This window comes from Salminus brasiliensis, chromosome 1, assembly GCF_030463535.1.
Source record: "Salminus brasiliensis chromosome 1, fSalBra1.hap2, whole genome shotgun sequence".
Classification (NCBI taxonomy): domain Eukaryota; kingdom Metazoa; phylum Chordata; class Actinopteri; order Characiformes; family Bryconidae; genus Salminus; species Salminus brasiliensis.
The window spans coordinates 17,071,880-17,143,968 of record NC_132878.1 but is presented as its reverse complement, the minus strand read 5'-3'; the positions used below and the strand labels follow the sequence as shown (position 1 = coordinate 17,143,968).

At 40.2% G+C, this 72,089-nt stretch overlaps 1 protein-coding gene across 1 annotated transcript; it reads right to left on the bottom strand.

Moving 5' to 3' along the window:
• Positions 1-44,100: 44,100 nt before the first annotated feature.
• rps6ka4 (ribosomal protein S6 kinase, polypeptide 4) lies at positions 44,101-71,488 on the bottom strand. The gene is made up of 18 exons (XM_072673569.1): positions 70,384-71,488; positions 68,811-68,882; positions 67,238-67,305; positions 65,324-65,474; positions 63,693-63,808; positions 60,880-60,987; positions 58,894-58,974; positions 58,395-58,498; positions 57,652-57,802; positions 57,139-57,300; positions 56,394-56,519; positions 54,846-54,979; positions 54,543-54,636; positions 54,251-54,421; positions 50,726-50,923; positions 49,628-49,787; positions 49,003-49,163; positions 44,101-47,497 (listed from the first exon to the last, which is right to left on the bottom strand). The coding sequence occupies exons 1-18, from the start codon at positions 70,490-70,492 to the stop codon at positions 47,282-47,284; spliced, it is 2,382 nt and encodes a 793-aa protein (XP_072529670.1). The 5' UTR covers positions 70,493-71,488; the 3' UTR covers positions 44,101-47,281.
• Positions 71,489-72,089: the final 601 nt, after the last annotated feature.

The following is a 72,089-nucleotide window of genomic DNA, read 5'->3' as shown; positions in this document are numbered from 1 at the left end:
TGAGCAAGCCAACAGTGACTGTGGCAAGGAAAACTCCCTCAGAGCTGGGGGAAGAAACCTTGGGAGGAACCAAGACTCACAAGGGGGACCCATACTCCTCTGGTCAGAACTATTTAAACATTATTGATAAAAGTTACCAAACCATCTATACTGTTGAACTGCTCTGATCATAATCATAATATAATAATCATGGTGTATTAGAGCTTAATATAGTCATGGCAGTGATGATCAGAGTAATGATACAGGCGGGGCCTGCTGGTTGTACTGGTAGGTGGCAGCTGGTCTGACGCAGGTAGAGGGGACCTCAGCGGGCAATCTTTCAGCAGGTTGGGCTGGGTGGCCATTTCCTCGGAGAAGGTAAGAGGCTAAAGTGCAAACCATTTCAAACACATACTTCTCAACTTCATGCAAATTTCAAATTACAAATGCCTTAATAACGCAACAGACTACACAACTGTCTCCAAAAGATTCCTCAGACCAATCACAGGCACAGAGGTCCGAAGTCCTCAGCCTCAACTCTGTAACAGGTGCTCTAGAATATAGCTCTAGAAGTATTGGGACACCTGCTTTTTGATTTTTTCCTTCCAAAAACAAGGTCATAAAACAAGGTTATTAACAAGATTATAAAACAGAGAGGATTCTATTTGACCAGCCCTCATGCAAAAAAAGCATAACCAGCATGTTTCATTCCGAGGCAAAACAACAGGGTGGTAAATGGGTGTGTTCCCACATCTGGGAATTAGTCACTCCAAACAATGCCGCACACTTACTTTATACACATCAAGGAAGAGGTTAAGATATCTGCAAATGCATTATATGGTACCTTTAACTTTTAGTTTGTATTGGCATCAAAAAAAGGCTCTAAATGTATGCACCTACACGCAACAACACGCATACACAACCACAAGAGACAAAACTGGAGTGACATTAGCCACTTGTCACCTCCTGTTGTGAATGTACAGTAATGGTACATTCACTTTATAAGCCTCATTGCCCAACTCAGATTGCTTGCTTCAATCAGATCTTTCTCACATGGGAAAGGGATCCCCATCTGTCTTTAATGTGAACGTATCTGCGCTCTGAAATGGCCCACATGTGCACCTTTAGATCAGTAACGTCATGGAAATAAACCACATGTGCGATAACCATCAAATGGTTATTCTCCAGTAGGTAGGTGGGTATCTGTGCACATGAACAGAATTCTAAATGGCTCTCTGCTAGACATTCTGTATAATGCACTGTACAAAGGCAGCAGAAGCTGTCATGAAAGTAATTTGCTCTAAACAGCTCTCAGCTGTTCATAATTAGAGCATGATGAACACTGAAGTATGGCACATGTGCAGTGGGAAAAAAACCCCACATGAATTCATTAAGGTCACAGGGTCTGGAATGAGATATATATCTGATCTACAATCACAAATGAAAGTAGCTTAGATCTGATTAAAACATCAGTCACATTAAGGCTAAAAATCATACCACCACCGGACTTGATACCACCACCTTCTGACTTGATTAGGTACATACATTGCATAGATGAGAGAATATTTTAAATGGAATAGATGTAATATAAATGTAAACATGCAAGACTTAAAAACACCCAATATATACACATACAGTATATGTCGAATTGTTTGTGGACACCCCTTGTAATGATGGTGCTTCATCACTAACTTTCTTGTTCTTTCTGAATGCAACCGAATCCTCACAGCAATGCTCCAAAATCTAGTAGAAAACCTTCCCTGGACATTAGAGACACTTACTCCAACAAAAGCAAGAGAAACTCCTTTTAGTACCTTGAATTTCAGAAGAAACAGTGAAGGAGCCGGTGTCCCAATACTTTTGTCCACACAGTTTATGTGAACACAGGGTACACACAATACTGCTGCCGTTGCATTAAACCACTGTTTAGTCTAATGAATTTGAATAGAGCTGATCTGAATCCTTGATTACTTTGGGGATTAAACATGACATCTTGAGTTCTGTGAACAAACACTGTTCTGTTGTGAAGTTTGAGCTCTATGTCTCGCCCTCATGGATCAAGGGAGAAGACTGGGAACAAATGGAGACTGCTAAATCTGCCTGTCCAGACTAGTCTGCAAAATTAGCTTTATAAATTTATCATATAAGCTGTTTGTTTCATTTTACAACCATGTTAACCATTCTGCGTCATTTTAGGATTATAAAGAAACAAGTAGCTGGTCATGTAACCAGCAGATATGGTTAATATTTCTAGCTAAGCAAGGTATCTACTGCACCACTACCCCTTCGAGCTTCAAGTACGGCTCAGCTTGACCTGCCATCCATTAAGATCCACAGAAGACAAGCCCAAAGTCCAGGCTTTTGTCTGTCCTGGCACAGAAGTGATGGAACAAACTTCTTCAAACGCAGACTGAAGACCCACCTTTTCCAAGAGTACTTGGGCGAAGTGTATTAGCTGACTCATGTTTAGTAGTGCCTAAGCTTAGAGGTATCTTTGAATTTTTAGTCTGTTCAAACTAACTGAGGTTTTTCTTGAGTAAACAGTGAAGCACTTTTGTAAGTCGCTCTGGATAAGAGCGTTTGCTAAATGTTGTAATTGTAAATGTAAGTTATTAACTATGGAGTTGATGCTAGCAAGCTAAATCCAGCTTGTGGTAGACATAGAGAAACTAATCACACTTTATGCTGGTAAGTGACATGACTTTTTGAATACATGGCTGATATAGATTTTTAGTTCATGGCTAACAAAGTCTAAACTACCAAATAGCAGCCTGGTTTAGCTAGCTACCAAACAATGTTGCTTAACAAATACAAGCATTTCACATTTCGTAATAGTACTCTATAGCCAGGCAGTCTGATACCAGATGCAGATGCAGATGTTTTTCTTAAGTAGCTTGGCAGCATACTTGACGTCTAGACTTTTGAGTCATATGCATTGCTGGTTAGCTAGCTAGTGTTCTATTATTTGGTGTCAAAGTAAAACACACTAGTAATTTACCTACAATGTGCCCATGTTCATCATTTTCATGCATTTGCAGTAACTGTGCTTGCTCATTGGCCTCAATCAGGCATGAATTACTATGTACTATAACAGAGAATATACCAGTATGTACCCAGTAGTACGTGTGGATATGAAAAAGTGCTCCTCGCAATCAGATATTTCAGTTTTTATGTTTTTCATTGAGAAGAAAAGTCATTTTCACAGTAACTAACTGTCCAGCAGCCTGGCTGTGCAGATGACCACAGGTAAGATGAAAAAAAAAAAAACACCCTTTAAAACAAGTGTACTGTTTTTCCATCAATGATACACCTTGGGCTCCTTGAGGCTCCAATGGAACACTTTGACCCTGTTTTAGGATCTGCTGCCATTACTGGGCCATAAATCTGCATCACAGTGAAGAGAAACAGCAAGCCTGGCCCCAGGTCCATGCAGATGGGCAACATGTTCACAGCAGTGCCACTTTATGGGTTCCTGTGACAGGTAAATGAGTTATTAGGGTGGGAAATGGAAGGATGAACTCCTCTCTGCTCTCGTCTCCTTCTCCGCCCCTCTCCTGTGTGTCCTGCTCTCCTGCCACCAGCGTTTTATTTACTGCCTCATTCCACTGCTGTTTACAGCATCGATTGGCTCTCTGTTTGTTTTACCTGTCGCAGAGCCCATATATCAACACAACCAGAGAGAGAGAGGGAGAGAGAGGGGAAGGAGAGAGGGACAGAGACGAAAGAGAGCATGTGGGAGACCCGAAGGAGGAAAGGGCAGAGAGAGAGAGACAGAGAGAGAGAGAGTTTAAAAGAAATTAGGAGAAAAGGTGAGGAGAGTTAAGATATTTACACACATTCAAACACAACATGCAGATTTTTGTGGGTGTCTTATATTTTAATGTTCTACATATTCACAGAAGCTTACTGAACAAAGAGAGGGGGGCAAGGGGCAATGGATGTGATTAAGTGGATAAAAGAAAGCAATAAACACTTGCGGACAAAAAGAGGCATTAGAGGGAAGAAAGTGATTTTGGGAGACAGACAAAATAGAGAAAGAAAAAAGAGAGAGAAAGACAGTAAAAAGGAAAGAGACATTAGGAGAGAGAAAGAGAGAGTGAAAGAGAGACATGCAGAGAGAGAGAGGGAGACAGCTATGAGGAGAAATACAGAGAGGCATGAGGAGAGAGGAAAAGAGAGGGACATTATAAGAGAGCAGTATGACAAGAGAGAGAAAGAGAGGGAAAGGCATGGAGAGAGAGAGAGAGAGAGAGAGAGAGAGATAATTAATTTAAGGTCTCTCATTCATGTAATAAAGCAGGTATCACAGCTTAGTTCTGGCTGGCCATTGCTCCCACCACAGGTACCAAGGCCCTGAAGCAGAGACTGCTAAAGCTGCTGTGTGTTCACCGCCATCTCCACAGAGAAGTGAGTGAAATGCCTAATCTCACAATCCGTCTTTAAAACTTCCAATCGCACAGCTCATTTTTCCCCTGACTGGCTCACACTCCTCTTCCTCCTCTTCCTCCTCCTCATTCTCCTCCTTTTCCTCCTGCTCTTCCAGCTCCAGAGTGGAGGAAGAGAGGAAACTGTGGAAAAGGAGCATGCAGCAGCAGCCGGCCGGGGCGGAGAAGGCTCCTGGAGTTGCCATAGATACGTATGGCTGGAGGTGCAGGGCATCGGCTGGGTGGAATACATTAGACCGACAAAGAGAGCGAGAGAGAGAGAGAGAGAGGCAGCCCTTGCAGGATGACTCACTGAACCCTTGTGGCTTTCGCCATAATAAACAGCTCCCTGGTAATGAAACTGCCACACAATTACACATAAGCCAGTCTCCGTCCACAGGCTCGCCTTTTCTCTTGGAAGCCGGTTAAACATGACTGTATTCGCAGCAGCAATCCGCCCCCCACCCCCACCCCCTGCCTCCTGAAAATAAACATCTGTCTCTAGCACCATGGCCATGTGATGCTGGGCTACAACCATGCTCATGCTAACACCCCATACGGAATCAGATATATGGCAACAGTATCTGAAATATTTTTTAATTTGTTTTCTTACCTATAACAATTTCGCCAACTTATTTCACATTGTTCTTTTTAAAATGTGGGATGTACACAGTGCTGACAAAAGGACACCTGCTCATTCAATGTTTCCTATGAAATCAACAGTATCGAAAAAGAGTTTTGTTATAGTAACTGTCTCTTCCGTCGACAAGAGCGAAGAGAGAAGTCAGGATGTTGAATGATCACCACTCCACCTCATCGCCAACTCTCCCAACTCTTATATATATATATATATATATATATATATATATATATATATATATATATACACAACACTATTAGTGTCTATTGATAGCTTTTACACGACGACACAGAGTCTATGATGCTTAATGGAGGCTTGATGGCAGTGATCAAAAGCCGATCTGCACCAAGAGCCCTTCGAGCTTCAAGTACGACTCGACTTGACCCGCCATCCCTTAAAGTCCAGGGAAGACAAGCATCCAGGCTTTTTTCTGTCCTAGCACCGAAGTGGTGGAATGAACTTCCTCTGGGTGTCGCTCGCTGTCTTCAAACACAGACTGAAGAATCACCTCTTCAGAGAGTACTTGGGCGAATAGTAGAGTACTATGGTCTCCGTATTCACTTGTGTTTAGTAGTCTCTAAGATTAGAGGAATCTTTGAATTTTTAGTCTATTCAAACTAGCTGAGGTTATTCTTGAGTAAACAGTGAAGCACTTTTGTAAGTCGCTCTGGATAAGAGCGTCTGCTAAATGCCTTAAATGTAAATGTATGATTATTACGAAATGACAGCACAAGGTCCACTGAGCAAAAATGAGCCTTGATGTTCACAAAGCAACACCACAGTCAAACAAGCAACACTTCCATGATAGATACTTGCTGAATGCAGATGGTGTGGCCCGAAGTACTGAACCATCTGGACATGCATAAGCTCTTAGTGCAGTGTTCCTCAGTTCCAGTCCTGGGGGCCACATTGCACAACACAGGTTAGCATACCTAAACACAGCTCATAAAGGGCTTGATAATTAGCCGTCAAGTTCACTCTGGCTGTTTAGCATTAGCGAGGAACTGTGTGGTAGTAGCCTCTAGGACTGGATGGAAAACAGTGTTGTTAATGCTGTGGACACAGATGGACAGTCGAACAAGCAAGACTTTCATGAAAGGTAGTAGCTGAATGCAGATGGTGTAGCCTGAAGGATGGAATTTGACTGGATTTCAACACGCATAAGCTTTCTGTGCTGTGTTTCTCAGTCTCAGTCCTGGAACTGCACAGGTTATGGAAATCCACCAGATTTAACCAGGTCTGGATTAAGACCACACAGGGCCTGGGGCTATGGCAACTCCAAGGGCTCTCTCCATAGTATCACCAAATATATTTCAGGCGTGGGATTATTATGCTGTGAGCTACCATAGACGTGCAAATAAATAAATAAATAAAGTTAAATAAAGCTAAAAGCTAAATAGCCTGGCTAAAAAATAAATAAATAAATAAAACAGTCAGTGTAACACACACTAAATTTGTTACCTAATGTACTCCCCATGTAACACACGTCCTGCTGAAAAAAAACAAAAAAAAACAGCTGAAGACCAGCTTTTGCTGGTAGCTGGTCTTTGATGGTCAAGGTGGTTGTAAAGCTGCTCTTCCAGATGAAAACATTCCCTATGCTGGTAATCCAGCAGATTAACCAGCTCTTGGCCAGCATAATGTTTGTTGCTTTTGATTTTGGTCATACTGGGGTCAACCAGTGTGGTCAACCAGCTTGAACTAGCTTAGTCATGCTAGTCAACAAGTTTTATCTTGCTGGTCATGCTGGTCAACCAGTCTGGTCAACCAGCTTGGACCAGCTTAGTCATGCTGGTCAACCAGCTTGGTCCTGCTGGTCAACCAGTGTGTCCAACCAGCGTAGAGTGCCGGGATATCGATAACAGGGTTGTGGGTTCGATTCCCAGGCTCGGCAAGCTGCCACTGTTGGGCCCTTGAGCAAGGCCCTTTACCCTCTCTGCTCCCCGGGCGCTGGAGTTGGCTGCCCACCGTTCTGGGTGTGTGTGTGTACTCACTGCCCCTAACACATGTGTGTGTGTGAGTGTGTGTTCACTACCAGATGGGTTAAATGCGGAGGACACATTTCGCTGTACAGTGTACACTGTACAGTGACAAATACGTGCACCTTTACCTTTAATCACAACCAGTGTGGTCAACCAGCTTGACCAGCTTGAGGTGGCCAGATTGTTTTTTCTTTTCAGCAGGGGACTCAAATGTATCTAGACACTTACTGAATGTGTAATGAAGAGCTCAAGTGTAAGGCAGTGGCTATGACCAAATAAAATATTTTGTCTGATATGGTAGCCATTAGAATCTACGTGCTAGTCAGCACTGCCAGTATATTTTATTAGGTAACAGACAAAATAAAGAGAAACAGACAGGAAAGGAAGATTCGTTCAGCTAGTTGGATGGAGTCTGTGTTAACAGTCGAGGTCAAAGTGAAATCAGTTTTCTTTTCTTTGCTTTTTCATGTCCTCGGCCATATTAAAGAAATTGTTCATTAAAAAATCATGTTAACATGATTTACCACTGTCTACATATTAGCTCAGGCACAATGGGAGATGGGAGATAAGCTGCTAACAAACACTGGACTTGTTAGCTGTCACTGTTCTCCTATCTGTAAAAAAATATAATTGTAATTATTTTGCTTGAAAAATCATTTAAAAAGCTACATAAACAAGTTGAATGACTAAATTGATCAAATGTAGTGAAACAGTGTTGTAGAAATTATTTAAACATTTAAGCTAAAACTGGAAACTTTGAGTTTCTCAAAGACTGGCCCGTTATTTAGTTCTACAGAGAAGCTCATTTTAGTTTTTTATATGAAAGTAAGTCGTACCATGTTCTACATTTGTCTGTAGTAATAAATGAAGATCAGTATGTGTGCTGAGTGAGTTGAGAGACAGTTTTGGGTGTAAGTATACAGAGATGAGATTAATGACAGTCGTCGTCTACCATATTACACTCAGAAACATGCCAAGATATGGAATTTAAATGTATCATGTTATCTGACTAATGTTGACCATATTATCTGAAACTTAATGTCTGTCCTAATTAACTTAATGAACCTAATTAAAGCAAAAATATTGTAAAACAATGACAAGTCAACATGTGAAATTCAGTTGCACTTCCAACATGTAGTTCCTATAGCGCACTGTAGTCTAATTGACTGGATGTTTACTATATTTAACTTGTGGGCAGCAGAAATAAACAGGAGCAAATTACTTGTACTTACATTAGAACACAGCTGTTTCTCAGCCTCAAAATGTCAGATAGTTATCTAGCCCTGGCTTTATTAACAAATAAAAATAGACTTTGACATCATGCATTTATATATTCTTGATCTGGTCCAGTCTGGTCTCTTTAACCAGGAATGGCTCATTGAAAAATCCAATTTCCGCAATTTTCTTTATACCCCAGATGTGGTCAATACGCCAAGAAATTTACCTTCTTTAGTTGTGCTCCGGAGATACAAGGCCCTTATGACCTGATGACCTTTAAATATCAATCTAGTTGCCCCTAAATGACCAAATCTGCTAGTGTACTTTACATTTTAACCAGTTTGATCAGGGGTGTCTCAGGTCACTTGTAACTTATCATGTGGACAATGATGGAAATAACTTAATAGAAATTTAATATTAAAGCAATAAATGTATTCTAATTGAGCGTATTATGTTTGTATTTTTATTGGAAAAATATTCGATTAAATAGGACAAAACCTTTTTGTTTTTTGTTTGTTTTTTTGTTGTTTGTTTTGTTGTTGATTATGTTCCTGGTCATGCATTAAAGGAACAGTAAATCAAAAAATCACATTAACATGCCTTACCACTCTTCCAGGTGCAGTCGATCACCCAAGACATGTTTGGTATCTGACATCTGCTTCTTTTGTTTATACTGGGAGATACTGGGCTAACAAACATTGTAAACAAACACTGGACTTGGACTGTCTAATCTCTGTAAATACTAGACAAAATCAATACAATTTATTTACTGCAAAAAACACATGAGCTGCACCACAATTGTAATGTAAATTGTGAGGAATTATTAAGATTATGATTAACTATTTCAATCATCTGACAGTCCTTGTTAAAATGTTATGCTCAATGTACATGCAATCTCACCATAACTCAGACTGTGGAGATACAGTAAAAATTAAATGATAACATTAATAGATAGATAGATAAGTCTATCTATCTCTCTCTCTCTCTCTCTCTCTCTCTCTATATATATATATATATATATATATATATATATATATATAGATGTATAGAAATATATGATATAGCTATTGCTGGAATTTGCATTAGCTCCCTTTTTATTAGTTGCAACTGTCACACCTTAGTTCTAAGCTCAAATGAAGGAAACCTCAGTGTACCTCAATGCCCACTTCAGTGTACACTAACTACATATGAACATATGAAGGAACACAAAAACACTGCAGTCTGCAAACACTGCGAAACACATCGCTCGAGAAGTGTAGAGGAGCTTGAGCTTAGCTGAATTTGCCAGGTTGAGTGTAGATGTAGATCTTTCCAGTCTGACCCACCAGCTAAGCATTAGGCGTTCATAAATGTGGCCTACAGAATGACATACATGCATGCGGGCCCAGCTGCTCACTGATTGACAGTTTTTCAATGAATGCAATGTTGCAGTTAAGCGCCTCTGTTTGTACCCAACTGCTGATAAGCGGCTGACGCCAGCTCTCTAGCCATAACCCACAATGCTGTGTGGTGATAGTGGCCGCAGCTGCCCGCAACCAGGCCCCTTTCTCTTTATTTATAAATCAGTGCCTGCAGATAGCAATCCAAATGCTAATGAGATAGAAAGGGATGATTACGGTGGAGTGGATTGGTCTGGTGACCGCTGCCGAGAGATGAGATAATATTCAGTGGTTTACGAAAGCCACATGCGTACACACTCACAGTCTCTCGCTGCATACACACACACACACACACACACAACCAATTGAGACAAACAGCAATTTTATTCTGTAATGGAGCAGAAAAAAAATCATATCTAGCTGATAACAATATCCCAGCAAGTGTTTTAGCAGCATGCACCTGATTGTTTTCTTTTTCCTGGAGTTCTTGTTTCCACTCCTCCTTTATATATATATATATATATATATATATATATATATATATATATATATATATATATATATATATATATATGCACATGCACTTAACAGCACGTCTTCGAGAAACGCTCTCAAAACACCAGCATGAGTGCCCCCCATATAGCTCCCTTACCTCTTCACACACATTTACAGACATCACATGGGCTCAATGACAGTCTCTCAAGCGCGGAGGCCATTTTCTGTCAATGAAAGCATGAAAGAATGAAAGCGATCATGACACTGGCCCATCGAATGTAGTGCTTTTCCGGGGCAGATGCGTTGTGGGGGACCTTTTCAGACTGCACCTGACATCATTCCCCTTCTAACCTCCCTATCAGCTTTATAGAGATGTGACAAGCTAACAGAGGAGCAGCCGTCTCCACAATGAGAGCCCATTGTCCTCTTTGTTCAGGGCCCGCTAGCTGTACAAAGGTAGAGCACCGATAAATGTGAGCATGGTGGAGCTTTAATAGGCTCTGAAATTGTGATCCAACAAAATTCTGTCTAGATCCAGAAACATGCAAAAATGTCATGGATTTGAGTTTGACCAGAGTTCATAAAAAAAAATCCAGTTCCAATACAGAAAATTAGATGATTTCTATATAATATTAAATAATAGTTTGTATTCATTTGGTCTTATATTTAAACACTTTATTACATTTATTGGGTACCACTAGTGAAGTACACTTTACTTACTTACAGCATCTGCTACACTCCATATCTTGACTATCTTGATATATGATCCTGAATATACACTATATGGACAAAAGTACTGGGACACCTGCTCATTCATTGTTTCTTCTGAAATCAAGGGTCTTAAAAAGAGTTTGTCCTGCTTTTGTTGGAGTCCAGGGAACGTTTTCTACTAGATTCTGCAGAAAATTCTCTGAGGATTTGATTGCAGTCAATGACAAAAGCTCATGCTTTTTAAGCTTTCAAGAGCTTTTTTTGAAGATTCCAGAGAACACAGTTCCACTGCTCCACAGCTCAATGTTGGTGGGCTTTAACCCCTGTAACCCACACCTGGCATTAGGCATGTTGCTAATATGTGTATTGTTTATCTGCTCCATAGAGTCCTATTCTTTTGGCAATACTTCTCTACAGGGACAAGACAAGTAGTGTGTGTGTCTGTATGCATTTGCACATCTGTGTCAGCAATGTCTGTGTCCCTCCTGACTGGTCTTCCTATTCATGCCATCAGGCCCTTGTAACTGATCCGGAACACAGTGTCACGACTTTCTAAGTTCAGCCATGTCACTCCTCTGCTACGTTCTCTTCACTGGCTTCCTGCAGCTGCTCGCACTAGATTCAAAACCCTGATGCTGGCCTACAAAGCCAAGAATGGACCAGTCAATTGATGAATGGATGAAACCCAATCCATACCAAGAATGGCTCAGCTTGACCCACCAGCCTTCAAGATGTATGGAAGATAAACGTGTAGACTTCTAAAGTTCTTGGTCCTGGTACTAGAGGAAAGAAATTCCCCTGGGTGTTAAAACAGCTGAGTTGGTTGGTGTCTTCAAACGCAGACGAAGAACCATCTATTTCAAGAGCGCTTATTAAAGGCTTGTGACTGCACTGAAGCGTCTTACTTTTATGTCTCTGACATTCAGGTACAGCATAGCGTGTTGAGTATTGTGTGTCTTTTGTATCTGGGTATCCATACTGCCTTTCATATTTGGTAGTATGTAGGCTTAGTGGAATACAAATTCAAAAATCTGATTCTACCTTGTACACGTAGCTCAGTCTGTAAGCTAACAGTCTAAAATAGCTTTAGCCGGTTTTAATGCGAGAATCAAAATAATTGGTTATGAATGAAAGATCAAACATAAATCAATGAAAATGGCTAAAAGAAACCCAGTGACCCAAGCCTGGCTTTCTCTCTGAGTCATGCAAATCTGTTCATGCGGCAGCTGTTAACCCTGTCCACGAGCCCAGGCTTTCAGCACAGTCAAAACACAGGAGACCAACCTTCTACCCGAACTCACTGCCCTCTGTCCTCAAAGGCATTTATACTAATACAACAGCCCATGGTATTAACCAGTACGCTAATAGTTCGACCATGTTTGGCCATGGCTATCTTTTACCTGAAGTGGTCATCTTGACATGTCTTGGGGCTCTCTTTTGTCACATATACAGGAAACGCACAACTCAGTATACATTTATTTATGATTTCTCCCTAAAAAGATGTACACATATGTCCCCATACTGTCTTAACCCACTGGAGACTTTTATCAAAAATGACAAACAATCAAATGTATATATGTCATGTATTCTAACACTACAAATCAGCAACTACCAACTAACATAAGTTTTGGCTAATAATTCCCACTCCAAATCACACTATGTACTCTCCATGAACTTCGGTCTACAGCTTCTCAGCCCTCGCTCAGCGGCTGGTTATCTTTGTTTTCCTTTAGCAGTCTGGCTGTCAGAGAAGAAGATTCACAGAGAGCTCATGACTTTTAAGGCCTACTGATCCCATACTTTATGTTCAATATCACACCAAAAGATTCATAACTGATTAATAACTAATATTAATATCTAATGTTGACTATCTTGAAGGCAAGATAATACCAATCAATGAAAATATGACAAGACCTTTACACTCTGTGTAAGGCACTCTGTCTGAGCCTACACAACACACTCTTAGATTTACACTAGATGAGTTATTTTCAGAGTGGACAGTGAAGCACTTCTGTAAGTCACTCTGGATAAGAGAGTCCGTAAATGCCATAAACAAAAGGCTTATTCCAATGGCTATTAAATGTCCTAACATTTTCTGAGGAAACAATATAAGTATAACAAAGACAACATTGACAAATTAAGCCTTTCTGACAACTGACATTTGTTGCTATTAGCCTTTACAAATGTTGGTTTATGTCAGTTGTCATAAAAGGCTTATGTAGAGGTCATGTAGTCTTATAAACACTGCCCTTCAAAACGATGCCATATATAAATCAATGCCTTCAAACAACGTCATGAAAAACTGTATGACTAAAGAAGATGACTAAAGCTGTGAAATGGGCTATGAGACACCCAAAAGTAAAATGAAATCTGACCTGGTCAGGACAAATATTTGAAAAACGCTAGCCGAGCCAGCCAAAGCCAATGTAGTTAGGTCAAGTCAGATTTGTACAAATATTTTAGGCTACAGCACACACACACACACACACACACACACATACACACACAAGAATCCCTAACTGGATCATCCATGAATCAGCATTCTGTTGCAAACTTTTTTGTATTATACACGGATCAGTCATAACATTTATGTGAGCAAAATTAATTTGAATTGTAACTTAGACTACTTTCTTCTGTCAGAATTTCATTCATGTAACTGTACATTTAATTAAGTATTGACTAAGGAACTCTACCCATCACAGTTATAGGTGGAGGTGATGAAGACATTTTTATTTCCTACCACAAACATGTAGAGATACTGATGGTGGCAAAATTGTAGTTCTCAAGTATTGAAGTATTGAATGATAAATATTGTTTGGAAAGAGGAAAGCCTTGTCTGGAAGCTTTGGGGTTTGCTAACTATCTTTAATTGGGATCTTGTTTTATGATCAGACAAGAGGAAAACTATTTGACCTATCTGACCTCAAACCAGAAATCATGGATATATGGACATGGTCAGAAAGCAGGGATCATATTTAGGGGAATATGAGCAGTGTATATTTATTACTGTTTAAACCAGTGTTAGACTTTTATTGAGGTTGAATGCAGAGTATATACTGTTGCGTCTGGTTTGCATGTAGCAAGTTAATATGAGATATCCATATGCCAGCTGGATATACTGTAGATGTTTTGCTGTCACCTTGATGTTTTGTTGTCATAAAACATCAAAGTGACAGTTTAAATGTTTTTATATATTCATATATTAATGCGTGTTTATTTTTTGACATTGTGCAGTGTTTTGTCTGTAAAATGTAATCTTTCAGGTCTTTCAGGTTTTCCTCATATTCAATATTTAGTGCAATAACTGTTATAATACATACAAAATCCAGAATGAAAAATACTGTGTTCTGGTCTAACTGAGATCATGGGTTTTATTTATGTCTTGTTCTATCTGTCTTGTGCTATTTTCGAGCAATAAGGCACAAGAGGCCATGCGTTACCATGGTTTTCCCACGATGGCAAGTGTGGTGAAATCACTGGCAACACATGCCCTGAAGTAGATTACTGCTTTTATTAAATGGCATTTTTAAAACAAGTATTTTATAATGGCACTTAATGTGCTTCAGTGTTTGTGTTTGAAGTCATTTCTGTTCTATTTATTCAGAACGTATGAAGAGATGGTCAAAGCCACATGTCAAAACGTTCTAGACATTTACATCTTGCTGAATCGCACTCACAGTGCTTTAAAAGTCCACAAATGAAATATTTGGAGCATAACTTAGAGATTCTGCAGGGTTTCATGAATAAAATTAAAGCTTTTGCTTGAATATTTCATGTAAATCCATGACGTGACCGGACACGCCCTGGGTGACACATTTGTAAATGGAGTGAGTTTCTCATACAGAGACGAAAAGTGGCAGTAAAAATTGTGGATATTGATCTTTTCATTTAGTTTCCCTGTTCAGTTGAATGTACTGGACAAGGCAACTGAGGGGCAAGTTATATTTCTGTCCTAATTGATCAAAGGTCATGAGCAAGCTGTCTTTGAAGGGTTGGAAATATCTCATTCCAAAATCATAGTCATTAATATAGAGTTGGGCCCCTTTTTGCCACAGTAACAGCCTACACTATTCTCATAGACTTTCCACTAGATTTTAGAGCACGGCTGTGAGGATTTACTTCTGGTCAGTCACAGGAGCTTTTTAATAATGTGTTGTTACTGCTTTAAGTTGTAAATTTTGACATAAAAACACATACATTTTGGAAAGTAAACTCACTTCAGTACTATTTACCATAATCAGTATTTTTTTTCATTGCCATAGCAGTGATAATGTAAGCAGTTTCCAGCTTCTCACTCCTTATCTGGGCCTCCTGATACCCACCAAAACACAAATGCATTTATCAGACTGTCAGACAGTGATGCGTCATTCAGTGGCAAACTAACTGCTTTTTGAATTAGGCACAATTAAACAGGGCAGCCGATGAGTACAGAGGCACTTTATATATATCAGTCTCATAAAGGCAAAGTAAGTGAAACAGAGAAAGAGGTCGGCCAATTGTCATGTACAAATGAATTGCGGCTGTTTTTGATATATAACCTCATACATTACAGGTGAACCTCAGAAGGGGGAAACTCAATAAATGTAAATGTTAAATATGGGCTCTTTAAAATTAGGACTTATTAAACACAGTTCCCCTGCTCCACAACTCAGTGCTGGGGGGGCTTTCTAACCCTCTAGCCAACGCCTGGCAATGGGCATGGTGCCAATAGGTTTATGTTTATCTGCTCCAGCTGTGTGTGTGTATTTGCACATCTGTGTCTGCAATGAGTGCAACTTAAAGCAGCTGAATGCATTAATTAAAAGGGGTGTCCACATACATTTGGACATATATAGAGTATGTGTATACTCAAATCTGACTATTATGACCTCCCCTGGTTTGGAATATACTCTGCCCGGGACATCACAGATGCCACGTGACAGGATTTGCTGCATGTATAAATAAGCGAGCACACCAGTCAGTTGTAACAGAGTGCCAAACGATCGTAATGGGCAAAGGATGTGATTTGACTGATGTTCAAAAAGGGCAGGATAATATGGTACCGGGTAAAAGGTGATAGCATCTTGGAAACCACTCCAACTTACACTGAGTGCCTCAGTGGTGCCCCATGGGCCATTAATGCCAGAGGAGAACGACGACTCCAGCAAGTAGTGCCAATCAATTGACGCACCACAGTGGACCAGTTAACCTCTATAATAAACATCTTTTTTTACCTAGTACAGTCCATGCCATAATGTCTCGCTAGTGACGCTAGTTCTCTGTAATGCTAATATGTAGTCTCAATGTAGGCCCACTCCCTAAGGCTGCCAATGACTATGGGAGACGCTGTAACTTCCCTTCAAGCCTGTTTGGGTTACATTTAACAAATAAGAATCCACTGTGAGGATTTACTCTGCTTGGCCACTCTGTGGTTGATATTAAAGCTCTGACACACAGTTGTGTCTAATTCTTTACAGGCAGAGAGAGAGCCTAGATTATTTGTCTCTCTCCCCTCCTCCTCTCTTTAACCTTGTCTTGAAGTTGCTCTCCTCCATCACTCTCCCTGGCTCCTGTGGGGTTGGAGCCATTGAATGAGGAAGAGAGAGAGAGAGAGAGAGAGAGGAAAAGAGGGAGTGGGGGAGGGGTGGGGTCTGGTATTATCAACTCATTTAAAATGACTTTCATTTTTTAATAAACCCCACATTGCCCTGTGGATCAGATAGCGTAGAGGTGCTCTTAAATATGGCAGAGTGAGTGAGAGAGAGAGAGCCCGCGAGAGAGAGAGAGAAAGAATGAAATGGAGAGATCGCAAGCAAGATACAAAGAAGCAAAGATGACTCATTATTTCTTAAACTTGACACCTAAGTAGATCTCATCACCCCCCCTCCCTTCTTTTTCACTCTTTCTGGCACATTCACCCTCTTGCCTCTTTGACACCCCTGACAGTGAACGTACCCTCCTTTATTCATCTACGACTCTCCTGAGATCTGCACGCTCTGTCTCGCACCTTTTACATCCAAGTTCTGAGGCGGGAAAGCGTTTGCGTGTGCGACATGTAGTGCTTAGAGCTTCTCCAAAAGTGTGTTTGAGGTGTATGGTTACTGTTAACGCTGTACTAAAGCTGGAGACAATCTTTCGAGGACAGGGAAGAGCACGGGAGGCCTAAATGACATTTCAAAAGCAACCGTCTGATAAACCAGGATTGTCACAGAGGCAAAGTGGGATCTTTCTAGAACATTACGTCAGGTTCCTCAAAAAGCAGGAAAATGTGTTAATAAGGGGAATAATGGGCAGATTCCCATGGCTGATGGGAAGAGCTATCACAGTTAACGTAACATTATGTAACATGTTTACCTTAAAATTGCAGCTTTAAAATCATGATGATGCTCCACTGACCTGTACTGACAACGGTCATGAGAACTGGGTGATGTAATATTACATTGCCCCCTCCCCATGCTTCTTGCAGTGATCGTTCGGTATCTCTGAGAGTCTGTTTACACCTGTTTTTAGAGACCAGATCATGTTCAGATTTCACATGTCCACATGAAAAGCCAAGTCTGGACACCCCCAAGACGCATTGTCATCTGATTACGATTTGATCATGCGAACCACTTTCAGAGGTGGTCAGAGCTGGATCTCCTGAGTCCAAGTTTTTTGTGATTGGATTCCACCAGGCAATTAAAAAAAGCATAAATATAATATAATATTATATATAATTTTTATTGTTGATCTTGGCGTCTTTCTCCTTTTGTCACTCTTATTTCTTGGTAGATGAGAGCAGTAATACAGAGTTTGATCCCTTTTATATATTCAGTCACATTTTCTGACAGAGCCATTACAGGAATGTGAGAACCATCTATTGTACCACAGCATTGTAGAAACCCCACCGTTCCTCTAAATTGTTCACAGTCTCCAAGAGCAGGACATTTTGATGAGAAGCTGTTGTTTACAGGAAGTAAAACTGAAGTGATGTACGTGCTGGTGTGTTTTTTTGGTGGGAAAGGTGGGAAAGTAAAATCGGATCTTATCTGGTCACTCTGGGGACGCTAATTTTAATGACAAGTGTAAACAGAATCCGGTCAACGTAGATCCACATACTATCCAGATCCATTATAATGTTCTCAAATTTAATAAAAAGCCTCAAAATATTGTATTCTATTGTGCTTTTGATTCTATAGACTATCTATTAGCATTAATTAGTATATATAAGGATCCAAATGTACTGTCCCATGTAAAAAACGTGCACATGCAGCAGAGCAAAAATAAATATTACAAACATTATAGCATTAAATAATCCACAAACACACACGACAGACAAAAAGGGAACCAACTAAGTATCTGTACAAAGGTTTGGGCACCCAAGAAATCTGAGCTCTCAAATTTTACCAGGGACCCAGATAATTAGCTTTTTTGGCTTGTTTATGGTCAATGTTAGGAAATGCCAAGTGATCCAAAATCCAAGCCTTCCAAAATCTGTCCCCTCAAGCCTTGTCCCAACGATTAACAGCCACAGGCTCCTAGAAGCTGCTCCATAGCACTCTAAAATATTAATAATTGATGCCCACAAAGCAGGAGAAGGCAATAAGCAAAGCGTTTCAGGTAGCTGTTTCCTCAGTTCGTAAACGGCTACCTGAAAACGCTTTGCTGTCTTTTAAGTACTTAAAAAAAGAATAGTAGCAGTAATAGGAATGGCAAAGGGTCACTTTGAGGTCTAGAAGACCAAGAAACCTTGAAGAGAGAACTGCTCGCACGTGCTAGAAAAACAAATCAAAACCTCTGTTTGACTAAAAAAAAAACCTTTAGGAAGATTGAAAAGACTCTGGAGTAGTGGTGCTACCAAAGGTTCTTTGAGCAATGCCTTAGAAAAAACACTTGCACTTGAGTTTTTTTTACACTGTATTACATTTCTGTGACAAACATGGTTCTTAATGGACCCAAAAGAGGTTCTTCTATGGCATCACTTAAAGAACCATTAGTGTACTGTGCAGCAACACCTGCAGATATATGATCATAGTGGAAGAGTCATAAGACAAAAACCTTTTCTGCATCCTCACCATAAAATTCAGCCTTAAAAGGAACATCTTAACAAGTATTTTAAAATGTATTTTAAATATGCAAAGGTTTGGAGAATAGGTGCAGAATTTTATGGAAAGAACATTTCTCCCAGTGTTAAGTTATAGAATAGAATAGGACTCTCTAGAGCAGATAAACATTAACTTATTTGCAACATGCCTAATGCCACGCTTTGCCTAGAGGGGTATAGCATAGACTGTGTTCTCTGTAATGATGGTGTTCCATTCAATACCTCTGGTATGAGTCACCTCATGGTGATCCTCCAACTTCCTGACCTCTCTAATGCTTTTGTTTGCTTCACATGCTTCACAGCAATGCTCCAAAATCTTGTGGAAAGCCTTCTCTGGACAGTAGAGACAGTTACTCCAACAAAATCAGAATAAAATTCTCTTGATTTCCTACGTTTGTCTCAATGCGTTTTTCCATATGGTGTAGCTAGATGGGCCATGAAGAATCTGTACCTTCTGCCTGATGCATCTTACAGAGGATGGAAAGGACTACTAGTTATGTTCCTTTCCCACCATAGTTAGCATAGTAAAAGTTTCGGGAAGATTCTGGGGCGGTTCACTCTTCTGCTTCCTGTTGTTAGCCCCAAGAGATTTGAAATCTCAGATTTTTTAGGGCTAAGGCTTGTTACAAAAAGATCGAGTGATGCATATTTCACACTCCTCAGTGGCCTAGCACTCTGAAAATTGCACAATCAATGCACACAAAGCAGGAGAAGGCAATACAAAGACAGCAAGTGTTCAAGGCAGCTGTTTTCTCAGTTTGTAATATAATTAAGAAATGGCAGTTAACAGGAAGAGTGGAGGTCAAGTTCAGATCTGACCAAGAAAATCTTCAGAAAGAACTGCTTGTAGGAGTGCTTGAGAGGTGTGACCTCAATGACCTGTAGAAAGATTAGATCTAAGTAAAGTAATCAGAAACTATTTGATACTTTAGATTGTTGAGACTTGCCGATGCAAACTTTCATGAAGGACCTGGGGCAGTTTTTAAAAAAAAAAAAAGGTAAGCCTGGAGCCTTAGCTTCCTGTTGTCAGCCACGTTAGCATGCAACTACTCCTCTGAGGGTCAGTCGGGTGAATGGAGCTTGTCAGTTTCGTAGGAATCGATCCAAATGACGAGGCCTGTAATCTCTCTCTGTTGGTGGAGGTGCATTTAGCATGCCTGACAACACCCAGCGGCTCCATTTGGGTCAGTGTGCCATCCCCGTTCTCCTTCTCTACTGCTGCTCTCTGTTTATCAAAGAGAGAGAGAGAGGAGGGGGGAGAGAGAAGAGAGATTTGGGCATGGGTCCAGGCCTCTTCATTTGGAGTCAAGGACATCTGGTGTTTAAAAATTGTTTGTTAGGATGTGACCCACACTGGGTGCGAGAGTATGTGTGTGTGTATATGGCAGAAAGAGATAGGGAAAGAGCTAAGCAGCAGGGGGGAGAATAGAGGGGATTGATAATTGGGATGGAGGCTGCAGAATTGAAGTCGATGAGCAATAGAGAGAGAGAGAGAGAGACAGGCAGGGAGACGGGGTCAGATCTGTCAAATGAAGCAGAAATGAAGGGCTGAGTGGGATGGGGGTCCGCGTGAGAGACAGAGAGGATGGGAGATGATAGGAGAGGAGCGAGGGATCGAGACAGAGAGGTTAATGGAATTGGAGGAGAGTGGGGGGTTAAAATGGTACACTAACCGAAAATGGCTTTTTCAGCTACAGCCGAATCAATGCTCCCCACACTTAAACATGAAAGTCTGTGGCAGCAGTGTGTGTTTTGACTCTTGGGTTAGAGAAGTTAGGACCTGTGTGGCAAAATAACACCAGCCGTATTTTTGTATTTAACAGCAGGAAAATATTTACATTTCATTTAATATGGTTGAGCTCAATCTGTTTAATTTTATAATTATATATTAACTTTTAGTAAAATATTTTTATAGTACAATAGTTTTAGTTTAAAAATGCCTTATTGGCCGATAGGAATGTCCATTGTCACTTGTGAATACCAGTAGTGAATGGTGGGTATTAGCCCTAGGCACTTTAGTTCAGGCCACCAACTTCAAAATGTACATATAGGGCAATGCTAATTTCTGATATCACATCTAAAACATTCAAAGGACATCCCATGTTTAAACAGCTTAATCATTTATTTTTCATTAAAGAGTCTTGGACTACTGCTTGCATTGTATAACTAGGCCTTCTGGAAGGCCTAACCATGAGGGGGGGGACTCCAGTCCTGAAGGACCAGGGCTTAAAAATGATTACACCTTCTCTGAATGCCTAGAAGGCCTAGAGAGTTCCCCACTGGTGAAAAGTCAAGAAAGTATGTCAAATAGCAAGAAAGTTCCGAAGTGTAGCCAATGGGACAAACTTTTGCGTATGATGTGGTAAGAGGGACTCACCTTGTTCAGCTGCTTTGACATAAATGCATGTGAAGTGCATAAACTCCATAGGTGAACAACCGAAATGAAGAAGTTTCTGAAAGCGAATATGTCAAAGACGCCATAGAACGCAGTTATTGTGTATAATGAAATATTTTAAATTTTAAATTGTCATTTGATGTATAAATAGTTATATATCAAATGACAGTGATAGTGGTTGGGGAAATGCCCACAAGCCTATTTACAACCCTGTTATTTTGCCTCAAAATGAAACATGCTGATTTTCCTTTTATGGTGGGCTCATGGGGTGAAAATTTTAAAAGATCTTATAAGCTCTGCTTTTATTGGCTGGTTTATGACACCACAACAGCCCATGGGAGCTACTTAGTGTATCCTTGCCTTGCCTAGCTTTGCCAAGCATAGTGTTTTAACATTATATAAAAAAAATTGTAGTTATTTCCATATCTTACTGGATAGTGTTGCTGTTCTCTTTGGATCCACTGTTCAGTGTCCATGCGAAACAGTGTGCTGTTGAGTGGCTGCAGTGGGGTCTGGTAGGGTTAGCTTTTAGCCTAGTACCTAGTAAGCACCCATTTGCTTTATGTGCTTCCCTGTGTTGAATGGCTCTCTCCCTGGCCGTGGTGCGGAATCAAGACTGTAATGCAACAGTTTTGCGGTTTTGTTTTATTTTACAACTTTTTACAACTTTTATTCAAAAGTTTTGCTTTTGTAAGAGGACACAACAGTCAGTTCCACGAACCAAACATCAGGCAAAGGCCCTTTTCTTCTTTTCATCAATAACCAAATAGCTGTTAATTTATTCCTATGGTTATTTGAAAATCAAAATTAGCCAGAATGCACACCACTGATAATGATGTCAGAATTATGAAATTGTTTCCCAGTACTATTAGTGTTATTAGCTGTAGTATGATTTGAGCATCTCCCAGACTCTGTGGCCTGAAACATTAATTAGCCACCCTGTTTAGGAAGCGGATGAAAGTGAGGTAAACTCTTTTGTAATTCTCTTTCATTTCCACCTCAAACTAAATCGGAGGCTGCCGAAAACAGTGCTTGAGGCCAAAGCACCTGTGCCAGGAGAGAACAAATGTACCCTCCACATCCCATTACCAGTCCATTATACTGTACAACACTGTCAATTCATTAAACATATCAGCATGCACAAAATCAATAATGTGTTGCATGCCCAGCAAATATCATGACCAGTGATACATTTGGACCACAGCGAGCAGATTTTAAATGATAATGGAGTGTTTCTGTGTGTGTGTGTGTGTGTGTGTGTGTGTGTGTTGGGGGGTTCTTCCCTTTTAGCTAAAAAAGCCATCAGTGCAGGAAGGTTAAAAGCATTAGCACACCAGGCTTCCAACATAATGCTTGTTTCTGGGCTAGAGGAGTGGCATTACTCTGTGGGGTGATCTCACACTGGCCGCAGATCTCTCTCTCTCTCACTCTCTCGCTCACTCTCTCCCTCCCTCCCTCCCTTCCTCAACTGACTCAGGCTCACAACACAATTCATTTGGTTCACCAGCCACTGATGTGTTTCATGTGCACATTCACAGGCACGCGCCGTTAATTCTCCTTTAATGGGTTTTGTTAATACCAGAGCAGATATCCATCTACGTCTTCTCCTCTCGGGGAAGTCCACATAAATGAGGGACAAGAGGGAGAGTTTCCTTCCCTTCACTCCTTTTTATTCATATTTGCATTGTTTTATCTTTATCTTGAGCACTAGTGGTTTTGTGAAAGCGTGAGGCTTTTTGAATTTGATAACAACATGAATAGTTATTAAATAAAAAAACACAAGCATAAAACAAAAGGAAGGAGACGGATGAAAAACTCATCATTATCTTCTGTCAAGCACAGTCACCATGTCAGCTGTGCGCTGAGGGCTTTAAAGCGAGGACTTAAACTAAGCCAGGAAAAGACAAAGACTTAATCCAGCAGTCTGGTGGCCAGCTAGACTAAGCGGATCCTCCGATTTTTCAGGGTCGTTTTATGAAATCAGTACAACTTTCTACGACTCTTAAGTCTCCCAAAGTCGTGTTTAGTGGAGTAAGACTTTAAGATTGTAAAATATAATCATGAGAGCAGAAGTAAGGTCGCAGTCAGTGTTTGTATAATGTGTATGTGTAATGAAGTACTGATTAGACAAACTGATTGTGTTATGGAAAAAAGTTACTGAGGCCCAGTCCACACACATACAGATATTTATAAAGAATAAGTATTTCCTTTTGTTTTGGTCCCTGGTTTCTGAAAACACTCTGCAGGGTGGAAATTTGGAGGAAGCCATTTTCAGTGTATATATATGTTTTTTTTTTTTTCATGCCAATCTTAAAAACATTAACAAATAAGTCAGTAAGATCAGTAAGATTAAAAAGCCAGGCAAAGTCAAACTGATTTGTGTTTATTTACATTTGCGTTCAGGTATTTTTAAGCTGTGCACTGCCAATCAGCTGTGGTGGGAAGCAGTTTGCTTGTAGATGCAGCTACATGCAGACCCAGTGGGTAAGAAGGCGGGACTTAAACAGAGTTAATGGCTGGAGTGTCCAGACAGGCCTTAGCACTGGGGTCATTGATTCTAATAGGTGGCCTCAAAGTATCGCCTTAAACAAACGGCAAAACACTAAATACAATTTTGCTTTGATGAGACTAAAAGATTATTTTCGGTAGCATTGATATAATGTCTCAGCGTCTCATTGTTTGTAGAATGAAACCTTTGTAGGATTAAAAATAATCTTAAACGCCTGAACAGATCTTGCGAAATAGCATCGTCATACAATTTGGCGGTCACAGTTGTCAGTGACATTTTTTGCATTCCTTGTCAGGGAAAAAAGAGGATGCCTAGTCACCCAAGCTTTGGGTCTATTTTTTGACACAGGGTGCATACAGTATTCTGATGGTTTATAGGTAGATTTAGCACAAAAAAAACAGTTTTGTATGTATATACAATATATATATATATGCAGTATTCATTCCTAAATATGCAGTCTAGACCAGTAACATTTCAAAAACAGCTACTTTACAGGTGAAAGTAAGTATTTATTTATTATAAAGTAAATATTTATTAAGTATTTATATATAGTTTATTCAGATTCCACAACAATAAGCTTATTGACAACTGATACTGTACACAAAACATCTAGCTGACAAAAATATATAATAACAGACAAGGTCTGTTAAAACTGCTTAAAAAGCTCTGGTCAGATTTATTTAAGCAATGCATGAACAGTAAAGACATTTGTAGCTTATATTCCCATCATAGGGAAAATCAGGATCCGCTTTCAGCATACAGAGAGGAGGTTCAGCATACAGAGAGGAGGTGCAGCAGCTGACAGACTGGTGTACAGTCAACAACCTTCACTTGAATGTAGACAAGACCAAGGAAATTGTTGTCTTCAGGAAAACAAGACACGACCACTCTCCGCTCAACATCAACGGCTCCTCTGTGGAGATCGTTAAAAGCACCAAGTTCCTTGGTGTCCACTTAGCAGAGAACCTCACCTGGTCCCTGAACACCAGCTCTACAGCCAAGAAAGCCCAGCAGCATCTTTACTTCCTCCGGAAGCTGAGAAGGGCCTGTCTCTCTCCACCCACCCTCACCCTCTTCTATAGAGGTACTTTAGAGAGCATCCTGAGCAGCTGCATCACTGCCTGGTTTGGGACCTGCACAGTCTCTGACCGCAAGACCCTCCAACACATTGTAAGGACAGCTGAGAGGATCATCGGAGTCTCTCTCCCCTCCGTCCTGGACATTTACACTGCCTGCTGCATCCGCAAAGCAACCAGCATTGTGAATGACTCCACCCACCCTTCACACAGACTGTTCTCCCTCCTGCCATCAGGAAGAAGGTACCACAGCATCCGGTCCAACACGACCAGACTCTGCAATAGCTTCTTCCCCCAAGCCATTAGACTTCTCAACTCCAGAGACTGAACTGATGTTTTTTTCTCTTTCATACACATACACACACACACACACACACACACACACTCACAATCACACACTCTCTCTCTTTCATTCACCAACCATTTACCCCAGACAATATGGGAAGCATTTTGCACTAATAAACGTCTTAACTCTTTGTGTACTGCTTAAATAAACTTTATGAAGACTAATTCTGAAGAACCCCAGAACTCGCCATGCAGCAGCTGGTGTGAAATGGTCTTTACAGGGAGAAAATCTAACGACTGGGTTTACTTTCTCATTACACAGTGACAGAACATCCTGCGTTCACCTTTGCAAAGCACTCCTCTTTGCTGCCTGATCAGGAGTGTGTAAGGATTTTAAGTCTGTGACGTAGGTTTGAGTTCAAGATTTGACAATCCTGTTTGGGTCGTAGTGAGGTGTATTTAGGTGTACTTTGTTTACAAAAATATCCGGTATATGTGTATGGGACCTTTTTATAGCGCTCTGAAACCTCCCAAAGTCTTCTCAAGCAAAGTACGATTTTAAGGTTCTAATAAAGAATCATGATAACAGCAGTAATGCAGAAAGGTTACAGTCGGTGTAGAATAAAGGGCTTTAAAAATGTTTGAAATGCAGCAAACACGGCCACCCTCCCGGCCTTCTTAATGACAAACAGGCCTATTAAAATGCAATCGCTGTGTTAATGTTGCAGACTCCTCGATAGAGATATGAATAAATGAAGAGTTCTTTTGTCTCACTTAAGCGGGTTTATTACCGTATGAGTGTCAGATCAGTGATACAGTATGGCATGTCAGGGTGAGAAATGGGTGTGTATGAGTATGGGGTGTGTGTGTGTGTGTGTGAGACTGGCTCTTCCTGTGTACTCAGAGGCAGAGTTGGATGTCTCAGATCCACTCCCAGATGTTTACTGTTGCAATATTAAAGTGCCTTGTGTAAATGTCACAAAATGAGCTCGGCGAGCGAGCGAGAGGAGGAGAGGAGTGAGGGGAAAGCGAGAATGGCAGAGACAGAGAGAGAGAGAGAGAGAGAGAGAGAGAGAGAGAGAGAGAGAATGAGTGGGAGAGAAAGAGTCTACAGATCACTCAGCCCGCACCTCCTGTGTGTGAGCGTGGCAGCTGGCTAATGCAGTATTCAGCAAGCCCTCTCCCCAAGCATAAGGACACTGACACTGTCTGCCACCCACCCACTCACACACTCACACACACACGCTGAGTACCCTCAGCAGTGCGGAAGCAAACATACTTACCGACATCTTTCACATTCGACTCAATTAACCGCTACACATGAGAGGCACACAAGCCAAATCTAATGTTTCTTCCTTAACATGTAAACACACACACTGACATATACACACACATACACACTTCCATGCTTACCATGCTTTATGCACTGGCAGACAGAATTGCTCAGGTCATACAGTCTTGAGCATTTTTTTAGGTGTGTAATCGCATTATTTAAAACCACATGGCAACTTGGCAACAAGTGTGTTTTTATTTATTTATATATATATATATATATATATATATATATATATATATATATATATATCAAGAAATTGTGGAGCATTTCTATTGGTTCATTTACATTTACAACTGCCAGATTGCCAGAAAACGTCAAAAATGGAGATAAAAGTTTTTGCATGACAGTGTATGCAAGGAAACGATATGCAAGGAAACATGAACACAGCAAAAAGTAACGTGTCAATTTCTCCTGGATGTGCCCAGACATAATGCAGTACTGATTAGCCAAACTGTCTTACCAGGCAACTCCAACTGAGGCTCCATTCACACACTATACTATTGAAAGAGTCATTTTTCTCAGAATTTTGGCAAACAAAAAACAGCCTTTTAGGTGACTAAAAACAGTGATTTTGAAGCACTCTGCCACGTACAAATATTTAATACCAAATATTTAAGTGCACTTTTTCATTTAATTTACTTTTTGATTTCTAGCATTTTTTTCCTGCACTTGCTGTTTAAACAACACAATAAGAAAATATTTTGTTACCGTTAGAAAACATGCTTCATCTTTTCAGCAACACTGCAGGGGAAAAGTTTTCAAAAAGGTCTGAATAAGTGTGGCTGATACCACGCTGCTGCATTTTCATTTTAAAAAACAAAAAGGATCTCTTTCCAAACAGGCTTTTTCGTTCCATATCAGAACAAGGTCCACAACGGGCATGCACATGTCAGCGTAAACAGACTAGTGTCTGTCAGACTGTCAGTTGTCTAGTCTGCAGTTGGATACTTAGTAGCAGAAAACACTACAAATGAGCATTATTCCATCACAGCAGTGCTGTTATTTCACAATAATAGACAAACAGTTTGGAAAATAAATAAAATAGTAAATAAATCAATAAACTGTGTCATAAACATAGAAATTATCAAGTTTGAATGTTAGCTTCTTAGTTCCTTAACAAGCAGCTTGTCGCTCCATCACAGTAACAAATGAGCTCAGGGCATTTACACACGTGGACAAAATTGTTGGTAACCGATGAGATGAAAGAAAAACACAGTGGTCACAGAAATAACTTGAATCTGACAAAAGTAATAATTAAAAAAAATGATGAAAAATGAAAATGAACAAATGAAAGTCAGACATTGCTTTCCAACCATGCTTCAACAGAATTATTTAAAAAAATAAACTCATGAAAGGCCTGGACAGAAATAATGGTACCCTTAACTTAATATTTTGTTGCACAACCTTTTGAAGCAATCGCTGCAATCAAACAATTCCTGTAACTGTCAATGAGACTTCTGCACCTCTCAGCAGGTGGCCCACTCCTCATGAGCAAACTGCTCCAGTTGTCTCAGGTTTGAAGGGTGCCTTTTCCAGACTGCATGTTTTAGCTCCTTCCAAAGATACTCAATGGGATTTTAGCTGTGTGTTTTGCGTAGTTATCCTGTTGCAAGACCCATGACCTGCGACTGAGACCAACCTTTCTGACACTGGGCAGCACATTCCTCTCTAGAATCCCTTGATAGTTTTGAGATTTCATTGTACCCTGTGCCAGATGCAGCAAAGCAGCCCCATAACATAACAGAGCCTCCTCCATGTTTTACAGTAGGGAGAGTGTTCTTTTCTTGATATGCTTCATTTTTCCATCTGTAAACATAAAGCTGATGTGCTGATGTTCCTTGGCAAAAAGTAAAATTTTTGTCTCATCTGTCCATAGGACATTCTCCCAGAAGCTTTGGGGCTTGTTAACATGTGGTTTGGCAAATTCCAGTCTGGCTTTTTTATGATTTGTTTTCAACAATGGTGTCCTCCTTGGTCGTCTCCCATGAAGTCCACTTTGGCTCAAACAACTATGGATGGTGCGATCTGACACTGATGTTCCTTGAGCTTAAAGTTCACCTTTAATCTCTTTAGTTTTTTTGGGCTCTTTTGTTACCATTCGTATTATCTGTCTCTGTCTATCTGTTTCAATTTTCCTCCTGCGTCCACGTCCAGGGAGGTTGGCTACAGTCCAATGGATCTTAAATTTCTGAATAATATGAGCAACTGTAGTCACAGGAACATCAAGCTGCTTGGAGATGGTCTTATAACCTTTACCTTTAACATGCTTGTCTATAATTTTCTTTCTAATCTCCTGAGACAACTCTTTCCTTTACTTCCTCTGGTCCATGTTGAGTGTGGTACACACCATGTCACCAAACAGCACAGTGACTACCCGTTGCCCTATTTATAGGCTCACTGACTGATTACAAGATTGTAGACACCTGTGATGCTAATTAGTGGACACACTTTGATTTAACATGTCCCTTTGGTCACATTATTTTCAGGGGTACCATCATTTTTGTCCAGGCCTGTTTCATGAGTTTATTTTTTAAAATAATTCTGTTGAAGCATGGTTCAAAATCAATGTAGAATTTTCATTTGCTCATTTGCATAGAATTTTTATTTATTATTACTTTTGTCAGATTCAAGTTATTCTGTGACCATTGTGGGTTTTTCTTTCATTAACCGAGGGGTACCAACAATTTTGTCCACGTGTGTATGTTACACCTTGGTTTATAATATCATTTATAGCAACGCTATAGCGTTCAGTGGAGTGATAGTTTTGCCATAATAGCACGGTCAGCTAGAGTGATCGAAACAAACTCTTACAAACAATAACACACTCCATAACACACACTCCATAGCAGAGGCAAAAATATTGCCTTTTGCAACACACTTGTCACACTTTCGGCATGTTATTGCATGTTATTGTTCACTAAGCCACTTTATTTTTTGCCCAACTGAATGTATATCATCTACTCATCATCTAAGTCACTTTACGTTTGCACACCACTGCACTTTTTTCTTCTCTTAGTGTAAGTACTAGTAGTACTATTAGAGTACTTAATTTCATTATTTAATTTTTGTATTAGTATGTGTATCTGCATCTGTATCAGAGTCCGGTGTGTACCTGTTCCTACAGTGTACTACTGTGTTATGCTGCTGGATGCTAAATTTCCTTCGGTATCAATAAAGTATCTATCTAACTTGTCCGGTTGCTGAAAATAAGGTTACACACCAACATTGTCAATGCACGTCTCGCTCGTTTCTCCATGGTGTCGCCGTCTGCTTCCACTAGCTCTGCTGGGGGGCTGGAAGTCTCTGTTGTTGCAAAGTTCTGCGTTTTGAAATGAAAACTAGTTGAGTGCACATGGCCTTAGACCGTTTGTGACTAAGTTGCATCTTCTCAAAACCTAACAAATGCAGCCCATTGAGCGGAGAGTTGAGCCAGCTATGACCTTTAGGCCCCTTGGACTGACAGGGTCTCTCAAAATGTATTAATTGAGTGATTATTCCAGTAGGGACATGAAGAGTTGTGGGGCCAGTGTTATATCTTTTCATGGGGCCCAAAATCAATGGCAGTGCCCCCGCCACCAGCCTTTGATTTTTCTTGTAAACCTGTAAAAAGTACAGCAATTAAATGACTAAAAAGTGCCGTTGTAGCCACTGCCACCATGTTAGCGCTTATTGTACTAGATCGTAGATATCTGTGTAGTATGACTACAAAAAAAAGCAATATTCACACCACTGATGCCACACACATTACGAAGCAGAAACAGCCTGAAAGTGTTACTGAAATGTCTGCAGTATTACCGGATCTTTTCCATAAGAGATGAGATGGTGTGAGTGTTTAATATGACAGTGTTTTCAGGTAGTGTGAAAAAATTACAAGGTCTTGATAGGACACCCACTCTACACCGGCTCTGGTGTTACAAGCATTTGTACCTAATGCATTCACATCGCTCATCCAGATCCTATTACATATGCAGCTACCGCAGGTTCCCATGAAACATATACTAGCCTCCCTAACACACTCTCATTGACCCTTGTGTCCCCTTTCTTACCCTGCCGCTGTAAGAAACACCTGCACTATGCCTTTACTATTAACCACCCTGTATGACAGCAGAACTGTTCATTAAAAGAAGAGCCATACACGGCCTCTCTTCTTCTCCTCATTCTTTATTTGTTGAAAGAGCAAGTCTTGGGAAATGAATTCTGTAGTTTTTATTTCATTGTTTCACATTCAGTGTTTTCACAGAAAGAGAGAAGCCTCCTCCGAGCAGAGCTGGATAAATTACTCCTTTCCCAGTATGTCCTTGGCTCATAACAGGACCACATCCAGACTGTGATTGGAGCTGTGGTCTCCTTGAAATCTCCTTCTTTCCAGGTACTCTCTACCTGAAAGCATCAGAGTCTTATACCTCCCTAAGGGCCAACGGATTGAGAGGGTGATCCTGGTCAGAGTGAGGAAGGCTCTTTCTCCCTCTCTCTCTCTCTCTCTCTCTCTCTCTCTCTCTTACTCACACACACACACACACATATATTGCATGGCATGGTAGTCATGTTTAGCTGCTTAATAATGGAGGGCGTTTTTGGAAAGCCGAGATAAAATTTTGATGAGGCAGGACAAGAAAGTGGAAGATCCGCCATGAAATCAACCTTGACGCACTTACTGACACCGGGCAGAGCGGCAACGCTCACCACCCTTCAGCTTCAATTATTCAGCAGCGCTGGGGAGAGAGGATAACTGTAAGACAAAGTCCACGTGGAGGACAAGGCAGCTAACTTCGGAGCCACTCTGCAGGGAAGGCAAGCATGAGGGTCAAGACGGATTTGTCAGCCAATGCTAAGTATGTGGAGAGAGTAAGAGAGAGTCTATGTGGGCAGCTGTGGACAAAAGGAAAAGCAACAGAAGAGAGTCTACAGACTATACGTACTCTATAAAATGAAAGGTGCTAAAAGGGTTTGTTTGGCGCCGATGCCATATACCATACACAAATCTGACCCAAATCTGAGCATTAGAGGCTGTTTACCATAGATGCCAACCTATATTTACACACTGTATAAATGTACTGATATCCACACAGTGCATTTCTCCCAATTGTATCTTTACTGTTGAGTCATTTTCAGTTCCCGCCCACTACCTAGGCTAGGAGAGTGAAGGCTAGCATGCGTTTCCTATGAGATATGAGAGAGACTCGACTTGTGAATTATGTGCCATAGTCACTATCCCCTATATGTGAAAATCTGGAGCATTATTAGAGCACTGTTATAGGGAACAGAATTACACAGGGTAATGAACGATTCCAGACACTCGTTGTGTGTGTGAGTTCATTGCTGTGCGAGAGCAGAGTTCGGACAGATGGGCATTTGTAAAGCATTGCACCAACGAAAGTGAAGTGGTGCATTATATTGGCAGCCCTGCACTAAAATAAGTGCAGGACTGCCGATATTGTCGGCCATGATTGTGTGATTATGTTTGGATGTACTTTATAAATACCATATTATAATAATAATAATAATAATAATAATAATAACAAAAGTTTCCATCCCAACTACAGGGACTTGTGTACAAACTGGTGGGGCTATTCTTTGGTAATGTCATGTCTGTGTCTTGTCAGTTCAAGCCCCTCCTGTTCATTAGTGTTCCCAACTGTGCCTCCTCACTAGCCACACCCTCTTCTTAATCCCTTGTTAGTCTCTGTGTAAGTACCCCTTTGTTTCAGCCTTCCTTGGTCTGGTCATGTGCATGTTAGTGTGGATGTATGTTCGTGTCAGTTTATGGTGGTTTGTTTTGGGTTTGTTTTTGGTTTGGTTTTGGTTTGGTTTTGGTATAAGTTTGTTTTTGTTTGGTTTGTCTTTTGTTTTGGGTTTGTTTTGGTTTTGGTTTAAGTTTGTTTTTGCTTTTGGTTTAAGTTTGTTTTTGTTTGGTTTGTTTTTTGTTTTGTTTTTGTTTTTGTTTTGGTTCTGTTTGTTTTGTTTTGGGTTGGGTTTGTTTTGTTTTGGGTTGGGTTTGTTTTTGTTTTGGTTCTGTTTGTTTTGGGTTTTTGTTTTGTTTTGTTTCTGTTTGTTTTGTTTTTGTGGTTTGTCCCAGTGTTTGGTTTGTATCTCTTTGTGTTCTGTTTGTTTGTTTGTTTTAATAAAGACTTGCGTTTATATCCGCCTCCAAGCTTTACACACCATAACAGGTAATAGGCATTTTTAAGAGGAATTCAGGCTAAAAATAGTTCCTATATGATAAAATATGCCTAGATCTGCCCCAATACCTGACTACTGGATCAGATCACACAAATAACACAAATTTTATAACCCTAATTTTACTATGTCTGAAATTATTATAAAGGAAAGCAGTAGTAGGACAGAGAGAAAAATAGTAGAACTGGGACAAGGACTTTAAAAAAGACCAAGAGAGAACTTTCAGCTGTGCTTGGTGGTTAAAGTGTTCAATCAAAAAATAAAAGAAAAGAAAAAAATGCTTTTGTTTTCGTGCAAAACGTTCTGTCCCTATGACTAATGACTAAATGACTATGACTAAATATTACGCACAAAAAGCAAATACATACCCTGAATGGAAGCACAAACACTTTTCCAGAGTATGGGCTTTGGACTTTCAGCAATCTGCTGAGCTGCTAATAGTGTCTAGACTCACTAGAGTGTGCTTCTCATTCCTGCCTTTTTCTTTTGTCTTTGCTGCTAGAATCAGAGCGATTTGTAACTAGATGCAGCTTGGCTACTTTCATGGCCTCATTTTCTAGAACCTGAAGACAAATGACATTCTGTACATTTTCTTACAAGACTAGAGTTGAGAACAGTTAGTGTACTGTAAATTTAGTTATTTTGCTGAGTGATGAGTGTAGGGATGTTGTGTGATAGCTCCATATCATCCATATCACATCATATTTACAATGGCTCACAGTCTATACCTCATGGACCCCTGTGGTTTGGGAAGAACCATGGCCCTAAAGAACCTTTTTGCTGCCTGCGTCTTTTGCCTCCTTCCTTGGAAATTCTCTTCTACATTGGGGGTGTCCAATTCTATCTAGAAATGATCTGGCGTGATATACATGGTCCATTGTTTCATAGACTGAGACCAACTGATAAAACAGTGCAATCGTAGCTTGAAATGATAACCCATCCCAGCCTTCTGTGGATTTGATAAGACCACGTGTTGCTAGTCTTGCCCTGGAGACAAACAATATACATATGCAAATTTAGGTCCATGAAAAAAACATATTTGCCCATCTTTATGTAAAACCCCCGCTTCAAAATCATTGTAATGCTGAACTGACCTATTACAGGAAGAACAGTGTCTATTGAGGACTCAGCACGCCATTAACTGCACTATGTAACTGAAGTGAAGTGGACAGATCTGCTGTTTTATGTGATGTGAGCTCTTTAGGCTCTTTAGGCTGAGCCTAATTATAGAGTGAATTCTAGAGGTAATTACGGAAGATCCCGTAGAGTTAAATACAGATAAATAACTTTAATTCCAGTCATTAAAACACACACAGACACCTGAAGAAATTAAATTAAGACATTTTTGAAGAGGGACACTTATCAGATCATGAGTCAAAATAGAAAGACATTAAATAAACATTATGTAGCATTTTTATCCTAAATAAACAGCTTCAGAATCATGTTGATGCTACACGGACCTGTGGATAGAGAGAATAGCGTTTCTATTGTTGCTCCTCTAGGCTCGGCACGCTGCTAACCGCACTTCAAGCCCCTCCTGTTCATTAGTGTTTCCACCTGTGCCTCCTCTCTAGTCACGCCCTCTTCTTAGTCCCTTGTTAGTCTCTGTGTAAGTACCCCTTTATTTCAGCCTTCATTGGTCTGGTCATGTGCATGTTAGTGTGGATGTATGTTTGTGTCAGTTTATGGTGGTTTGTTTTTGTTTTGTTTTGGGTTTGTTTTTGGTTTGGTTCTGTTTGTTTTATTTTGGTTCTGTTTGTTTTGGTTTGGTTCTGTTTGTTTTGTTTTGTTTTGTTTTGGTTCTGTTTGTTTTGTTTTCGTTTGTATTTGTTTTTGTTTTGGTTCTGTTTGTATTGTTTTCTTTTCTTTTTGTTTTGTGTTGGGTTTGTTTTTGTTTTGGTTCTGTTTGGTTTAGGTTTTTGTTTTGTTTGGGTTTGTGTTTATTTCTGTTTGTTTTGGTTTTGATTGGTTTTGTTTTGTTTGAATTATGTTGATGCTACACGGACTTGTGGATAGAGAGAATAGCGTCTCTATTGTTGCTCCTCTAGTCACGGCATGCTGCTAACCGCACTTTACACTTTTTTCATATTCATAGTCATATTTGTGTAAATACAGTAATACTACTCTACCGCCACAGTCCACATACTAATGTAACTTTCAATGACGGTTCTTTATCTCTCTCTCAGCTCGCCCAGAAATGCATGTGTAATGCTTGTCCTTCTTGAGAGGAGTACTCATTAGAATATTAGGACCACGCCCACACAGATCTTGTGTCTGTCTGATCAGCAGTTTTGAAGCACTGTTTTATCGTCTCACTGTTTTTTTCATCCAAACTCTGTAGCTGTTTAATCCCTGTGTTTCCGTGGGATGATCGATTTCAGATGCTCATATGAACTACTTACCCACCCTGGATGTGTCCTGCACAGTTGGTAGTCTGCACACTGCCAGACCTTTAAGACTAGTCACTGGCTTATCTCATTGATCTTTTGCCTGGGTTTAATCCTGCGTTTCTACTTTTCATAACATAATCCGATGTTGCCCAGAGGAGTCTTTGAGTCTGTTCTTCTGTTCCTCAGGCTCTTTCAGAGCTGCTGCATTGAGTTTTCTCATTAGGGGTCCAGACCTAGATTTTTCCAAAGCTAGATTCAGTAAAGTCTGCTGTAAAAAAATGCACCAAACTGTCGAAGTGATGTTGTAGTTCTAGTCTCCTCCTTTGTTTCCACTTTCCAGACTTCTGTTGTCTGACGTAAAACTGTCCCGATTTCCTTCACACACTGAAACCAAAACAGTGTTGCAGCTGATATTGAGCGTCCTGCATCAATCAGATGCTACAAACAAACACACAACTGCTGCCTTCGAGTTATCCTTCCTAGCTGAAAGACAGTAGGGTGAGTTCAGGTAAAGCGGGACACTTGAGCTTAGAGGTTGTGCTTTGTTGCTTTTGCCAGTCAATGACAAATGTTGCTCAGATGTTGCTGTATGCGATGTAGAATATCAATAAGCGTTGCTTAGATGTTGCTGTATGCAGTGCTGAATATGAAAAATGTTGCCGTATGTGTGCTGAATATGAATAGATGTTTTTGATGGATGTGACATCTGGCTGTATTTTTAACATCATATGCATCATACAATAACAAAAAAAGCTGAGGGTTAGTAAGATATGTAATCCACAATGTTAAGGGTTTGTCACTGTGTATCCATTGAGTAGGGTCCTGACAGAGAGTTAGACTACTGTGTAGCTTTTGATAATGGACTTTAAAAGCAGCTTCATCACTTTAATTCTCTGAATGTCCACCGAAAGCCGAAAGCCACTCGTAAGAAATGATGAGGGGTCACAAGTAGCACACAAGCAGCACTTGGTATTTGGGAATTACTTCAGCATACAAATGTCGATAGGCACCAATTTCAGTGGAACTAATAGCACTTGAGCGGAGGGAGGGTCATTCTGGTGGACTATTCTGGTGCTGATGATGCCAAAAATTGTCCCACTTTACCTTAATTCACCTTTTTGTTTTTTGGACATTTTTTACTTCTTTAATTTCTTGATTTCAAAAGTATGTGAACATGTCTCTGACCATAAAGGGGTAATGTAGAGACATGTAGATATATTTATATATATATATATATATGAGTGTTGTGCGGCACCATGTAGTGCTAACTATTCTCCACCAGCTTCCAAAGAAGAGGACCTGCGTTCATGGCTGAATGCACTAAATTTTAAACATCCGCCCAAACAGCCATACGTCTGCTCCTAAGCTTTTGTGGAGGGGAAAACAACACCAGAGCATCCTTACCCAGAGAAAGGGCTTAGTTATGAAGCCCCTGTGAAGCGGATGCATCTTACCTCACAGCCTTGCAATGAAGTGGTAAGAGCAGATGTATGGACATCTGGGTGGATGCTTTTAATTCAGCGCCTTCAACCACAAACACAGGTCTGCTTGTTTCAAAATCGGTGGATATGAGTTATATGGTGCCCCACAACACTGCTCTTTTTGTGTTGTGTTGGAAAGTTAGTTAGCTCTGCTCTACATAGCTCTGAATATCATGTAAATATCAGAAATAGCTTGTTGAAATGCTACTTTTTTATGTGGTTAATGTTCATATTACAATCTGGAATTCCGATCTTGCTGTTCAGGCTTAGTTGCACTGCGGCATATCAGATACGTATTAGATTTTAATACCACATATAAATGGAGCCCAAATCAGAACGTCAAATTCATTGTGTTGTTGTTGGTCACACTACCACAAAATCCAAAAAAAAAGGTTGGATTCGGGCCAGATTTACCTGCTGTGTGAACGTAGTCTTAGTGTGATGAGGTGGGAAGTTTATACATTAATGGATTGGTGCAGGGGGATGGGAGACGGACCAGGGGCCAAACTTGATCTATATCTATATATTTATTTTGCTGTTTGAACTTTGTTGTATATGATGTAAAGCGTTGTGAAATTCTTCTAATGCTGTTGTTTCTGTCAGTGCTTTGTTCTTCAGTTCGTTTTGGTAGAAGTTATTGCTGTCTCCTGATTTTGGTTCATGATCTGATGAGTACACTCTTTAAAAAAAAAGTCTCTAAAAGTGTCATCAATTTCCTCAGCTGTCTGTGTGTTTATCCTTGCCAAGTTTTTAATGACTGGAATTATTTATTTATTTATTTATTTATTTAGCCTGATGAGATTTGCCGTAATTACCTCAATTCACTCTATAATTAGGCCCAGCCTTTAAGAGCTCACATCACCTAAAAAAAGGGTTGCGTAATCCTGGAATGGAAGATCTACCACCCTGGAGTGTTCAGACCCAACACACCTGGCAGACCTTCAGGACCTGGCTCAGGTGTGTCCACTTATTCAGTCTACAGGAGTTTTACATGTTTTAGCTTGGGCTGTTTTTCCAGAGAGGCATAGCGCAGGGCAGCCAATCCAAACAGAGGTGATTTATACATAAGGTAAAGAGGGTCACACGCAGATATTACAGATTTAACTTGCAGTTTGTTTTGGTACTGAATATTAACCTCATCATAAGTTTTTTTTACATCAATGTGTGTGTGTGTGTGTGAATGGAATTCCAATTTTATTTCCTTCGTTGGCTGTAATGTAGTACCTGTTAGAAGCATATGAACTACTCACAGTGAGAGCTTGTCAGTGAGAGTACAGCCTCCAAAATGTGTGGTAGATATAACCCTGTATATCCTCAGAGTTCTTTTATGCACAGATTCACCTGAAACAAGCAAAACATTTAATATAGGTTAATATAAGTTAAATACATTTAAATGTTTCCTGCTCATATTTGCTCTTTCAGTCAAAAATAAACGTTTCACTAATCATATTTTTATCATTTGTTTTGTGTAAGCCATCCAGGAGGAGATACAGGAGCACAGGGCCAGAACCTGTCAGTTTAGGAACAGCTTCTTTCTATTAACTATCACTCTGCTGAACCCCACAATATATGGATAAAATCACTACTGTCCATTCTGTACACTGCATACTAGACACACTGACGCAAGACTATAAATAATATTTGAATACAAAATTGCACATATATGTATCAATCTTTCCACAGTGACCTAATTCTTGTAAATGTATGATATGTATCATATACACAGTATATTCACATTCCTTCTCATGTTTATTCCACATTTTGCCTTGCACGCTTTTTTTTTTTTTTTTTTTTTGCACAGTGCTACTATCAGCACTTCTGGTAGATATTAACAGCAGTATATTGCTTTGTACTTGTACTGAGCAATAACAGTAAAGCTGAATCTATCTCCTTAATCCAACTACCAGAATTTTTATGTATTTAAGTCTGAAAGCTAATCTGATCCAACTAACATTGAATTACCCATTTTAGACACTGTTACAACTTGCCCCTCCATCTGTTACTGTTTACCCTACCTATAGGGTAAACGGTAAGGTGCGTTTCCCATAGAAGTCTTCATTGAAAAGTGCAATTTAGAATTTCCTCATGTTTGGTGTCCAAATGTTCCTTCTTCTTACTGGAGCTACAAAACTAACATTACTATCAAATACTAAAAGTCAACTGTCACCCAGATCTTTACTGTTAACTAGCTTAGCAGCATCCAGGGCTTCATTAAGATGGCACATACTTGTCAGTATGGTTAAGGGCAAGGTATGACTTACGGTGAGATATAAAAAAGTAAAAAAACTTTTTTCTGCGGAATGCTGGGGAGAGCTCTCCCCTTTTTATTAATAAGGCATAGTGTGACGTAAACCACACCGATAAGTCTGCTGAGGTGTGGTTTGAGCAGATCGAGGGAAGCGTGAGGGCATGTGTTCACAGGATGACAACTAACCTCTAGTGTTTGTAGCTACATTAGCCTAAATACTGTATTTCTGAGCTGGACAACTAAATCTCAGGCAGGGGGAAATGTCATTTAGATAAACGGACGAACCATTCTCTTAAAGGCTCAGTAACAAAAACTGCCAGTTTAATTGGAAGGGACTGAGTAATAAATAGTTATATCCAATGACATCTGCATACCGGCACGTCTCACGAGCTGTTGTGCCGAATTCCGACTTGCCACTTTAATCCAGCTCCCCTTCTCGTGCACGCGCGTCACATAGCAGTATGGGCGCAATGGATCATGCTCAGATTCTGGGGGAAGACGGAATTCAGCACAACACTGGTACACTTTTCTGCTCTCTCCCTATCAGCTCCTAGAGGATGCATAATGACACCATAAACTGCATTACCCAGGGGGCACTGCATGGCGCTCACCTGTTCCCATTCTCTCCACAAGCCTTGAACAAGACTAATAAGGCTAAAGCTGGTCTGGCTGAATTATTATTATTGAGACCAGTAGGAATGCTCTAAATTACTCGGAATAAGCTCTTCTTTTACATTAACAACTTCCATTTAAAGTTAAGACAGTTTTTGCCTTCTCCTGTAAAGTCACCATTTTGGAGATACATGTTTTTCACGTTTTTCATGTTTTTAATTTACTGTAGAAATTCAGATGCAGTTAGGTGATACCAGTTGATACACACACCAACATGTGAATAAGTACCTGCACTTTTTATTATTTTTTTTTATATTATTTTTATTACACAGATATAAGTCATAAGTAGACGACAAGCAAATCAGTATACAATAAACTGCACATACTGCACAAACATGGACCATACTGCCCCATAAATGAGACCGAGACCACATGAGACCACAGGGGCTAGTCTGTAGCTGGTCTTGGCTGTTTCCAGCATCTCTAGGTGCTCTGCTCTACTGTGTGGACGCACTCCCTGTGTTTCTCCTCGTGTGGTTTAAGCCTTTGCACATGAGTGTATCCAGAGTCAAATCGTGGGTCATATCCAGGGCTGCAGATTGTAATTGATGGGACGGTTTTGATTTACCGTTCCGCTGATGTCCATCTGTGTCATGCTCGATATATCACAATTTCCTATGCAAATGCTTCCACTCTTCGATCACCGTGATTAATGCCACGCTGACAGTCGCATTATGGCCGTTGTTATCCGCCAGTTCTTCCCATTGCTCTTTGTGCCAATGCGTCGTGCAAGTGCTAAGAGCCGTTCTGCCACCTGGCGGTGCAGCTGGGGAATTGCAAGCCTGAAGCTTCTACTGCCCCCCAGCCATTACATCATCAGATTGAGTGACTGAACGGTGGAGTGCTCTGGGTTTCACACAGCTGTTGGGTTTTCACTAAAAAAGGTAGATGCCTTAGCCCCTTGAACCCCTGAACAAGGGTTCAGCAGTTGGACCCTTTTGGGTGCTATACAGACCAGCTACAACGGGTTTTCCTTGTACTGTATGTGAGGAACCATTTATCAATGCAAATAACCATTTCTGCTTTCAGATGGTCCTAGGTCTATATATGGGTCTATATGGAAATACTGACTTTACTAAAGACTCATCTCTTTCAAGAGCACTGGGAGCGAAGTGAGGTGTACTGTCGAGCATTGTGATCTCCATACTGACTTTTGTGTGTCTTTTGGATGCTAGCTAAGGGGATCTTCTGAGTAAACAGAGATTATTACAGCTATGAACAAACGCCAGCTCTGCTGCTCCATGACCTTCTTTGTGTGTTTACTTTCTTACTCCCGCCCCAGACATCATATTTTGGGACGCTTGGAATTGTCCCTGCGTGAAAATAAACCGAACCAAACCAAACCAAGGGGAAAATGCTCAAATTACCAGACCAGAGCAAACAAACTATAGGTGTGAAAACACTCTTGGGGCTTGTGTCCCATTCTTCCTGAGCAAATATGTAGTTGGGCTGCTCAGTAAATTAAACAGTACAAGTGAATTTTTTCTTTCTTTTCCCCCCTTTTATAAGAATATAAATATATTATTAATATCTAAGCATTGTCCTTCCAAACACCTTGTAATCGTTTCCAAAGCTCTATTATCGGAAATCCTGATCTTTTGTTTTGGGGGACCAATGTGCAATGCCTGTGGTGAAGGAGGCTAGGTAGGTTTCAGATCCGCTCTTTTGACGTTACACTATCATATCTCCCTAAATACCTCTTACAGTTAAAAAACATAGTTCGAAGTTTGTTTACATTTTTTACATTTGAACCCAATCACTGTTTCCGGAGCTCAGTTTAACATCCATCCATCTTTTTAATCTTCTTCCTGGTCAGGGTTTGGAGCCGACCTGGACTCGCTGTGCTTAGGGCAGAGTACCCCCGGGACAGGGCACCAGTACCATACACGCCCATTCACTTACACTTAAGGCTTAATTTAGCATCGCCAATTCAGCTACTGTGTCTTTTTTGGGAGGTGGGAGAAAACCTTGGTACCTGGAAGAAACCTACACAGACACTAGAAGAACTGAAAGTTTGAGACACTGGGGCATAAAAATAAAACATAAAACAGCATCTGCAAGGTTTATGGCACATTTTATGTTACGTTTTTACAAATTCTGCAAATAAACATTAATTGTGCTTTAAAACTGACAAAAAGAAATGTTTACATTTTCTGTACAAAACTAATATAGATCAATGATGGCTGACCACCAAGGTCTAACAGACCTAGTGCATGTCCCTGGTTCCTATTAAGAACAATACTGCCCATCATACATAATTTAAGAGACAGTTACTTTCCAGTCTTTTCTGATCAAGGTACAGTGACCTACCAGCTTTTTTTCTTTATGTCCACATCATCAGGCACCAGCCAATTACCCAACAATATTAACCAATATCATGTTATCTCCTCCTCCAACCCTCCCTGAATTCCAATCTGTATGTGCTTTCCAATCCATTTGATGTTAAAATTGCCAGTGATTAATAGAAGTCTGTCAGAATGCCGGAATTACAGATTAAGCCACACTGGTACCACTTGGTCCACTCGGTCACCAAAAATAAAATCATAAGAAGTCATGTTTATGACAAACCTAATGACTTAACCCTCCAGAAAGGACTGATCACTTTCAATTGAGGCTACGTTCACATGACAATCCCCATTAATCAATTCAGATTTTTCGCTCAGATCAGATTTGGCCATTTTGACAGTTCACATTCATAAATGCAAGTAACCTGTATCTGTTTGTAATGTCCAAAAACCTGTCCCTGAGTGCACATTTATACATTTGTGCATGCGTACTGGCAAAAATACACAGAAAATCCGATCTGACCGTTCACATGTTGATTCCCCCACGAATTGGATACATATCGTATCTAGGACCACATATGAAAGTGACTCAAATCTGACTTGAAAGGATGTCCCCACAGCCCTGAAGAAAATAATAATAATAAGAATAATAAATGCTAAAAAAAATATATATATAATAATTAAAAAAAAAAAATCAGATGAGAGTCACTTTAGCCTGGTAATGTGAACGTAGCCGTATGGAACTTTTCTGATGTCTTTTTATTCGTAATCACATCTTTACATCACAATTCAAAAGCAGATTAAAAGATAAATGTTTATTTATACTGTAAGATAAGTGGGAACATTTACTGTAGTATTCTTTAAGACGTTTCTCAGGTGTTGCTGTTTGCGGTGCAGAATGTTGCTGTATGTGGTTGCGGGGTAAATAAGGGTCTACAGAATTCTTAGTAAGAGGAGAGTGTATTATATTTTTATCTTAAGGATTTAACAGTGTTCTCAATGCAAAACAATGCATCTTATGTTGCCTTTGAACAGTGCATTTCATTTCATGATCATTTTCTTACAAAAAAAACAAACCTTATTTAGTAAAAAAAAATTGGAAAAATAGTAAAACATGCAATTTCGAACTGAAATACATTAAGAAAAATGAATGACTCAAAAAACTAAGAAAAACAGACACAGACGTCCCAACTGGAGACAAATAATAAAACAAATTAGATCCATTACAACAAATAAAAAGCTTTGTAATCAAAGCCATTGATATTTCCACAAATACTACCTTGTTTTGGTGCAGTGTGCAAGACTTTTGTAGGAGCAAAGTATAGGACGCCCCTACTGCCAAAAAAAAAAAGAAAAACAACAACAACAAAAAAAAAAAACAGACACGTACAGATCAAATAAAGCAGGCAGGAAGCCATAATTCCTCAAAATAAAACATTAATGCAAAAGAGAATAAAAAGTAATAAATATCAAAAGATATGATGCCTCTTAAAGCTGGAAACACATCATCAATTACAGCCTGAACATGTGCAGAAACAAAAAAGCAATTTAATCAAGTAAAAAACAGAGATATTAAAGTGTATTATCAGTGTGTTCATCACGCCAAAAAAAACAAACAACAAAACAAAACAAAAGACACACAGAAACCACCTCTAAAAGCGCCAGCCTCCAAATCATTTGGTAATACAACAATGTTTCCTCACATTTTACAACATGTTTAATCAGAAGTTCAAAGCAAAGCACATCAACCAAAGCCCCCAAGAGTAATTAAAACCCTGATTTCAACTAGCGAGCTGCGCTGAGGAACCGTTATTGTGATGTTTCTCCGGCTTGCCTTTGTCCGATTTCCAGCCATTTCTTATTCACATTCTCAGTGTGACGCCGAAGCCAAAATGAATCATGTGGCTGCGTCCCTTGGCCCCGTTACTGCCCGCTAGCACTTCATCCAGCGCTTCGCTCGCTTCCAAACCAAGTGCGCTGCACAAAGCTACTACCACTTAAGATAATAACCCCCAAGTGTCTCTGCCAGAGGAATTGTTTTTTGGCATGAAAAGTCAAAAAGAGTGGCGTATTTGATCACAGCACAGCAACCGGTTTTGTATTACAACCTCACTGCTCTTCAGGGCGAGGGTACTGTAGTTTGGCGCACAGTGCTTCAGAGCAGATTACTATGCCTTCACCTCTGTTTGTTTTGCAGTTACTGAAACTCTATGTCTGCACACGGTGATCCTGTGGAAGCCGAGGGATCAGGACATTCCGGTACACTCAGCCAAGGTACAGGAAAAAAAAAAAAAAAAAAAAAAAAAAAAAAAAAAAAAACTGGCAGTAAAAATGTACCAGAAAATAAAATTCCACCCTCGCGCAGTCAGGTTGATGGTGATAACCGATAAATGACACCTGTTGTAGCTGATAACAGTAACCGTTAACTTTTTCTGCATTAAAAAAATAGTTCACACATTTACATATATGCAGAGTTGCCAGGTTCGCAGTTTTCCAGCCAAACTGGGCTAGTGAGGTGCCTTTTTTTTTTTTACTTTACTTTAAAAAGTATCACAAATGCCAAAACACTTAAATTGAAGCCAGCAGAAAATGACTGCGTATCATTTCTAATTTAAATATCTGAAAAACTACAGGAAAGTAAGGAGAGAAGAAGAAAGATGGTCTGATTATTCTAAATGTGGAAGTGGGTCAATGTGCAAGCTCTTAGTCACCACTGGCAACTATTCATCAAAACCCGTTTCTACTACTTACTTACTATAAACTATGGCAAAATGGCACTTTGCAGGAGAAGTAACAGAAAACACTTATAAGTTTCAGTGAAAGTCAATGTAAAATGATATTCAAATGCTCAATTTTAGAGCACTTATTTTGGTTCACTCGTCATAAAACTCTGACTCAATATAAAGAACTTCCAGATTAAAATTCTGTGAAAAAGTAAAAAAAACAAAACAAAAAAAACAACAAAAAGGTCTAATGTGCTGCCAATACGGCCCGAAGGAAACGATTTCAAATCCAGAGCCATGCTGCTTTGCCATCAGCAGCTGGAGTCAGAGAGAGCACAATTGGCCATGCTCTCTCTTGTTGGCTCTCCCTGGGCGCTCTCGCCTAATCACTCTTAATGTTGGCCGGAACAGGGATCTTTTAGCTGGTGCAGCTAAGAACGAGTGGGTTAATTCCACCAGTTCCAAAATGGGAGGAAAAATAAATAAATAAAAATGGAGATACCAGGTTTTTGCATGACAGCAAAATGATTTTTAAAGAATTAGGTTTTAGTTCTAATGTCCTAATATTTTAATATTCAAGGTGTTTTTACTTCAGTGAACGAATACCTCCAGCAGAAGTAAATGGTTTATAAATAGAAGTGCAAAAGTAGCAACTCAAAAAACTAGAACTGTGCAAATGGTGATTAGGTTTTAAACTGAAGAGTTCTTCTGGACCTGGCAACTCTGCATGTATAAAGGGCAGTGAGAGTAGCTCAAGTAAAGTTTTTGTATAGTACAGTTAGTCAACCTTTACATTGTTTTATGTAAATAATTTACAGCTTTTAGCATACACTCCAAACAGAGCTACTCATACACTCTTGAAAATAAAGGTGCATGGCGTCACTCAAAGAACCACACGTATCACCCTTTCTTTTTAAGAGTGGAACGGCAATTGGACATAAAATTAAGAGCTTACTAAGAACAAAGTACTAAAGTCTCTCATTCCAGTAGCAAGGCATTTCTGCCTGCGTGGGGAGCTGAACCTCCAAACTTCTGTGTGAGGGGTAGTGGTGTTATGTACTGCACTATTAGTTTAAAGGAGTGGCTGCTGAAACTCCAGTGCTGGACCAACAATATGGCTTTGCCATTTGTCAACATCCAATATACCAGCCCCTGGATCCTTGGAAAATATGACAGGCCCGGCTGTTCTCCCTCTCGCTCTGCTTCTCACAGTGCTGGATCACACACCTCAGATGAGGAGTGCGAGTGTGCGTGTGTGAGTGTAGTAGAGCCCTTTAGGAGATTCGAAGCACTGGCAACTGGGCCGTACAGTACGTCACATTACCCTTTACAGCAGCCTGTAGAGAGAGCAACTACTAAGATCTGTTCAAGTACGACATGTTAAAGGGGACGGCCGAGCTGAAACGCAGCTCAGAGGCTGCGCTGCATGGGCAGTTCATCAAGAGTTTACATGCAACTCGATGCGCTATTCACAAAACGACCCACAGAATTACGACAAGAGGCCGTGAAGGCTCAATAAATAGGAATTTTATATAGGAACGTTTAGATTTAGTAAAAAAAAAAAAAAAAGAAAAAGAAAAAATAAGAATCGCTGTAGATCACTGAGTCACAAATCACTCCGTCACTGTAGCTCCTTTAGTTTTAATAAAAAGGGCCTGACATGGCTCTTGTATATTTCATAAATATGCTACGGTCGGGTTTGCGTGATGTTACAAAAGGCTTCGGACAAATGCTTGGACAAACAGCACACAGACACAGCTCAAGCACACAAAAGCTTGTAGTAACAACAACCACGATGACAATGTCAAATTACTCCCGTCTTCTCACCTTGTGCACCTTTAGTGGTACAGCCAACGGCTGAAGACCTTCTGGTACAGTAGCACCAAATGAGCAACAGAGCATGATTCAGGAGCGGAGAACTACACAGTTGGAGAAGGTTTCGTGCTGATTACCTGTCAGGACTTTTGATAGAGCATGTGAATCTTCTTTTTAAAAAAAAAAAGTCATTTAAAATAGCCTGTGCATAACATGCATGTATTGGCATTCGACAAGAACTGTTGATTTTTTTCATATAAAGCTGTGCTCAGCAGATGTTAGAGAGTATTTTTTTTTCTATTTATGTATTTTAAATATGGATCTTTTAAAATGGTTCCCTTCTATTCCATATGGCTTTTCCGTCAAGGCTTCCTTGCATGACCCCCTCCCCTCCCCCAAGACAAGTTTCTAGCTTTCCCTTTCCCTGTTGAAAAATATCTCATTTCAGCTTTTTAAAAAAACCCTTAATGCGCCCCAATACGCAAGGCAGCTTTTCAAAATTGTGTACATTCATTCCAATAAGCTCAGGTTGTGTCAAAAGGTCCTCATCCAGAAGGAGATACCTTGAAGATGGCGCCCACGTGCAAAGAACTCATCCGCAGAAGAACAGATCGCGGATCGCCCTCTGAGCTCTGCAAACAAGCTGGAAAGAAAGCATGTGTCGAAGTGACCTAACCTTTACTTGGCTTCAATAACCCAAGAGCTGGCGCTCAATCTTGCCACTGATGGCCCGCGCAGCACATAGATCCTTATATGATGAACGTTCAAGCCCTCTTGTGTTCAGTCAATTGACTTTGTTCATTGATCAGTCTGCCAGGCGTCAGCCAACTTGAGCTTCCATCCCAGCAGGACTACTGCCTCGCTCTTTCAGTCTTTCTTTTTTTTTTTTTTTTAATCTTAATGCTTTTCTTCGCTGACCTCATCTTCCAAGCGTAAAAGGTTATCAAACAATCGCAGGGGGGGGGGGGGGGTGTCCAGGGAGGGTTTCAAGTCGAAGGGTCACAGTTTTGGGTCACTGTTGGGCGTAAAAGTCTGGCGACCCTGTGTCTTGGGGTGGGAAGCCGAGGACGAGGAGGAGGAGGAGGAAGAGGAGGACGAAGAGCTTCTCCGCGTCTCCACGCCCGTGCTAGTCATCTTCAGCTTGCGCCGCTTGGCCAGTGGGGCGTTGTCCACGCTTTTCAGGAAAAAGCCCTCGCGCTTGCCCCTGTTGAACGCCTGAGGGTGTAGGGGAGATGGAAAGGCATAGGAAGCAGACATGGAGAGACAAACAAACAGAAAAAAGAGAAACGACTGTCATTGCTGCAATGTGATGAATGAGGTTTCTATTCTTTAAGACAACCTGCATCCGAGTGCACCAGAGAACTTCTGGCACAAGAACACTAGCTGCTCTAACGACTGACCCAACAGCACACACCACACAGTGTCAGACTGAGAAAGAGAGCGCTTCTGTCTGTGCCTTTGTCAACACTGTGTGGCTGAAGGAACCAGCATCACCTCTGCTCAGAGCAGATAGCAGTGAGTTAGGTCTGTCTTATCATCACACCAGCACTGTGCCTCGCAGCAGACTGCCTTTCAGAAACACGGCCTAGTGTTGCAGTAATCTCCCACTACTTGCACTACATTGATCTGTACAAAGCATACAACGTAGACAACAATTGATTCTGTTATTTAGCCCAAGACTAAGATTAATGCCATGTCTGGGGATATGGATAAGTCTTTTTATTTTAAAGCTCGTTTACTGTTGTTAACTCTGCAGCGTAGCCCAGTCATGATAAATATTGGATGATACACTGTCCTAGAAATAATTGCTAAACAATATTATTGTAATTTTAAGACCATTTTATGCCACTCATATGATGACAATATTACACGGCATAGTAATGCATTTACACCTTGTTAAGGAGTGTAATATTTAAACATTGTAATTGGAATATTAAAAATGTTTAAATATCCTACAGAAATAAAACAAATAAAATTAAAACACTGTTCATTAAACAAAGTCATTATACCGGCTCAATTACGTTATTGAGCTCTCCTCGGATCAAAAACTGGCTGTACAGAATGGATTGAATTATTTCTGCACACCCCAGAGGGATGTAATGTCAGATGTGTGACCAGGCTTAGTGTATTACCTATTTTGCCTGACAGTGACGACATGTTAAAGTATTTATCTGCCTATAAAAATTGATTAGCCAGCCTAGATAGATATTCAGCTGATGATCAATCATTAAGTGCATGATGTTATATCAAGAAACTGTGCTACAGAGGACAGCGGTACAAATTACCACCACTATCTACTTACTTTATGACTGCTACGGTGTTATTTGGGAAAAGGCTGAATTTGAAACTGAATTCATAGGAATGTCTCAGTGACAAAGTATAGAACAGTTTTTTTTTCCATAGGCAAATAAATCCTATTGCCTGATAGAAATCACGAGAGGGTGGGAATCACAAGAGGCACAATATATGACATATGACAAGAAAGTGAATTGCTCAGTACTGCCAAATGTGTCCTAAAACTATGTGGAAAATAATCACTGTAGATGGTTAAACTGTGGAGTGGGGTTTTCAATGCTTTACCTTTTTTTGTTAGCATTTTTTTTTAAATCAGATGTCATGTTGTAGAGTCTTCCCCTCCCACCCCTAATGCTAGGTTAAGGGGATTTTAATAAATAAGTGCTGGTAATAAAGAAAAGATGACGATTAAGCTGTCGTCTGACCTTGAAGGTGGCATTTACGTAGGTACGGACTGTGGGACCACTGGACTCCAGGACATCAGGGGTGCAAAGAGGGGTGGAGGACACCCCTCCACCCTGCAGCCATGCGTTTTCTTTCAAAGCAGAGAGTTTCAGCCGCCGCTCCGGGTCAACTGTTAGCAGACCTGAAAGAGAGTGAATTGAGAATAGAGACACTAAAGGTAGAGAAATAGATCAAACAACGCAATTAACAGAAACAGATGAGAGATATACCTGTATTACTAGTGCTTCTTCTGCCTCCCCTGGGACCAACATTTTTTAACACATTAATATTCCTCCTACAGTTAAAGCCATTACTCATAATTATAATGATTAGTAAAGAGGCATGGTCGGGTACTGGTGCTTAAATACAACCTGAATGAAAATGACCTTAGAAACCACTCATTGAGAATAATGTAGTGTGAGAGAAAGAGACCATTTATTTATCTCCTGAGTGTTTTAAAAAACAATTAAAATTATAAATGTGAATAATTAACAAGGCTTTGATCTCAGAATCCAAGTATTGAGTCATTGTTAATATACAGTAAAACAAGTCAAACTGATTCATATCTTAAGTTCCAACAACAAACACACTGCACACTCAACCTACCCCTCACTAAATCTTTGGCCTCCTCAGAGACGCCCTTCCAAGCCTCGCCATCCAATGAGAAGTCTCCTTCTTTGATCTTGTGCATGATGTCAGCAGCGTGGGATGAGGTCATTCCTTTTTTCTCACTCTGGAATGGGACTTGTCCGGAGAGTATGGTGTACTGACAGACAGCGATGCACATCATCATCACAGATATAATCATAATGCATATTCTAATATGCAAAAAACACCAAAAAGGTTAAACAAGCATCAGTCACAATTCAAGAAACGTAATCTGTAGCAGTTTAGCGCCGCTGAACACACCAAACAACACCAGAATGGTTTAATTTTTTCCTTTAGATCCTCCTTTCAGTCATGCACCCCACGTACTGTACAGATTCTTGCTGGTAAAGCAAAGGTGTTTGACCAGAGTGGACATCAATCACCCGTGTCTGAGGGATGTTATGGTATGGAATTTTACCTCAATCCGTGGTGTTGCCCTCAACAAATTCTTGAAGGTGAAGTTATAAACCTAAGAACAGTTGCTGCTTGAGCTTTGCAATGAGCACCCATGTGTTTATCAGTCACTACCTGTGTTCGATGGTTAGTATTGTGCAGCTGAACAGTATTACATATTTCTCTGAAGGAGGTTCACACAAAGCTTTACTTTACATAATGAATGGAGTATGTAAATCTGTATTACCTACAGTAAAGTCGGTCACTCAAACAGTTCAGTTCAGTTAATTCTGCATCCAGCTTCACCTCTTTCATGTGTAATAATTCTCATCATTGTAGAAAAGCACTTCCAATGTTAACTCATTTCAGCATGTTCCTTGTGATGTTTTTGTCAATGTACACAGACAAGGTCAGTGTTGGTGTTGTTTTAAAAACACCAAATGATAAACTGATGATAAAATAGTTTTCTGTCCTATTTATTCAAATAATTTTGAATTGGTAGTAAAATGGAGACAACAAATGCTCCTTTTAAAGGCAACAAATAAAACCAAAGCAAACGAGGGAAAAAACAAACAAACATAAAACAAACATAAAACATAAAACTGTGACTCTACATTCATTTAGATTAGCTCACTCCGCACAAACATACACCCACACACTCACCAGTATGACCCCCAGGCTCCAGAGGTCGCAGGCTTGGTCGTATCCGGAGCTGTGGAAGAGCTCTGGAGCGGCATACTGCAGCGTGAAGCACGGGGTCTGCAGTGGAGCACTGCCGCTGCCCGCAGGAAACAAACGTGCAAAGCCAAAATCGATCACCTTTAGCGCAGAGTCTTCAGCCTCGTCCGCAAACAGCACATTCTGAGAAAGCGAGAGGGGGGTATTTGGCATCATTTAGCAACATTGTCATGACTGAAAAGCCCCTCAAACATTTTTCTGTACTGTTTTTGTGTGTTCTGCACACAAAAACATTTGGTGTTTCTTTTGGAACTGAACCCTTCACCATGAATGACCCATAAAGTATGATTTGATCAATCATTTAATACCACCGTTTTAATAAGCAGCACACAACATCTTAGAGTGTTTTTAGAGAAGATATGGCTTACACAATTAAGGGGACTGATTGAGAAGCATGCAAACCCTTATACTCAGTACTAAGTAGTACAACCTGCTTTGCATTGTGCTGTGGAATAGTGGAATTGCATTCTCTGGAGTTGCGAAGCTCTATCCAATACATCAGTACCTGACCTCACTAATGCCCTTGAGGCTAAATGTTCCAACACCTAGTCTTCCCAGAACAGTAGAGACTGTTACTGCAGCAAAAGAGGGGACAAACTCCCTATTAATATCCTTGATTTCAGGAGAAATGCTGAATAAGCAGGCATCTATAAACAACTGCAGAAAATGTGCTTCTGCTTGTGGTCTTCAAAAGTCTATTTTGATCAAGACACTTCAGAATGATGTTGTCAGCAATGAATAGCAATTAAAGTTTTTTTATATAGCAAGGCAGCTCAACACAGCACCTGAACTGATTGTAACACCTCACTCAAGTTACACATTTTTCAAGGGGTAATTGCTTTACAAGGCAGGATTAAACATCACTTTAAGGTGCCCTCTGTGACAAACTATGGGACATTTTATAGTCTAATATGAAATACACTAAATAGCAGTAAGTAAATGATATCAGCTATACACAGGTACAATGTATTAAATTCTATGGATCTGTACATGTGTGTCAATGTAAAATATCTTGGTGTATTCTGGAAAGAAACAGTATTTGGACGCCAGCCAATCAGGTTGTTGAAATGAGGGGCATTTGAATAAACATCTGAAAGAACAATCTGTGCTCAGCAGAAGCTTGAGAGTCTGTGTATACTGCATGGACAGCTAAACTTGCATTCCTTTAAGCAAGACCCATCATGATGTTATGATGATTGCCGCAGCCCTAGCCGGCATCCTTGTCTAGTGAGTAAAATAAAGAAACAAGCAAAGCAAGGCTGTATGTTCAAGTGCAAAAAAATACTACAGTTTTACAGTGGGTCTTTGTGTAAATTGATCACCCTAGTGGGGAAAAAAAAAATTACTAAACAAAAATGGAAATGAGCTGTTTGAAACATATCCTAATATAATTTTTAAAAATGTAATACATAATTATTACAAATATTTTTTTAAATTATAAGAATAGCATTTGTTCTTCAATTTTATTCTTACAAAAAAAGTGGAAACAAATGAAAAAAAGAATATTTTTGAAGAACAACTGTCTAAGCAGAATACAGAACACATGTAAGCAGAACGTCTTTTAGTGAATACGGCCGAGGTTCTCACTTTATGTATCCATACATTTGATGGTCCATGAGGGCAGCATAACAGTACATCAGTAGTGGACCAGTTTTACTGACAAAGCATAATTATAGAATTATATGTGTATAAGTGTTATTGTGAATGAATCATGAAATCAGTTGTGAGGATACGGAGTGTCTTCCAAAAGCTCAACCAGATTTTAGAACCGTAGCTATCTGCTTTGTAAATCACACATCTAACCTAATGCATGTTCAAGCCCCTGCAGCTAAACTGAGAAACAGAGCAGCATAATCGGATCATTTGAATCATTTGAACATAATGTTTTGACTGGAAACGTTATCTTTGCATTCATTCACAGGTTTGCTTTTGATTGTCTAGATCCTCTAGCACTCTTCAACCTGTCCTTGTTTATATTCCGCATTACACCAAAAACGCCTGACTAGCTAATACCCTGTTTTTTTTGTCTACTTTCTGTATGAGATTCTGCAGGCAATCATGTTCAATGTAATGTAGAAAAAGTGCCCTAAATACCCTAAGCTTATAATTGTTATGGATAGAGATGGATCGATTAGTGTTTTTGGAGTCAATGTCGAGGGTAGGGGGCATGGCTGGATGCCACATTAACCTATCCAGGCATTACTTAATGACGTAGCATCATGTAGGGCTTCTGTAAAGCGCTGTGCTTTGTCTCTTAAGATGAAATGTCCTCTGCTTTTTGGAATCAACCACATTTAAAACATTGTTTTGTTAGCTGTGAGAACCTGTGAATTCTCATGCAGAACTGCAATGTGGAGCTTAACATGCAGTTACTCACTGATCCTCACTGTACTGGGCTGAGTGATGTACTCTCGAGAGATGTACCCAATTAGTGGTGTTAAAAGGACTCCATTCTGCTTCCACCACCAGGCAGTTAGTTTTACTCTAACAAATGTGAGTTTGAGTCAAATATGGTAAAAAACACTTTTTAACGACATTGTATCCGTGCACAAAGCGTAATTCAACTCTGGTTTTAATTTATCTGTGCTGCTATCTAGTGGTACAGACAGCTAGCGGTCCTGTGACCTTGCGCAACGCTGCAGCAACTCACAAAATATGGATCATATGATCCAGCTCTCAGGATCGGCTAAATTATTGGCCCATCGACAATCTCCTATTTGGCTAATACCGATACACAGCTGATCGATACTTCCATCTCTAGTTATGAGTGTAGATTTAATCACAATAAGAAGGCACGCAGGGACCAGATATGAACCACAGTCCACAATGCTCACAGCACTCTTTAATTCCATTCTAGACCAATTCTGAAGTATTTGATTGCTTCTATACGAAACAAAGAAGAATGTTACTCTGATCTTTGGCTCAACCTGAAGGGTGCACACGGCCTTCCTCCACTCAACCAAACTCATACATTTACATGCAAATCAGATGCAAATGCACTGTTCCTTTCTGCAAAGAAAACAATTAGAATCATGTTTGCAAATGTAAAATGGATGTGTTTATAACTGCTACTGATGCATCAGGATTGTGTTTATTGTTTTTGCAGTGTTCCTGGACTGCTAATGAGACTTGTCCTTAAATATTCACCTATCTAGGTACTGATCTGTCCATCTCCTACGTGGCCATCTAGTCAGCACAGCGCAGATGTTTTAGGCACATTATTTAAAACCAACAGTGAGTGTGTTTTTGCTTGTAAAGCAGCATTTTACAGCATTTTCAAGTAACAATACGTTGTAATTTCAAAGAAAGTTGTTGAGATCTTCTGAGTTTGAAGATCAAGCCCCCCCCCCCCGTGTATTACCTTTGGCTCCATTTATATACTCGTTTGCCACTTGTATTCAACCTGCTCTGAGATCAGTTCATTCATACGCCATCCATCCATCCATTTACCTCTGGTTTTAGGTCTCGATGCACAACTCCAGCCTCATGCATGAAGCTGACAGCCGACACCAGGCTCTTCATCAGTTGGCTGGCCTCTCCTTCAGCAAACAGCTTCTTCTTCTTCAGTCGCTCCAACAGCTCACCTCCACGCAAAAGCTCCATCACTAGATATGTGTGATACTGCAAAGGGAGAAAACAGTAGAGTTAAAAAATAAATAAATAAATAAAATCAAGACAAATCCAACAAAAAAAAGGTCACTTAAGTAATGACATGTGTGTGTTTGTTTTGCGAACCACATACCTGATCTGTGTAGACTTCGTGGAGACTAACAATGTTTGGATGAGATCCGCACTGTCTAAGTGCTGCAATTTCTCGCTGAGTCATGGCCTCCATCCTACAGCAACGCCACAACATGAACACCATGGTTTATACACACACACATATTGAAAGTACAGAAAAGAACAGTCTGGCTGAAAGTAAGACCTGAATCAGAAAGTGTTTTTTTTTTTTTTTTAGAGCTCTAACCAGGCTGACTGAGCCCTGTTTCTGTAGTGCTAAGTGAGCTGAGGCTTGTCTGGTTGGCTGCAAGGTCGCCTTATGTACCTGCGGCTGATGATTTTGACAGCGTACTCTTGGCCACTCTGCTTGTGCCGGCACCTCCTGCAGATAGAGAAACTGCCCTCGCCCAGCGGCCGCCCCTGCAGACACAGCTCATAATGCTGGAAGAACTGGGACTCCTGAGAGAATGAGTGAGAGAATGAGTGAGAGAGAGAATGAGTGAGAGAGAGAGAGAGAGAGAGAGAGAGAGAGAGAGAGAGAGAGAGAGAGAGAGAGAGAGAGAAAGAGAGAGAGAGAGAGAGAACAAAGAATACAAGGAATAATATGGTATAAAAATGACATAAATCTACACTGTACAGACAAAGGTATTAAAAAGAGTATATCTTGCTTTTGTTGGGGTAACTGTCTGTACTCTCCACTGAAGGCTTTCTGCTAGCTTCTGCAGCATTGCTGTAAAGATTTGATTACATTCTGCAACAAAAGTGTTCGTGAGGTCAGGATGTTGGATGCTCACCACACTACCTCAACCGTATTAGATGGAGCGGCATCTTTCTAGAGAACACAGTTCCACTGCTTCACAGCTCAATATTGGGGGGCTTTATACCCCTCTAGCCCACACCAGCATTAGGCATGGTGCCCATAGGTTGATGTTTTTCTGCTCCAAAGAGTCCTATTATTTTAGAAGTACTTCTCTACAGGGACTAGACAAGCTGTGTGCGCACATTTGCACACGTGTCAGCAATGAGTGCAATTATAAAGTAGCTAAACGCATTCATTTAAATGGGTGTCCAGTACATACAATACTGTAGCAAGTTGTGTAAAACATCTGCTGTCTTGGTAATGCATTTGAGTGTGTGTTGTAAAACACTATATAACAGTAAAATACATCAGAAATATTGATATATTGTTAAATATCAATACTAAACATTTTGTTTTCCGCAGTATCTACACCATTCAAATCATATGCACTTTTTTACTCAAACTTTCTTTTGACCTACACTGGCTTCCGTAGCACATGGCTAGTGAGGAGGCCTTGCTAGCGTTGTGGTTTGGCATATTGAATGATTAAAAACAATCTCTAGCTGGATTTCATATCCCATGCTAATCAGTCATTAACATTACAGACATCCTGTGATGAAAATACAACACCTTACCTTCACATGAATCCCTTCAAAACAGCCAGGCCTCAGGTAGGCTTTTTTACATTGATAGATTATGGTCAGTATAACTTCATGGACAACGATGATATTGTGTTTGACAGTGTTTATAAATAAAGCAATAAAGGATGTGATAAATGTTCAGTAAATCAAAATATTAACCATAAATACAAGTTACTCTTATTTTGCTTGTTTTTATTCTCAAAATTTTACTTGGATATGTCTATATGAGGGGGGGCTTATTGGTATTATATATGGTATTGACTAGTGGCATTTCAGTATTGTCACAGTTGGTTTATGTATTGTAGTATTAAATATTAACATGCTGCATTCTTGCAAATACAGTTTGAATGTATGAATAAGTAGGATGTAAGTTGTTTCCCCTCTTTCTGCACTTTGGGTGTTCAACCACAATGGCAACAGTGCAGCCCCATACCTTTAGCATGGCGCTGCGACGAACGGTAGCTGAACCTGGTCGCTCCACGTTCACTGGCGCGTCCAGGACGTCTCCCATCACTGCATTCTTATTGAACAAGATGGAGGGGGCCACAAACGAGTATCCCTGTGTCCAGGTAAGAGGAGTGAGAAGAGGAAATGTTGTTATTGTGTGAAAACATCTGTTCATCAGCAGCTGTCAAAATTAGGAGTGGTTACTTGAAGTGTGTGTCCCTACACAAATAAACATTTTACGACCAATACAAATTTGTTTTAGACTAAAAATACTAATAAGCAATAATATTAGATAGTATCATAAGCAGCATATTTTACATTTATATTGCGGTAATTTGAACAGTACTTTCTAACACTTCTAAATGTGAACCGTCAAATATGACTGTCATTATAAAGGTTTGTGAATATATACAAAAGTAAAAAGAGAAAAAGGGCATCTGACCTAAAACATAACATCAGTAATGTTCAACTAGCGAGAAAAAACATTTCAAAACAGTCCACCCTCAGGAATTCACCCCATAGCGCTTGTAGTTTTTCAAAGGTTTCTCCCACCTTCAAGATACATCATCATGAAAATGGGAGTCAGTTAAGTGATTTAACTTAAGAAAAAGTCAAAAGGTAAGGTAAAATTTGGGGTTCCCTTTCAGGTGTAGGGATAGCATTATTGAAGCTACAGTAACACAAGGACTGATAGAAAATCCACATGAAAAGGGCAGTATGCATGTGTATACCTGGAAGAGGCGGTCAGTGCTAGGAGGCGTGCTGGCGGGGGAGTAAACGGGCTCCATGCCTGTGAACTCCTCAGCAAAGTTCCCCACGTCCAGCTCATTTCGGAGTTCTGGCTTGAACGGGCTTGCTACCTTCTTTTCTGCCAGATCAGCCCAATTTAAACCCTAAAGCAAAAGAGAGGGTAGGTGTTTATATCTGTGAACCTGATTAGATCCGACTACTCCCATCAGGTTTGGGTTTATTTTACCTTTATTCTTTCCCTCTGCTTTAATAAGACCCACCCTAAAACAACTTCAGGTCTGTCTATATTTAGGTGCAGACCAGGTGCGGATTAAAGCTCTCTTGTGTGTGGGTTTGTGTTTGTAGTCAAGTATGTGTGATCATACATGTATGCTTGATTGAACTGAATATGAAATAGGCTGTTTACATTCCAATTCGGTCACCCTAGCAAAACATAACCTTTTTACCAATGGCTCTTGCATGTAAACGTGAGCACGATGGAGCGAAGACTATACCTTGAAGAAGGGGTGACTCTTAATGTCCTCAGCGCCCCGGGGTCCAGAGCCCAGCCTCTTGTGAGGGTCCTTCACAAGGAGCTTCCTGATGAGGTCCTGAGCTACTGGCCCAATCAGAGAAGGGAACGGAGGCTCACATCGCAGGATACGCCTAAAAGAGAGACAGAGAGAGAAAGAGAGATTCAAGTAGGATAAGTGAGGGATGCGAATATAAAAATAAAAAAGAAAGAGAGAGACACAAAGTGAGTGAAAGGGACAAACGAGACAGAGCGAAAAAGAGGAAACAGCACCAATGGAGAGAGGGACAGAGGCAGACAATTGGAAGAGATAGAGAGAGACAGAGAGAGGGAGTGTAAAAAAAAAAGCAAGAGAGAGAGAGGGAGAGAGAGACACAGACACTTAAGCACTAAACGAATCAACCGCTGTAAAGCTAATTCAAGTGCTTCCTAAACTAATTCATTAGAGGCATTAAAGCATTATGGAGGGGAGATCATACAGAGCATGAGGGAGAATACGATAAGTGAACAGAGAAAACAAGACAGGACAAACCAGGTTGTGCGATCCTGTGTGTGTGTGTGTGTGTGTGTGTGTGTGTGTGTGTGTGTGTGTGAGAGAGAAAGAGAGAACGCAAAACATATTGCATAAACATGTGAGTGTAATAGCAGTAGGAGGAGTGTGTGAGGGAGGGTGCGTGTGGGTATGTGGAAGTGAGAGAAGTGTGTGTGCGCGTGTGTGTGACTCACTTTGACACCTCACTCTGGGAGTTCCTCTCGCCCTCCAAAGTGAAAGGAGACGCTCCCGTCAACAGCTCGAACATGAGAATTCCCAAACTCCACCAGTCTACTGACTACAGATGGAGGGTGCGAGAGAGGGAGGGAGAGTGAGAGACCTTATATATTAAATAAATGTAATAAACTATCAGGAAAACACCATTAATCATCATGTCAACACCACACTGGTGTCTACACTACAGAAACAAAAGATGTGAAAAGGTTCTTTGGAGCGACGCCATACAAGTACCAGTTTTGGTTTCCTAAAGAACCTTAAGTATTCTTTTTTATTCTGCCACATAACAATATGGTTTAAATTGTGGTTAATTACCACAGATTATGTATAATTTGAACAGTTTACCTGTACAGGGTACATGCTATTTCATGTATTGGGATTTTAGGAAATTCAGCTGTTCCCCAAAGGTCTAGGAGCAGGTTTAATGATTTCTTACTCAGCAGAGACTCCTCTTACCTTGCCGTGGCCAGCCTTTCCTCTGATGATCTCTGGAGCCATGTACTCGATGGTACCACAGAATGAGTAGGTCCTCTCCTTCTGTTAACACAGAAAAGGCTTTGTCAGGTACATGCACTGCCACTCAAAAGTTTAAGAAATCTAAAGCTACTGAGAAACTGGGTCCTGTTCACTCTATAGTGCATTACTTTAGGGTTCCGGCATTTTGTAGCGGTGTCCGAAAACATAGTGCAGAATGCGCTGTAACAATCCCACAATGCACTGTAATATGTAGTGTACAAAAGATGTACCCTTAACAGACGTGGAATACCCATAAATTCTTGCATTGTTTGGTTATCTAACTCTTCCGAAATGTCTCTGAGGAAGACCAACATTCAGACTGTTTATGTGACGCAATCTGCTGTCAAACAGCAATGAGCTCACACACATGACGAGGTATCCGAAATCGTTCACTACCTTGTGGAATTCTGTTCAGTTTCAGCCATAGCTCAAGATATAGCCTACCATATTAAAGTCTAAGCAGGTTTATTTTAAAGAACCAAATATTTAATTTTAATAATAAAAGTGTTAAGAAATTCATTACTCCAGGCAAAACCCATTCTTCATACCAAGGAAGAGTAGGTGGGCTTCGCTGAATTTCGATTTCTGACACCATGATTCACATTTATGAGTGTGACCCCTAAAACGACCTGTGTCAAACTAAGGCTGAATCTCAAACACCCCTCTTCCTCCATTGTGCTCTCAGAACTACTAAACTGCAGATTCTGAACCGTACATGTCTAATAGGGATGCATGCATACAGACTGAATGCTAACAGGCTCTGTTAGACACTATCTATACTACATATTTAGTGTACTACATAAGGAGCCTATTTACTCACATGTTGGCTGAGTGTCGATTCTGTCTAATTCTGTCTAAGAATTGTCTGTTTTCTGCTTTCTGCACTGTGTGAGCTGTTTGAACCAGTAAACACTAACTGTTAATATTTCTAAAACAAAGTAATTAGAAAGTTCAAAACACACAAAACCACCCCTACCTCCACCGAACGAAAAAAAAGATTTCACTGCAGTCGAGAAGTTTACTTCGCTTGATTATGCTTTTTAGCATTATGAGAATGAATTACAAATCACATTAAACAGTATTATACTGTGGGACTTTATTATTCAGTAGAACTGTCTCAACTCCCATTTTGTGAGCACTACACAAGCATCTGCTGGTGTGAGCAGTCTTTCAATAACACATACAAACATGATGTGCATACTAACAGTGCCCCCTGCTGGACAAACTTCAGTGAGCAGTAAATCTCCACATCATTTCAGTCATAATGGCGGAGGAGCTTTGGGATTCAGCAACAGTAAAAGGGAATACAAATATACTTGTACACTATTTAATATTATTTAGCAAGCATATAGAAATTAAATGAATTGTTCTCCATCTGTTCCGTTTCTCCAACACGGCGATTAGTAAGTCTGAAGCATCAGTACTGCGTTATTTTCCAATCACCACACATAGCTACATAGCTTTTGATAGCAAGATACAAATAGCAAAATTTGTACTAGTAAATACTAGTGAACAGCTGTTTTGTGATAACACATACAGATGTTATTTCTCATGCTTAACTAAATATTGTTTAACAAAATTTTAAAAAAGCAGGCAAGGTGTCCACAAAAACAATACTTGCTTTAGGTTTATGGTAGTAAGGCTGTACAAAAAATCTCTTTCTCACATACACACACATATACACAATGTTTATTAGGCACATAGAGAGTCTATCCGAGGGTTTTTGGTACAGCATAATTTGAAAATATGTGCACAAATAGAAACAACAAGGTCTTAAACCTGTGTCAGTGAAATTACTAGCATAATCACACAAGCGGCACACAAACACACACACGCATTTAAATTCACAGAAGCAGTTCAGACTGACATTTATCACTCGACCCTACGTTGGACATTAGCAGCTGCTGTCATTGCTGGGTCACTCACCTCCTCCTCCAAAAACTCCTTACTCAGTCCAAAGTCGGTGAGCACCACATGGCCCTCGCTGTCCAGGAGGATGTTTTCCAGTTTAATATCTCGGTACACGATGCCAAGCTGCACAAATCAGGCCAAAAGAGAGGCTTGTAAAGAAAGTGACACCGCTGCAGCTCAGAGGTACATACACTTACAGTTCTGAACAGCCAGGTAATGTGATGATGTAGCACAGCACGAGGGATGATTTAACCCACTTACAGTTAATGTGCAGTGTGTCTTTAATTAACAACCTCCAATTATGGGCCTGTTAATGAAATTTTACTCCTAGACAATATCCACAGCCCTGAACACACACACTTAATAAGCGTCTGGTTAAACATGTCATCTTGGAGAGCAGCTGTGAATATGTACATTAAAAAAAAACTAGGCTTATTATTCAATCTTCAGAGATCAGGGGCATGAAGCTCTGATTTGGCACAAATTGTGAAATTATGAAACAATCACTACAAAATGATTTAAAGAAGCATTTTCACACAAATTTGACTATTTACATGGTAGTGGAATAGCAACAATAAGCCAAGCTTTTGGGGAAAGATTTCTACATTTAAAATAGCCAACAAATATTATTTTCTAGAGACCTAAAATGTCAAACTTTCATTTTTCTTGACACAGTTGAATAAGAAATGTTTGTGCATGGTTTGGTACATGCACTGTTGCGTCCTCCTTCTAAAGAAAATCTGAACTGAAACAAATCAGGCCTGGGGAAATCAGGCCAATTCCAAAACCCCAAAACTGTTACATAACAGTCTTGACTCACATTTACTCCCTGGAAATGTACACAGACCCTGAAAGCCAGGGGAAGCAAATGGGGATCCATGGTAGGCTAAAAGCTAACACTAGCCAAAGCTAGCTTTTACCATCACTTCTCTTCCATGTTCACTTCTTCACAAACTGAACTACCAAACTGGAGCTAAACTCATAACAGAAGAGAAAGTACCAATTTATTTTCTTTTTACTGGTAAAACCGTTACAGTGTTAAAACAGTGGTATAATTTACAGATTCTGCAAGCTTAACCAGCCAATGAAACCAGAGCTTCACCTTCAGATGAATGCACTGTCGCATTTTCACATTCTGAGAAATAAAGTATGGATCTACATACATGCCCTGGTTTGAGGGGCATTCCAGCTTTAAAAAATAGTATCTAATTACACATTATTTCTCGTGTGTTATATTTTGAGGTACAGCACTGCACCCCAGACTCATCTGTCTGACAGAATTATTGATTTTGTGTCCATCCAATTTCCTCTCATTACAATACCAGGCATGAAAGCTCAGCGGGCTCCAGCAGCATCACTCCCAGGAGAAAACGTGGGATTTTAACATGAAAATTCTGGTGCATGCTTGTGCACTCAGAGCTGCACTTGGAGACACAAGGGTAATTGCTGTGGATTTATTTGAGTTCTACAACTATGCAAATCATGCAAAAATATCCTTTTGAGACTCCACATATATTATCGTTAAAGGCCATTATAAACACACTCCAGTGTACGTGCTTGGACCCTGATAATACCCACATGTGACCCCTTACAAAGTGGTCACAACAGTCCATAGAAATTAATGTGTTCTTAAAGACAAAACAATAAACATCTGCTGATTTGTTATTGTTGCTAACAATAATTATTTACATTTTACACCGTTTTTTTTTCTTCTTTTTTTTTTTTTTTTTTTTAAGTATGACTGGCCAATTCTAATTGTGGTCATTTCACATTTTTTTTATTTCTAAGAATCATAAATTATAGCTTACAGAAACATTTTTGTTCAACATTTCCTTAATACTATTAAATAAATATAACAGCGTGTTTGAACATTTTCAGCTATTGTAGATTAAGCACAGATGTTTAAAGCTTGTAAAACACTCTATATACTTCAAAATGTACTGCATGTAACAAAAGCATAAATAGTAGTGTTAAACAGCTTTCAGTCGTGTTGTAAACAATGGCTGAGGCTAATGCTCGTTCCCAAATACACCCATAATTAAAAAAAAAAAAAAAAAAAACACACACTTAGCAGGGTTTCCACCCCATCAACAAATTTTTAACGAGGAATCCAATAAAACGCGAGCTAAACTGAACCGGCTGAACAGTGAGACAGATTCACTCATGTTTGTGATGGAAAATGCTAAACTTGCTAATGCTGCTAATGTTTACATGGACATAGTGACGTACTGTTTATTGATCTCACCACTGAGCTCCGTAGAGCGGTAAACAGAGCATGCTGTAGACAAGTCACACACTTTGGCCAAGACACACTAGCAGTACACCCATGTTGGAGGGAATTCCAGACAGGTCAACTGACCTCCTGTTGGCTGTGCTGAAGCCCAATGAAGATTTTTAAAGAATGCTAAAGACCTGCGAGTGTTTTGTTGGAACGGTGCAGCCGGACGTCACAGTGACGAAAAGTCTATAGGGAACAATTCAGTCACTGCTATGGTGGTGTTTGTTTGCACAGACAGCTATACACATGTATTTGTGGACAAGTGAAAGTGAAAGAAGCATGTGGACTGAGGCAGTACAGTAACACTACAGGACTTTACACAAATATGACCCACGCATAGTTATGTATTTTGGAGTTAAGCGTCCCGGCCTGGAGTGGCAACGTCAGAGACGGCATTCTGTCATTCTGGGGTCCAAGGTAAAGTTGCTTTAAGTGAAATTGTAACCTAAACATTTTCAGAGAGGAAAGTGTCTGTCTTTTGCATACTGTGCCTGTCTAATTGCTAAGGAAGGTGATTAGCAAGAAAAGAAAACGGTGCACGGGGTCTTACCTTGTGCAGATGCTCCAGGGCCAGGATAATCTCTCCTACGTAGATTCTCACCTCGTCTTCTGAGAAGTGATCGCGCTGGTACAGGTGAGTGAACATCTCCCCTCCACTCACATAGTCTACATACACATACACACACACACACACACACACACACACACACACTTTATTTATTTTATATATATATATTTATTTATACATACATACAAACAGTCAAAACAGCATCATCTGCTGATTCTTTCCAGAAGAGTGGTTTGATCCTTTTAGAACCAAATCATTCGTTTCACATTACTCAATTTACTGTACATGAATACTGTACATGCAATGGCTAGAGACAGGCAATATTAGATTGCAACCACTCTATGCTTCATGATCTTCCACCTACTACTTCTTTACCTAGAGCTCAGAGGTAAAGGTTTTTATTTTTTTATTTATTTATTTTTTTTTTAAATAACGTATTGGTAGTAGAGTTGAAACTGGAGGAAACTGAAATGGCTTTGAAGAATTTTCATTGGCAACTGAAATTTCAAACAAGACAACAAGACAAAACCCTGCACACATACAGAAATCAATGCTCACAGGAGACAGAGCAACAGAGGCATAAGCACACAAGCCCACTTTCAGACAAAATGCCTGTGAGACCAAATGCAGCAGATTCTGATAAGAGCATGATAATAGGCAGAATAGTCACTGCCAGTTCTTTCAAACAAGGACGGCCTCCAAAAGCATTACAACAACATGCACTGACAGTAAATACTTTGGATCATACACCAACTCTCTTAGCTCTCCCTTAACACTCTCTCTCTCTCTCTCTCTCTCTCTCTCTCTCTCTGTGTGTTCCAAGAGTAACCATGCAAGGAAACAAGAAACAAGCCAGACTGTGTGCTCGGAAATAAAATACATTGTTGATTTTCGATCAACAATTTCCATCATCAAAGAAACAGACTGGCAAAAAATAAAAAATCTGACTGTTAACATTATGATAGCACAGCTATGGATAATCAGCAAGAAAACTGATCACACACTGTCACATTTAGGGGGAACATGGTTTGTGTGCAGATTTAACTTTGTAATGAAACACAGCCTAAGTACAACATAAAAACCTGAATACAACCTGCACTGCAAATTACTGGTCACTAGATCCTAAGGGAGGTCAGTAAAGTTGCTTTCAAAGTCTTTTTCAGCTACATGCATCTCTGTAACTATGTCAAATCTCACTTCTAATCTCTTTTTAATTGAAGAAAAAATAACTTCTTATGTTAATGAGAAATGAGAAACACAGAGGTTCACTTACTTTTTCCAGCCTGCACTGTACAGTATAACTGTGTGATTTTAGTTTAATTAGATTGTATCTGTCTGCAATTGTGAATTAGATAACGATCTGAGCACATTTTCTTAGTAATCAAGGCAGAAATCTATGTAATTCCAAAGCGTTCACTTACTTTTTCTTGCTACTATAGTGGTAATACGCAGCCTGGCATACCTAGCTTACATTCATGAGGTTATTATATATGAATGTATGAAGATCAGATCAGTACCAGATAATACTCAACATTAAGGGACTTAATCAGATCATATGGTGGAGACAAAAAAAAACTGGATCAGGACATGCTTTATTACTGTGGATTTCTTACCCAGTATAAGATGGAGTTTGGTCTGGGTCTGAAATGCGTAGTGCAGGGTGACCAGGAAAGGAGACTGGCGAATGTGTTCCAGAACCTGCCTCTCTGTCCGAGTGTGTTCTGCTGTTTTTGCCTTCTGAACGATGGCGGCCTTCTTCAGAACCTGAGGGTCGAGGCATAACACACAGTCTATTAAGTTGTTAGTAAGTGTTCACACTGGTCCTGAAGTTATGTAACCCTAGTTAACATTTCATCATCCTTCCTTGCGAGATGGCTTAACACAGATGAGGTATTGCAACAAATGAAGTGCATAAAGTAAGTGTTTATCTACTAATAGAGAACCGTTTGATTTTCAGGACTCACAAAACAGTACCAGTACCGGTACACAGTATGTCCAGAAACAGTGACCCTATATTTCCCTGACAAACATGTTGGCATGCCATTTACTGAGAAGAAAACATCTTTTGTAGATAATCTTGAATTCTCATTGGCATCCACTAATGTTTAGCTGTAGTTTACCAGATTTTCCTCAGCTCTTTTTGGCACGTTGAATCTCATGGCTGGGGGTACATGACTTTATTAATCTACAGCGGTCTAGACCTTGTCTGTTTTTCTATTCCTGAGTTAATGGAGGCCTCTGAACCCGTTTATATCTGGAAGTATCTGGATTTGTCTCTGGTTAGTCAGACTGAAACCCAATTGCTATGTGGGACAGAATATGCAAATGTGCTCCTTGCGCGGCAACCAGCTGTTTATTCATCAGCCTCTTCCTGTGCTGTGCGAAAGATGGTTGCTGCCTCATATGTAGCAATTTTACATGCCATTGTGCCTTTCTTTAAAGTTGGGGGAAGGCAACAGCTTCAGCTGTCCATGCTGTGAGTGTTTTTGTGCTGCATGGGGATGCGTTTTGGTTATAAAGAGACAGATAATTAGAGACTGATGCATTCACACTGCTATAACGTGGCTCAAATGTGTCTCAGACCTCCTCCTGAAGTTGGTTAAGTGATAGGATCTGTAGCTGTTTTACATGACATTTGAGTGTGTTTGCACTTGCATTTTTATGAGACTTGGCCTTATCCAGATATAATCCTGATACTTAAGACCCATGAAGTGACCAAGGTGTAAATGGGGTCCTTGTCAGCTTTAAAAATTAGGTAGAACGTGTACATGTAGTGTGGAATTGGACAGTGAGCCAAATAACTTTAGATACTTATACTAAACTGATGTGAACAAATAACTGCTACTGTTTAAATATTTAGCATCTGTAGTCTAGCATTAGACCCCTGGCTTTAGTTCCCGTTACACTTTAAAAAACAGAGACATGGAATTCTAGGGATTGTGTTGCATTTATGGAACTGCTGTCCCTTTTAATTTGAATGGAAATGTTCAATAAGAAGAACCAATAAGAACTTCAGCATCATGAAATGAGGAACAGGAGAACATCCAAATGCTCAGGAATAAAAACTGTACTGGTTATCTGGCTATAACGGTTCTTTTATGAATTGTGACTACAGTAGACTTCCCCAGTACATGGCTCCAAGTTCCTCCTCATCCTGTATCTGCTCAAATCGCGGTTTACGGTGGAAGGTAACTAGTGGAGTCAGTATTAGGAAGGCAGCAATGTCATATTTGAACGATCCCATGTTGCTGAATAGTTTAAATCAGTAACTTAAAATTTTCTTTAAAAAATCATAATTAGCATTCTCTGCTTTAACTCTCCATGGCTTTTCCTCGGAGCCGCCGCAGAACCGGCAGTAGGAACATGGCTAAAGCAGATGAAAAGCACTTAGGCTCACATAAGATGCTTTACAATCATATCATGGTATCAATTTATTGTAACAATATTGCAGACAATGAGAGTTTGTCTAAATTTCTGTTATCACCAAAGCCTAAAAATGATAGAACTCTGCTCAGCAGAAAACAGACCTTCATGGCATAAAGCTTCCCCTCGTCATGGCCACTGATCTTTCTGACCAGGAACACTTTTCCATAAGCTGAAAAAAAAGAGGGAAAGATAATAGAGAAATGTGTCAGCAGGATGAACAGTAGATCTCATTTGTGATACAAGAAATTAGATTTGATTTTATTTGAGTTAGTCATGGCTGGGAACAGACTGACATTGCAGTCCGGTCATGCAAGATGATGATGTCTGCCTTCCTTTGAGATGATATCAAGAAAGAAAGTGAGACAGAAGGGCAAGAGTGATCAACTGGGTTTGTTCATCAAATTAAAACTGCTTATGGAGAAAAACAGGGACCTAGGAGAATCTTACACTTCTGACAAAGTTCTTCATTTTTATTTCAAAACATGGGACACATGGGCTTCTCACCTCCCATGTCAAGGATTCCGAGAAGCTCAAAATTCTCTATGCCAAACTCATGCAAGCTTGGAAGGTAAGAACTGGCAGCTCACTTAGTTTGAAGCAAAATGTTTAACAAAGCAAGGGCAATGTCCATGACCCTTACCTAGCCTCAGCTGATCATAAGATTTAGCAAAGGTCAGCATGGCTTTTTGGAGCTTTACCTGCTGTAACAAACCTCAGTGTGCTCAGAAACTAACCAGACCTGTGAACTGCAGGAATCTGCCAGGAGAAACTGAAGCCTAGACGAATAAAGCTCAGTAACAGGGGTTTGCGGCTTGTCCTTCACGAGATGCACAACACTGGGACTTCTAAATTGCAGTTCCTTAAAAAATAGCCCAAACTTAAGGTTGCCACTTATGGTAAACTGTAGGTTATATTCTACTTTAAAAAGCACATTTAAACCATTATTCCATGATGTCAAGCACTGTTTTAATACATTCTTTAATAGGCATTGCTGGATGATGATTTAGTTTGTTTTCACTACCTACATTTACTGACACTTTTTATACAGTTTTATACAGCCCTTTTTATTTCCGCAATAACAGCTCCAGTGTGCAATGATGAACTGATGTTAAATTTACCTTTTTGTGCAAGTCAGAGATGACAGCTAGCTGCAAAGACTTTTCTGAAGTGAAGTGCTGGTATGGTGGTACAATGTTACAACAATAATTGCTTCATCAACAACAGAACAACCTAACACTGCACAAAGCCAGAGAGTGGATTTTTATTATTATTATTATTATACTTATATTTTTACATCAGTATATTGGGGGGGGGGGGCATTTGCCAATATATATTGTGACTACGGTCAACTAAGCTAGGGGTGCAAGCGAGTACATATGCTGTAATTTATACATTATGTAGCTGTAACCTATATGCACTCCCTGTGTAAGTTTGTTACATTATGTGGTGACATTCTTTCACAGAAATTCCAGAAAAACTCAAAAGAGTCTGTTATATGCTTAAGAGCCACTGGGTCTTATTAAGATGAGTGCTATTTCCCAATTTCAGAGAGCCGCCAGTTCAGAAGCTGTCTTGGAAGGAAACAAGAAAGTGACCTTTTTACACAGAACAGAGAGAAACAGACGAGCTGTAGCATTAAAACATGGTAAACACACACACACACAGGCCTCTCACCTCCTGTGCCGAGCACTTTGAGAAGCTCAAAGTTCTCCATGCCAACTTTCTCAGTGTATCCCGTGAGGTTTGCTGTGGAGAGCAGTGGACAGTATAAGAAGTGGGTAGCTTTCTCACACACACACACACACACACACACACACACACACACACACACACTCCTTTTTTCACTAAACTGAAGATGTTTTCAGGTTTAATCTGATATAGAATTTTAATAAAAATATTTGTTAAAAATTATTTCAATAGTATTTGTATATTATGTGCTGATTCTACTGAGGTCTAATTACAAAACCAAGTACAACTTTTATTCCAAGCAGCATGTCCTCGTACAAAAGAGACATCTTCTGAAACAACGTAGATAAGCAAAAAACAATACAAACACTGTAAGTCTCCATATAATTTTACTAATTTTAAGATATCAGCATCATAAAGTCACAATTGAAATATGTAACAAAATCTACACTAAGTCCGACGCTCAGCATTAAAGCAGCATTATGCAGAACAGGTATTTAATGCTATTTCTTGGGGGTGGAATTTGCACTCTGAGCCACCACTGAAGCAAACTTTTTTTTTTGTTGTTGAATTTTGCAGGCCGAGACATACAGTGCCGGCATCCTACGTGAAAGAAGCACTTGAGGACTAAAGTCTGATTAATAATAGAGTAATAATACAGGATTTCACATGAATATGACTCACATGAATCACAATGACTTTTAAGCTTCTGATGTTAAAAATGCTACATAGTGCTGCTTTAAAGGCCATCTTCAAAGTTGTTTTTTTTAAATATCAAACAAAAAATGCAGAATAAAAGGCATGATAGAGGCGTGAAATTCCTCGATCACAGAAAGTCATTACGATGTTAATACAGGTCAATATGACATCTAGTGCCTGAGACACTGTTTACGACAGTTTTGAGAAAGATTCTGACCAACAAAAAAAAAAGGGTAAACATACATAAAGGGTGTTATGATGTAAAAACAGAAAAACCCACAAAACTTCTCTCTATAGATTTAACACTTTACCAGGATAAACATAATGATAGTTTTCAGTCAGTTTATAAAATGATTATATTATATCTCCTGTCTCCTGCTTCCCATCACAGCCACTTTACAGAAAACACGAGCTGCCAAACTTCTCTACAAATCACAATCTGCCATCAACTCTGAAGGATTTTGTTTACATCTCAGTGGCTGAATGACTCTGCTCTGAGTTGCTGTTTCAGTTTTGAAAGTCTGAGATCAGCCACCTCGAAAGATGGTCAATCAGATGAGACTGAGGGGCGTAAACGTTCATTTTCTTCAACACCATTTATGTACATATCAGATTACTGTCAGGGGGTGCTGTTTTGGTGGTACCACGAACAGTAAAGCAGTGTTCAATGATGGCCCCATCTTAATTCAGCCCAAACTGAAGTGCTCCTGATGTTTACACGACCTTTATTAGGTCTTGGGGACTGAGTGAGTAACTTAGCCAGCACAGCACACTCCTATCAGTAAACGACAAAGGGCGAAATAGCTCCACTGTGGAGTCAAGGCGAAGGAAGAAGGCGAGTGCCCTCATCTTCATCACCTACCATTCGTGATCTCGTGTTTGACGGTGCAGACTTTCTTCCGAGTCTCTCTGTCCGAGTCCTCGCTGCTGCTACTACTACTGCTACTGCTAGCACTACCATCTCCGGGCATTTTTGCTGTTCAGGTTCACCAAATTGTCGCAAATAAAGCGGTTCGCACTCGTTTCCCTTCCGCTCTCCGATCATCTACGTCCAAAACACGTCCTCTCACGCAGCTACAACTACTACTACTACTGCCGCTGCTGCTGCCGCTGCCGCTGCCGCTGCTGCTGCCGCTACTACTGCTGCTACTCGTGAGGCAAAGCGAACATGTCAGACCGCATAACGGCTGTGAGACGGGCATGAATGGCAGCTGTTTAGCTTTGTTTTTGTGTTTCCTCCCCTCCTTATTTTGGTATTTAGTGACAATCCCCTAGCTCACAAATCCCTTTGACATCCTGCTGTGGACTCTAATCTTCATCAGCGAGTCTGAATGTGTGTGTTTTGTTTTTGCTGAAGGGGTTAAGCGACCTAAATACTTCACCGTCTGCTAGCTATACGGTCACTTTAGACTGAAGACTAGCCCAGTGTGCTTCCCAAAGCTCTTCCCTATCACAGCCACACGGCGACCTTCGCCTTTAGCAAATAGCAGCTTGATAACTCCGGTTATTCGGTTGCAATGTCGGCCGTGGGGACGGCTATTTCCGTATCTCCAACTCAGTAGCTGTAGCTGCTGCCTGCTAAATGACATGCAACTGGTCTCCAACAGCAGCCGTGACCCGCAGCGGAGAGCATCCACCAGCGACCCCCTCTCTCCCGCTCTCTCTCTAGCCCTCACCCTTAGGACTTTTAACGGGCTAGCGGTCGGTGTAGCACGGCCTGGCGGACGAGAGTGACTCCTCGCCGAGCAAACGACTCACTCAGCGAGTTCATTAACCGGCCTGTCTAATAAATAAAGATGTCGTAGCCCTGCTAACGAGCTAGCACGGCTCGCTAGCTCTCCACCTTGACAGTCAAATAATAGAAACTCCGCGTCTCAGGCCTCGGTTTAGCATTTCGCCGCCGACGTTGCTTTCCCGTGTCGCCCGGATTTGTGCGTGACTCACGGTGAAAAGACGCGGCCGTTAAACAGAGGCGATAAAACAAACGATAAATGAGAAAAGTGGAGTTAAAGACTGGGGACTACTTCAACTACGGAAGCCGGGGTGGGTCCGTACGGCGGCTTCGGAAAGGGAGGGAGGGAGGGAGGGAGGAAGGGAAGGGAACAGAAGGGAGTTGGTGGAAAGTGAACACCCAGAACTGGTTTCTCTAGCTTGAGACCAGCCTGAGGTTGCTTGTTGTTTTAAAATGCAGGCCAAAAGAGCTTCTGATGTTTGTAGTGGAGAAGAATGAGGAACAATCTAACATGTTTTGGTTATTATTTATTTAAAGGATATCAGCCTTGCTGTTGACCAACACTATGTAGGCCTGTCTTGGTTCCTCTAAAGGTTTCCTCCTCTCGACCTGGGGGAATTTTTCTTTGGCACTGTTGCCACCAGCTTGCTCTAAAGAGGCTTGGACCCGGATCTCTGTAAACCTGCTTTGTGACAACATTCGTTTAAAAAGCGCAATATAAATAAAATCGGATTGAATTGGTTTTTGTATGAGTTTGATGGTTTAGCTGGCCTACCAGTAAGGCCAAGGTGGTTGACCAGCATGAACACTGTGACCACGGTGCACCAAGCTGACAA

Coding starts and splice junctions, on each gene's coding strand:
- rps6ka4 (XM_072673569.1), bottom strand. CDS start 70,492: ATGCCCGGAGATGGTAGTGCTAGCAGTAGCAGTAGTAGTAGCAGCAGC. Junction 63,809..65,323: donor CAAACTCCATCTTATACTGG/GTAAGAAATCCA, acceptor ATGTGTATGTAG/ACTATGTGAGTGGAGGGGAG. Junction 47,498..49,002: donor ACGTAAATGCCACCTTCAAG/GTCAGACGACAG, acceptor CTACACCCTCAG/GCGTTCAACAGGGGCAAGCG.